Source organism: Apodemus sylvaticus, chromosome 6, assembly GCF_947179515.1.
Source record: "Apodemus sylvaticus chromosome 6, mApoSyl1.1, whole genome shotgun sequence".
NCBI lineage: Eukaryota > Metazoa > Chordata > Mammalia > Rodentia > Muridae > Apodemus > Apodemus sylvaticus.
This window is the reverse complement of record NC_067477.1, coordinates 45952793-46013740: the sequence shown is the minus strand read 5'-3', so window position 1 is coordinate 46013740 and position 60948 is coordinate 45952793. Positions and strand designations below refer to the sequence as shown.

At 44.9% G+C, this 60948-nt stretch overlaps 2 protein-coding genes and 1 pseudogene across 2 annotated transcripts; 2 read left to right on the top strand and 1 right to left on the bottom strand.

Annotated features, from left to right (window-relative positions):
• Positions 1–3494: 3494 nt before the first annotated feature.
• Hspa2 (heat shock protein family A (Hsp70) member 2) lies at positions 3495–6277 on the top strand. Its single transcript, XM_052185624.1, has 2 exons — positions 3495–3651; positions 3881–6277. The coding sequence occupies exon 2, from the start codon at positions 3886–3888 to the stop codon at positions 5791–5793; it is 1908 nt and encodes a 635-aa protein (XP_052041584.1). The 5' UTR covers positions 3495–3651; positions 3881–3885; the 3' UTR covers positions 5794–6277.
• Positions 6278–13090: 6813 nt separating this feature from the next.
• On the bottom strand, positions 13091–13505 carry LOC127688048 (40S ribosomal protein S11-like; annotated as a pseudogene).
• Positions 13506–14066: 561 nt separating this feature from the next.
• Ppp1r36 (protein phosphatase 1 regulatory subunit 36) lies at positions 14067–34229 on the top strand. The gene is made up of 11 exons (XM_052186784.1): positions 14067–14153; positions 15486–15550; positions 21494–21580; positions 23059–23156; positions 23259–23325; positions 23977–24075; positions 29624–29758; positions 32561–32603; positions 32910–33088; positions 33308–33496; positions 34002–34229. The coding sequence occupies exons 1-11, from the start codon at positions 14067–14069 to the stop codon at positions 34186–34188; spliced, it is 1236 nt and encodes a 411-aa protein (XP_052042744.1). The 3' UTR covers positions 34189–34229.
• Positions 34230–60948: the final 26719 nt, after the last annotated feature.

The window sequence follows — 60948 nt, the reverse complement described above, 5'->3', positions numbered from 1 at the left end:
GGAAAGAAAAAAATCCTATAAATATTATGCACATATTATGCACAAAAGTCCTGTAAATATATACACACATACACACATAATTCACCATGGCATATATGTAGTGGCTTTTTGTGTTAGATATTTAACCCATTCCCGGCTTACTGTTACTACCATAAATCCTAGCACAGACTTTTTCTATTGTCTCCTTAGGAAGAGCCCCACACAAATTAGCACTGGATAAAGGGGATGGTCTCTTCAAAGTGAAAACAAAAACACTGCCTCGCAGTCCTCAGAAAGAAGGCAATAGTGGGCAATCCCAGGAGGGTTTGCCTGTTTTGCTACACTACTGATAACACAATATTATTTGGTAAAGATGCTTGCTGATCTAGTAACTTATAATGGACTGGGATCTTAACTTTTTACTTACTTGGGGTTTCCTGCTTCATTCTGTAGCTCATGCTGGCCTGGATCTCACTAAGCAGTAATCCTCCTGCCTCTTGGTCCTGAGTGCTGAGATTACATATGTGCCAGAACACCACCTCAACTGGGTTTTTAATGAATGCTGAATATAATTGTCAAAAAGGGAAAAAAGCCTGTTTAAAAACATAACACAAACACAGGAAATGTAAAAGATATTGACAAGATGAGCATGTGCTAATCTTCTATGACTGAAGAAGTGTCACATAAAAGTGCTATTACAGTATCTTTATGGGGAAGGCTAAAGATACCGTGCACAGTATGAAAAAATAATTTTATGGTGAAAAGTGCAAGCAGAAAAATACATCTAATAAAAACCCAGGCATAGCTGCTGCTGTCATCCCAGAAAACTGTTAAATATGAGTGTGACGGAAGACTGCAAGTTTCGTCTGCAATGAGTGCATAAGTAGGACGTAGTCACTTCAGAAATGGACGGCTTCCTCTGAAACACTAAGGGTCTCTGTATGAAAATGTTGGGGGGTTGGCAGCTCTCAGTCTTGTTTTGCTTAAATTCTAAGGAGAAAGCCTGAGTCGTGGGCAGTGCCTTCGGAGGCCAGAAGGGGGCGCTGGATCCTTTAGAACTAGAAGTACAGATGTTTGTTAGTCCTCATGTGGATGCTGAGAACTAAACCTGGGTACTCTACAAGAACAAGCCTCAAGGGTCATCGTCTTCCTCTTCTTCTAGATTTATTTATTATCTGTGAGTACACTGTAGCTGTCTTCAGACACTTCAGAAGAGGGAGTCAGATCTCATTACCGATGGTTGTGTGAGCCACCATGTGGTTGCTGGGATTTGAACTCAGGACCTTCGGGAGAACAGTCAGTGATCTTAACCGCTGAGCCATCTCACCAGCCCAAGCCTCAGGCTTCTTAACTACTGAGACTTATCTCCAGCCCACTACCTTCCTTATTTACAGATTCATTCTAAAATATGTTAATAATAACAATGGTGTTTTGTCTACATGGATGTGTACATCTGCTTGCCTAAAGTTTACATATTTTTACTTACATATGTGCTTGCCTTTATGAGTTTATGTGCACTTGAGTACAAGAGCCCAAGGATGTCATAAAGTGGAGACATTCTCTAGAACTGGAGCTTACAGCGGTTATGAACCACCATGTCTATGTTGGGAACAGAACCCAGGGCCCTGCAAGAGTAGTTGGTACTCTTCGTAGCTGAGCTGTCTCTTCGGCTCCACCAAGCTCTCCCCCTCTTTCGTTGAAGCTCTCCAGTGCTGGGTATATGAGCACAGGCTATGATATATGGTTTGATATTTTCTTTAATTCTTTCCTGTTTCAAGTGTTTCTTTCATGGAAGATAGAGACTTGCTGTTATCAATGGCAAATGTGTTTTTGAAACTGTAAATTACACATAGGAATAGAAAGACTCTTTAAAACTTTCCTGATCAAGTTTTATAGAACTCTGAGCTGGAGAGATGGCTCCGAGGATAAGCACACTTCCTGCCCCACCAGAGGACTGGGTTCAGTTCCCAGCACCTGTGACAGGAGGCTCAGGCGCACTCCAGCACTCCAGCTCTAGGGTCTCTAATTCCGGCCTCTGCACCACATTGCACACACACAGACACACAATTAAAAAAAAAAAAAAACTCTTTTAAAAGTTTTTATAAAATTCTGTCAAAATTACCTTTTAGACAACGAAAACTTTCGTGTTTCTCATACAAACATCCTTCTCCATTACTGTCTCACACACCTTACTAGCCAGTTTCAAAGTTTCTTTCCTGGAGCTTCAAAGACAAAAACAAAGGAACAATCAAAAATCCCAAGAGCACAGAAAGCTGCTGACCATATATAGACTCCAGTCTTCATTTCTGAACTCGTGCTGCCCACGCTCCACCACCTCAACCTGGATGCAGAATGCTTTTCCTACACTCCCCTGCAGGAGTTAGACATGCCACCTCCTCGGGGATGCGCTGACATTTTCCCTCAGGCTCAGCGTGCCCCTGCCTGCCCCGAGTTCTCGCCGGACTTCTCTCGATTTATGTTCACCCTCTCATCACACACACATGGCCTAAGGAAGGACCATTTCCCTTTTTCATCTCGTATTAGGCACCTGTCAAAGCTTTACAGCGACGACTGTCCTCAGCTTCCCATCCGTAAGGCGAAGCGGTGGCTCTACATTACAGGTTTCCGTTTTCCTCCAGGGAGTCTTTTTACAGGAGACGGCTTCTGCCCACCCCACCCTCCCACCCCCGTACCAGAGAGTACTTTCCAGAATTATTCTCATATTCCGGCTAAACAAGTGCCAAAGATGTTCACTCTTTTTCATCTACTTCCTCTCACAAGTCTGTGCTGCCAAGCTATTCTTCGTAGGAAAAAGACAATCTCATTCAACCGAACTCCTTGCAAAATGACCAGTTCCTAAACAGGATCACGCGTGCGGGGATCAGAGTCAGAGGGTGGCACTGGTTTATTACGCAGTGCCACCAAGAAGTCAAAACCGCCCATTAGGGCGCTTGAAAGAAAATAAACTAGGAAAGCAGAGGGAGAAGGTTGGGCGGAGGCCGAACAGCGGCTCCGAGCAAGGAGGAGGCTCGCGGGCCGCGGCCTCTCGCGCTGCGCGGGAAGCCACCTGCCTCCGGGGTAAGCACCCTGCAGCCTTCCCGCGCCGCGCACTCTCCAAGACGCAGTCCCCGCCCTGGAACCGCCCCGCACCCTGCCCCGTCCCCGCTGCAGGAACAGCAGGGGCGGGGAAGACGAGAGCCGATCCCAGCCGTTCTTTATTCGATGCAACCGCCCCAGAAAGAATTCGGGTCCCGGGAGCCAAGTCAGTAGCGGCACCCGACGCCGAACCGTACCGAAACCCTTCCGGAGGCCAGCGCCCCTTCCGTGCCGCACCCCGCGCGCCCCGCCCAGCCCCGTTCGGCGCAGCCCTCTGCGCCCCACCCCGCGCCTACCTGCCAAACTCTTCGCGTTCTGCGCTGCTCATTGGGCTTCTGCCCCGCCAATCTGAACGATGTCAACGAATCACGCTTTAGAAAAGGCAAAGAGCGCGGGGGAAAGGGGGCTTCCACACTGGCTCCCCTGGCGCGAGCTTAACGCCCCCCAAGCGCTGGAGATACTGGGCGGGGCTTCATTTGCATAACGGCCGCCCCTTGGTCTCCCTGCCCGGGGCCGGAGTCCGGCTCCTCATCCAACTAGATATCTGTTGGACCACCGGCTGGTCACTCCGACCAGGCAAGCCTGTGGGAGCGCTGGACGGGTTGGAGCGGGCGGGCCCGGGGACCGATTGGCTCCGGGAGTTTCCAGCAGGCAGGGGGACGACTATAAGAACGGGAAGCCCGGCCGCGGTCTCCGGGAGACGCTAATCGCGCTCGTGAAGAGTTGTGTGAAGCGACCGTTGGCTCGGGTCCCGGCTTGCCTCTCCCGACTCTTTCGTCTTAACGTCGCTTTGCCTGTTTTTCAGTCAGGATGTCTGCCCGCGGCCCGGCTATCGGCATCGACCTGGGCACCACTTACTCGTGCGTGGGGGTCTTCCAACATGGCAAGGTGGAGATCATCGCCAACGATCAGGGTAACCGCACCACCCCCAGCTACGTGGCCTTCACCGACACCGAGCGCCTCATCGGCGACGCCGCCAAGAACCAAGTGGCCATGAACCCCACAAACACCATCTTCGACGCCAAGCGGCTGATCGGACGGAAGTTCGAGGACGCCACAGTGCAGTCCGATATGAAGCACTGGCCGTTCAGAGTGGTGAGCGAAGGTGGGAAGCCCAAAGTGCAGGTGGAATATAAAGGGGAGATGAAGACCTTCTTCCCCGAGGAGATTTCTTCCATGGTCCTCACTAAGATGAAGGAGATCGCCGAAGCCTACCTGGGGGGCAAGGTGCAGAGCGCGGTCATCACTGTTCCTGCCTATTTCAACGACTCGCAGCGCCAGGCCACCAAGGATGCGGGCACCATCACCGGCCTCAATGTGTTGCGCATCATCAATGAGCCCACAGCCGCGGCCATCGCCTACGGCCTGGATAAGAAGGGCTGCGCGGGCGGCGAGAAGAACGTGCTCATCTTTGACCTGGGCGGGGGCACCTTCGATGTGTCCATTCTGACCATCGAGGACGGCATCTTTGAGGTGAAGTCCACGGCCGGCGACACCCACCTGGGTGGCGAAGACTTCGACAACCGTATGGTCAGCCACCTGGCGGAGGAGTTCAAGCGCAAACACAAGAAGGACATTGGGCCCAACAAGCGCGCTGTGCGCCGGCTGCGCACCGCCTGCGAGCGCGCTAAGCGCACCCTGAGCTCGTCCACGCAGGCCAGCATCGAGATCGACTCGCTCTACGAGGGCGTGGATTTCTACACGTCCATCACCCGCGCCCGCTTCGAGGAGCTCAACGCCGATCTCTTCCGAGGGACCCTGGAGCCGGTGGAAAAGGCGCTGCGCGATGCCAAGCTAGACAAGGGCCAGATCCAGGAGATCGTGCTGGTGGGCGGCTCCACCCGCATCCCTAAGATCCAGAAGCTCCTGCAGGATTTCTTCAATGGCAAGGAGCTGAACAAGAGCATCAATCCCGACGAGGCGGTGGCCTATGGCGCCGCTGTGCAGGCGGCTATCCTCATTGGCGACAAGTCGGAGAATGTGCAGGATCTGCTGTTACTCGACGTGACTCCATTGTCGCTTGGCATCGAAACAGCTGGCGGCGTCATGACCCCACTCATCAAGAGAAACACCACGATCCCCACCAAGCAGACGCAGACCTTCACTACCTACTCAGACAACCAGAGCAGCGTGCTGGTGCAGGTGTACGAGGGCGAACGGGCCATGACCAAGGACAATAACCTCTTGGGCAAGTTCGACCTGACTGGGATCCCCCCAGCACCCCGTGGGGTCCCCCAGATCGAGGTCACCTTTGACATCGACGCCAACGGCATCCTTAACGTCACTGCTGCCGACAAGAGCACCGGTAAGGAAAATAAAATCACCATTACCAACGACAAGGGTCGTCTGAGCAAAGACGACATAGACCGGATGGTGCAGGAGGCCGAGCGGTACAAATCGGAAGATGAAGCTAATCGCGATCGCGTGGCAGCCAAAAACGCCGTTGAGTCCTATACCTACAACATCAAGCAGACCGTGGAAGACGAGAAACTGAGGGGCAAGATTAGCGAGCAGGACAAAAACAAGATCCTCGACAAGTGTCAGGAGGTGATCAACTGGCTTGACCGAAACCAGATGGCAGAGAAAGATGAGTACGAACACAAGCAGAAAGAGCTTGAGAGAGTGTGCAACCCCATCATCAGCAAACTTTACCAAGGCGGTCCAGGCGGCGGCGGCGGCGGCTCCTCTGGAGGACCCACCATCGAAGAAGTGGACTAGGCTTGCGCTGGAGTCCGCGTAAACCTCTTTTCCTTTCTTCTTTTCTTTTTCTCCCTTTTGTTTTGGTTTCTTTGAAATGTCCTTGTGCCAAGTAAGATCTATTGTTGGAAGTCTTTAGCCTGGTGCATACATATGTAAGGAAAGGTTGCAACAACTTAGTTTAGTTATAAAAGGTTAGTTCTAAAGTTTGATTTGGGGGAAAAACCGAGGTTTCTCTTTAATGCATTTAGAGCGATTGCTGATTTGAGCTTTTTTTGTTGTTGTTAAGCTTAAGTATGTACGTGGAGATTTGCTTGAAATGAGAAACCTGATGTTTGCACACCTGTCCTATGGAAGTTTGGTTACACTAAGATACAGAGAAACTTGGATTGTTTATTTTTATGTACTATGAGATGAAAGTAAACACTGCAGTAATAATAAAGACAGGTATATTCTGTAAACACACAAATGCACATTTAAAGTAAAGCTGAAATTGATCTCAAAATTGTCTGGCGTTTTCAATTTTTTCTTCCCATGTTTTACTCACGTTGATCTTTAAGAAGTTAGTATGCTGTGAAATGTATCTAATCCAGTTTTCTCTAATTCCCAGATGAAGCTCCTGCCACAAATCACCAACAATTTAAGGGGTGAAGAATCTTGGTAACCCCTTTAATATATAGAAACCTGATGGGGTCTCTTCAAGTGAATGTAAACTCCTAAGTCCTGGCTTTAGTATTCACGTTTAAGATAAAAACAAAGCCACCTAAGTGTCGCAGGAGTGCAAGCTGGATTCCAGAGTCATGCACAAAATCGTTTTTCTCCAGAGTAACAAAAATAACAGCTTCTTTTCTCAGTAACCAATGGGGTATAGAAACGTGCGCTTTGTGATGTACGGGCTCCTGAAACAAGCCAGCAGGCAAGCTTAGGAGTGATGTAATGTTGAATCCCAGGCGGTCGAGCTTGCTCTACCCTCCTATAAAACAGCTCAACTGTCTGAGCGTATGGCAAATTCTGTAAGACCCTGAGTGGGAGTTGTAATTACTTGGGAAGTGGTGCCTTTTCTCTTTTGAAGATCTTAGAGCTTTTACAGTACCTGTCTCAAATTACTTCTACTGTTTTTTTTAAATCACATTTATTTGAGGGTGGACAAGTTGTGTGAGTGGTTCTCCACACTGTGTCCCCAGGATTGAACAAGGTTTGGGGGTTGGTAGCAAGTACCTCTGCCTGCTGAGCCATTTGGTTTTTAGTTTTTTTTTTGTTGTTGTTGTTGTTTTTTGTTTTGTTTTTTTGGTTTTTTGGTTTTTGGTTTTTGGTTTTTTTTTTTTTTTTGAGATAGGGTTTCTATGTAACCCTGACTATCCTAGAACTTGCTCTGTGGACCAGGCTGGCCCTTGAATTCAGAGCCTGCCTCTGCCTCCTGAGTGTTGGCATTAAAAGTGTGTGTCACTCTTGCCCAGCTTATTTTTTTTAAAAAATGGGATTACCTTTAAAAGTTAATTAAAGAGGAATTGGGGTAAAATTTAGTAGTTAATTTGAAATTTCATAGTTTTTACAGCACATAGAAATTTTAATACCTTCCTACATAAAAATTTACTTCATTATTTTTAAAATACTATTGAGTTTTAGAAGCTATAATTTCCAAGTTCTTGTGGATCCTTGTTAGTAACATTTATTTTTATAAAAATAGTATGCGTTAATTTAAAATTAGGAAGCAAGAAGCCTCATTTAGATGGGGAAGGAAGATAAATGGACAATTGAAAAATTGCTTCAGAATACTTTCACAGCATCTTCAAAGACTGTGCTTTGGAAACGTGAGGCCGACTAATGTGTGCTGGGGTGACACTCGTAAACACTTCCAGCAATGAGCGTCTAAGGCTGCAGTGGAATGACTACACAGGCCATCACACAAACACTTGGCCGAGTGCTTTGATACTAATAGATTTAGAATGATTTTGTTTGCTGAGAGTGAAGTAGCCTAGGTAGCCTGGAGCCACAGGTTAGCCTGTGTAGCTGAAGATGACCGTGAGCTCCCGTGCTTCCATTTCCCTAATGCACCATCACAACATTACTGCCAACACCCCTGGCCTAAAGTTACTGTGGTGGTGGGGGGGGGGGCACAGCCCTAGGTATCCTGGAACTCACATAGACAAGGCTGGCCTCTAGTTTATAAACTAAGAGATCCACCCACCTCTGCCTTCCAAGTGCTGGGATCAAAGGCTTTAAAGTGACTTTTTTATACCAGTTTTTAGTAAGATAATACCCATTACACTGCTCTTTCATTAGTCCTTTATTAGTTCAAGGTGGTTTGGTTGGTTTGGTTTTTATTTTCCAATCCTGAGGAGTGGGGGGCCAGAACTTGGCACCTTGTTCATGCTGGGTGAGCACTGAACATGCCCAGCCTTTGATGAAAATATCCCTGCTCCAACGTCAACCGGTAAGGCCTTTCTACAGAGCAAGCTGGCATGATTCATCTTAGGCCTTGCTTTAGAAGAGGTTGGTTTAAAGTCTCAATGACCAGTGACTGGTCTGACCTCTGACCTCTTGCTATCACACCAACCTGGAAGCATTACATACCTCATTTCCTGTTATTTTGAAAAGTAATTTGTAAAACAGCCTTTTTGTGGGTTTTTTTTTTTTAAATTTTTAACTATCTTCTCAAATGTATCTAGATTTGAATATTACTAAGATAAAGCCACTAAAATAACCACTGTTTCCAAGAGCTAATTGAAACCAGTAACTCAACACCTGGGAACTCCTTACCAAATGTTAGGCTAGTCCTGGTCAAATAACAGTGGAAACAATGTGTGCTCTTGGTTGCAGGTTAAATTACAGCCCAAGGAATACTTAACATCATTTGAACTTCCAAGTGGTAGCTGGGGTGACTAAAGCAAATGCAATATGTTTACAGATAGAAGCTGAGGGAATAGAAAAGGTAATTTAAAACAGGCACATTGGCATCTGAATGTCTGTTTACTACATCTCTGTTTTAAGGTGATAAATCAAGATAATTATCAAAATAAGATGATGGTTACAGTAATTGAGATTTGTGACATTTTGCAAGAATCTCTCTTTAAATTTCTTATAGCATTTTGTTTGTATAATGGAAAGGCATTAAAACTTGTACATATCTTAGGAGATATTAATGTAGCTTACATGATAATATATCACCCATTTAATACTCAGATGAGAATAATTTTTGGCAATTAGTGGTGTTTTATTTTTTGTATTTAAAACTATTTTGTGAACATGGGTATTTTGCTGTAGGTCTAGCTGCACACCATGTGTGTGTCTGGTTCCCACTGAGGCTAGAAGATCTCCAGGAACTAGAGTTACAGACAGTTCTGTGAGCTTCCATGTTGGTGCTGGGCATTGAACCTGGGTCCTCTGCCAGAGTAACAAGCTCTTTCCAGCCTGCTCTTTTTAGAGTTGTTATTATGTATTTGTATTCCTGCCACAGTGCACATGTCAGAAAATAACTTGTGAGAGTGGGAACTCTCCATCCACCACTTGAGTCCTAGGGACTGAACTCAGGCCTCTCAGTCAGTGCTTAACCCACCCACCCACCCACCCACCGACCGACCGAGTCATCTCGCTAGGCCAGCATTCTGAGCTACATCCTCAGCCCCCCCCCACCCCCGTCATTATCAGTTTTATTCTTTTTGTTGTTTTGTTTTTTGAGACAGGTTTTTCTGTGTAGCCCTAGATGTCCTGGAACTTACTCTGTAGACCAGGCTGCCCTCAAACTCAGATCTGCCTGCTGAGATTTCGCCACCACTGTCCTGCTCAACCTTGTATCTTAAAGAGGAGTACAATCAGAATATCTGGATGAAATTAAAAAGATCTTTTAAGAAGTCAAGTGGATAGGTACATAGGACATTCCTGCTTGAAGCTGTAGGTTGTAGAAGTCGTGTGGTAGCCAGGCGGTGGGGGCACATGCCTGGGATCCCAGCACTCCGGGAGGCAGAGGCAGGCAGATTTCTGAGTTCGAGGCCAGCCTGGTCTTCAGAGTGAGTTCCAGGACAGCCAGGGCTACACAGAGAAACCCTGTCTCGAAAAAACCAAATCCAAAAAACAAAACAACAACAACAAAAGTCATGTGGTAAAACATATTCCTCTTGCCTTTGGAGTCTGTAAATTAAAATAAAACAAACCAACCTTGGCCCCCTTGTCTCCATCCTCAGGCTCCACGTCCTTGGTACACCACCTGCTCACACACACATGCATGTACCTCTACACCTAAATGAGTGTAAGATTTCATTTAAACACACAAAGATTCCAAAGCCATTGCTAAGGGAATATATGTTAGGATTAGGAAACAGGGCCATGGTGGTGGCTCACACCTTTAATCCCAGGAGGAGGCAGAGGCAAGTGAATCTCTGAGTTTGATACAACCTGATCTGCAGAGTGAGTTCCAGGACAGACAAGGCTGCACAGAGAAACCCTGTCTGAAAACAAAACAAAACAAAACAAAAAACCAAAAAAACAAAAACAAAAAAAAACAAAGGAAAATCAAGAATGAGAGTAGAAGGGGCTGGAAAGATGGCTCAGCAGTTAAAAGCATATATATACTGCCTTCCTGAGAACCTGAGTTCCCTCCCAGCACCACAACAGGTGGATGACTCCTGCCGGGGCATTCCAACTCCTCTGATGGGCCCTGGCATTCATGTGCACATTACACACACACACACACACACATGCACATACATGCACACACACGCACATACATGCACACACAATAAAAATGAATATTAAATAGAGTAGGAATGTTCAATTGTTTCTGTATGTTTAATGCATAAATAGGCATGAATAAATGTTCTCAACTAGAAATGATATACAAAAGTTCGTTCCTGAGTAAACATTCCAGGTCTTTAAAAGAATCCAGTTTCAGTCTTGGTATGACTACCAGAATGTAAATATTTTAGAGCATATTCACTTCTGGCTTAGTGTGGCAATTTTAATTTTTAATTTTAAAATGTCTCTTCTTTAGAACCAATCAAGATGCCGTAAGTACTCTTACTCACCACTGTCAGTGCAGAGAAGGCAGGTTGTAAATTGAAGGTTAGGAGTAAACAGTCAAGAATGTTTATTCAATACTTGGCCTCACAAGTGTTCTGTCTTTAGAGTCTACCTTGTTATGTAGTGCAGGCAGTCTTTGAACCCCCAGTCTTTCTGCCCCAGGATCTCTGGGGCTGGAATTACAGACATGCACCACCATGACTGTCTCAAGCACTGTTCTCTTCTTATAATTCTTCATGACCAGAATTACAACACTGTGAAACTCTATGACTTTTTCATTAAATAAACATTTGATTTTTTTTTTTTTTGAAACAGTATCTCTACCTAGCCCTGGCTGTCCTGTAACTCAGTGTGTGGACCAGGGTGACTGGAACTCACAGAGATCTGCCTGCCTCTGCCTCCTGAGTGCTGGAACTGAAGGCATACACCACCATGTCCAACACAAATATATGCTTGTATTCAGTTAATGTGGACTCTGGAAATCTGAGACCAGAAATTTTGTTCTGTGTTATATGCTCCTTAGTTGCTTTTTTTAAATTAAAATTATTTTATGTATTACAAATGTTATATATGTACATATGTATGTATATCATATGTATACCTCCTGCTCTTAGACATCAGAAGAGGTTGGATCTCTGAAACTAGGGTTACAGATGCGGTTAAAAGCCACCATGTGGGCAGTGGGAAAGAAACTCGGGCCTTCCACAGAGCATCTTTAACTGCTTAGCCATCTTTTCACGCCCTTCTCCTTGGTGTCTGTAAGATCTTAAGCATGTCTCTTGATTAGGCACAAACAAAAACTCTTTCTTCCACAGGATACTTAATAGACTATTTCTACTTTATAACAGTATGAACTTTAAAAAGCTTGTTACATTCATTGTTGTGTAGGAATGTGCTTCCCCTATAGATGTCAGGGGATGACAGTCTGCAGTCAGCTAGCTCTTCCACATTGTGGGCCCCAGGCTGGCCTCTGCCTCACCTCCAGAACACTGGCCTTACAAGCCTGCACCAAGCCTGCCTTGTCATGTTAATTTTAAATAGTGTTTTAATCTTTCAGGAACTTCCTTTCACCTTAGTTTAGGCCAAGGTTAGGGGCAGTTGAGGTCTATAAAACCCTTGATTTTTCTGTTAGCCTTTAATGCATTTAGAGGGTCATCTGGGTTTAGGTTCACATTCTCTCCTGATTGTGGAATAACTAGATGCTTTGGTCTTTGTCTTTTTTGAAACTTTATCTCGTTTTTTCCTGGTTCACACCACTCCAAGTTGGAGATACCGACTGTTAAATAATTCCTGGCATCTAGGATATTGTCTTCTTTTTCCCTTTTCAATTAGTAGGCAGGCTTTGCCCTTATCCTCCGACTTGAACTCTAGAGGCACACGGTAGGTTCCCATGCATTTGAACTAACCTGATCAACAGAACTGGCACACACCTTTAATTCCAGCACTTGGGAGGCAGAGGCAGAGGCAGGTGGATTTCTGAGTTCGAGGCCAGCCTGGTCTACAGAGTGAGTTCCAGGACAGCCTAGGCTACACAGAGAAAGAAACCCTGTCTCAAAACAAACAAACAAACAAACAAACAAACAAAAATCCCAGCTAGAACTGACTCCAGTGGATAGGTATTGATTACGGTTTTAGGACGCCACAGCCAGTGACTGGAAGATTGGTAGACTAGAGAAGGCAGTGATGTGCATGCTGCTGTTGTTGGAAAGTTTATGGATACTCCGATATAGACTGCATCTCACACCTATTCAGCTGTGAGGATACAAAAGCAGGTGCGTCAGGCCTTCCCAGTCTTCATCTAACACTGCTTACACTGGGGGGGGGGGGGGGAGAATAACCCAAATCTGCCTGTTGGTCAACTGCGGAGAGAAAGCGCAAGTGTCTTGACCCTGTGTGAACATAAGCTCCTTTGAATGCCAGTCAACACTGAGCAAGCTGTCGCTGCTTTTGTTTTAGAGCGGCACTAATTTAGAGTACTTACCAAGGTCAATGTTTTACACACTGTACCAGCTAGTTTTATGTCAACCTGACTCAAGCTACAGTCATCAGAAAGAACGGAACCTCAGCTGAGAAAATGCCTCCATGCGATCAGGCTGTAGACAAGCCAGTGTAGGGCATTTCCTTATTAATGACTGGGGGCGGGGGCGGGGGCGGGGCGAGAGCACAGCCCATTGTGGGTGGGATCATTCCTGGGCTGGTGGTCTAGGTTCCATAAGAAAGCTGGCTGAACTTGTTTTGGTTTTTTTTATTATTAAAGTTGGAAAATAACTTTATTTGTTCTTGAGCATTGGCCAGAGTCCCCTTAGAACTTCTGGAACTGCTTCTTGGTGCCAGCAGCCTTGGTGGCCTTGAGCACAAGAGTCCAACAGTCTTGTTCAGGGGCCTGCACTCTCCAACAGTGATGATGTCGCCAGATCTGTACATCCCTGAAACAGGGGGACGGGTGCACAGACAAGTTCTTGTGACGCTTCTCAAAGCGATTGTATTTTCGGATGTAATGGAGATAGTCCCAGCGGATGACAATGGTCCTCTGCATCTTCCTCACGACACCAGACAGGATCCGGCCTCCGATGGAGACATTACTAGTCGGGGCATCTTGAAGCCTAGACCCATGTTTTTGTAGTACTGAGGGAGTTTTTCCTTGCCCAAACCTGCTTCTTGTTTTGAAAGATTGTAGGCTGCTTTTGTTAAGCACTCTCTGTCTGAATGTCCGCCATCTTCCCGGCAGCCTGAGAAAAGGGCTATTCTTGTTTTTCAAGACAAGGTTTCTCTTTGTAACCCTGACTGTATTGGAACTAGGTCTGTAGACCAGGCTGACCTCAAACTCAGAGATGTCTACTTCTGCCTCTGAGTGCTGGGATTCAGAGGTGTGTGCCACCACCATCCTGGAGATGTGAATATTTTCACAAGTAGGTTAAAACCAGGTTCCACTAGTTTTGCAGAACTGCCCCAAAACTTTGTATTTCCGTGCCCATAATCTCGTCCATTAATCGAACTCTCCTAATCAAGCTAGAGCCCACTGAGTTTCAGCTTCATTGTGCGAGCCGAGGCGCTTTGGAACAGATCTTTCCTATAGGATTGTACCTGGCTACTCCAATTAAAGCAAAGCGTGATGGTTTCATGCGGGTTACCGCGGGAAGCGTCAAGTCCGGGCAGGCCGCGAGCGCAACAGGGGTTGGGACACCCAGAGTGCTCAGGGTCCCCCGTGCGGCGGAAGCCCCGCCCCTCCGGCGCCAGCCGGGCGGCGGCGTGGCGGTATCCCAGGTGACGCCGGTGTGATGTTCAAGAGTGAGACCATGTTGACCGTCCCAGAGTTTTACTCCAGGAGGAAGCAGTTTGTCGGGCAATCCTCCACCCGGCTGGATGTAAGTGCAACCTGGCCGCACGCCCCCGGGCTGGGTGACCGGAGGGGCAGTGTTGATCGGGACCGGCCCTCGGCGTGGCGGGCGGTGTAGCAGGCACCGTGGGAGCCCAGCCGGACTCTATAGGGAGGCCAGGGCCGCACTTGGCGTCCTGGTCCTGTTCTCTGCGCTCGGGCTCCTCCGCAGGCGGGTCGACGCCTTCGTCGGGTACCTGCAGTTTTCAAGAACAGTTGAGCACATTTGCCCCCAAACGCAAAAGTAAAGAGGTGTGTTGTCGGAATTGAATTCTGTCTGACTTCCCACACGGATATGTAGATTATTATGAAAGTTCACTCTCTTCTGTATGTGGTTGTGAGATTGGGAGTCCTACTACAGGGGAAGCTGGGCTCTTGGTAGGACCCCAGGAGAGAAAGGGTTTGCGCCCTGCTACCCTCTGTCCCCGAAGGTAGGGACAATGTCAGAGACAGCTGTCCTTCCTTCCTTCCTCCCTTCCTTCCTTCCTTCCTTCCTTCCTTCCTTCCTTCCTTCCTTCCTTCCTTCCTCCCTCCCTCCCTCCCTTCCTTCCTTCCTTCTACCTTCCCTCTCTCCCTCCCTCCCTCTTTTCCTTCCTTCCTTTTTTAGTCGGATCCTAACTTAAATCTAGACTAAAGGTTGCTGTATGACATCTTCTGAATGCCTATGACTACTAGCTTTGAGTTAAATTTCCTTCCCCCTTCCCCCTTTTCCCCTTCCCCCTTCCCCCCATCCTCCCTTCCCCTTGCCTGCTGTCCCACTTTCTCTCTCCTTCATCCTTTCTCCCCTTTCCATGTTGAGACCACATCTAAAAACAAAAATGATAAAATCAAGAAAAAACACAACAATGGAGAGGTGGCTCAGTGAATAGGAGTACTGGCTGCTTTTCCAAAGGACCCAGGTTCAATTCCCAGGACCCACAAATGGGCTCATGACTTTTGCTAACTTCAACTCCAGGACATCTGATGCCCTCTTCTGGCCTCCTCCAGCATTACACACACACATGGTGTACAGATACATGCACAAGAAGCAAAACACCCAAACACGTGAAATAGTCTGGGGTGTCACTTAGGTGATTGAGTGACATTCCAGCATGCACCCATCCCTGTTTTGGATCCTCATTCCTAAAATCACATAAGCCAGGGGTAATGTCAAATGTCTATACTCCCAGCAACAGAGAGGTTGGGACAGGAGGATCAGAAACTCGAGGATGTCTTTCATGTGATTAATGAGAGAATAGCAGAAATTATTAGAGGTTTGTAGGGACATGTGGGTTGTAAAGTGAATTTTAGTTATATATGGTGTAATCATTTCATTTTACAGCAATGTGGATTACGATTGGGAATGTGGTACTGGAAAGATGAAACAAAAACTCTGGAATTTAGAAGGTAAAGTTAAATATAAATTTTTTTTAAAATTATTTTTATGACAATTACATGTGCTAGGTAGGGGCGGTACTAAGCCATACAGAAGAGTCTTTAAAAAATAGAATGAAATCCCACTATCTGAAGATAATGATTTTGCTGAACAGCCTTAAAGACACTGTTTTCTGATAATGTCTGGTGAGCTGCTTTCTACGGACCAGCTGTTGTACTAATCATTTAAGCCACCCTCTGAAACAGCCCAACGGTTTACAGTTAAGGAGCTGAGACTTTTAAGGAGGTAAGGAACTTGAGAGGAAATGATGCATTCCATTTGCACAGGTCTCTGGGGACTGAGATAGTTCAAACATAGGTCATGCTCAGAGACCATGTTCCCGGCTACTTTGTAAAATTGCCCTTTAAGTTATAGAATTACGCTTTAAATTAACGAGATGACATTACACCTTCTGCAGTTTATGGTAAATTTTGTAAGATTAAAATGATTAGCTTAAGGGAGAGAAAAAAAAGCAAACCTAGTTTTAATCTTCTTTGGGATGGTGACTGAGTTTGTATCTAAGCCAGGCAGGGCAGCACAGTTCTGTACCAAACCGTTGTATATTTAAAGATACACGTGCTTTTGTTATGTTGGGGCTTGAACTCAGCGCCTCGGGCATTTGAGGCAGGCTCTCCAGCCCCCAGCTACATTCCCAACCCGCTCTTGCTTGCCCCCGCCCCTCCCCCTTCCTTATCCTTATGGTGCCAGTCATCTGGGACTGGACTGGGTGTTATGAAGATAATGATGTGGGCTAGAGAGATGGCTCAGCGGTTAAGAGCACCAACTGCTCTTCCAAAGGTCCTGAGTTCAAATCCCAGCAGCCGCATGATGGCTCACAACCATCTGTAATGAGATCTGACACTCTTTTATGGATAGCTACAGTGTACTTACATATAATAAATAAATAAATAAATAAATCTTTTTAAAAATTTCTAAAGAAAGAAAGGAAAGAAAGAAGGAAAGAAAGAAGGAAAGAAAGAAGGAAAGAAAGAAAATAATGATGTGTTAAGATTGAGTCTCATATAAAAATGTTTTGTAAGCTGTCGGGCAGGTGAAGCTGAGGACCCGCCCAGAAAGGAGCCGGTTAGCACACGTAGTTTGTACTTTATAACTATAAAGGCATTAGATGTATTGTCAGATAATTCCAAGACTTCACATTAGAGTCAAAATTAAATGTTTCTGTTTTATTTTTGTCTTACCGTCCTGGGCCCAGGGCCTTGAGCCCAGGGCCTTGCTCTCGTCAGGCAAGCATGCTACCACTAAGGTACATCCTTTGCAGCAAGCCTTTGCGTTTTATAGACTATGTTGCTCTCAGCATCTCTGAGTAGCTTGCTGTTTCCAAAGCAGTCATTTAGGTTTATCTTTTGCTCCTGAGATGTCAGGGAAATCCTGTTCAGTAGCTCCTGTGACATCACACACAGTGAATATGAGCTAGACAGGCAAAGCCTGGGCTTAGACAGGGTAGCCACAGAAGAGCCAGTCTTAACTGCCAATATTGATGCTAAATGCTAATGTGACCATGCTTTCCCGGTATGCTTTCTGTGTACTGATCTCCTCCTCCCCCTCCCCTTCCTCCTCCTCCTCCCCTTCTTCTTCCTCCTCCCTTTCCCCTCCCCTTCCTCCTCCTTTTTATTTTTTCTTATTTTTATTTTTTTTAAGATTTATTTATTTATTATATGTAAGTACACTGTAGCTGCCTTCAGACACTGGAAGAGAGTGTCAGCTCTCTTTACAGGTGGTTGTGAGCCACCATGTGGTTGCTGGGATTTGAACTCATGACCTTCGGAAGAGCAGTTGGTGCTCTTACCTGCTGAGCCATCTCTCCAGCCCTTTTTTGGTTTTTCAAACAAGGTTCCTCTGTGTAACCTTAGCTGTCTTGGAACTCACTCTGTAGACCAGGCTGGCCTCAAACTCACAGAGATCTGCTTGCCTCTGCCTCCCAGGGGCTGGGATTAAAAGCATGTGTTACCACTGCCCAGCTAGCTCTATGTACTGAATTTCTATATAATGGTTAGTTGTCAGCACTTTTCAAACCAAGTTTTAGTGCTAATCTCATACTGTTTCATAGTTAAGATTACTAATAAGTTTAAAGATAAAAGTTTAATATACTTACATAGTCATGAAATGTATTAATAAACTAAATGTTTTAAATTTTGCTTTTAATTATATGCTTGAGTGTGAGATGCACATGGAAGCCAGGTAAATCCAAGGGTTTTTTTGTTTTTGTTTTTTATTTGGTTTTTCGAGACAGGGTTTCTCTGTGTAGCCCTGGCTGTCCTGGAACTCACTCTGTAGACCAGGCTGGCCTCGAACTCAGAAATCCACCTGCTTGTGCCTCCCAAGTTCTGAGATTAAAGGCGTGCGCCACCACTGCCCGGCCCAAATTTTTATTAGCTTGTTATCAATTGTTCTGAATGGGTGGACTGGCTGACATTAATTTTGGAGAGTATGGATTGTTATGACTTCAAGTGCAGGCTGTGGAGCTGCAGATGTGGTTCGGTTGGTAGAGTGCTTGCTTCATATTTGTAAATCCCTGGGCTCAGTCTCCAGCACTGCATATGACTGGGCACAGTGGTAGACATCTGTAAACCCAGCTCTGGGGAGATCAAGGCAAGACAATCCTAAGTTCAAGGGCTTCCTAAGTTTCCTGTTGAGTCTGAGCTATCAAAAACCAACAAAAAGAATGAAGGTTATAGTTTGTAAATGTCTGTCTTCCCAGCACTTGGGAGTTAAAAGCAGGTGAATGAAGGATTCAAGGACACCTTTGGCTCCATAATGAGTTCACGGACAGCCTGAGCTAGAGTTCAAAGCTAACCTGGGCTACATCAGACTATGTCTCAAAAATAAAATACCCAACCCCAATAAGATATTGGTTAAAATAATTGCATATTTCATCACTGTAGACAGGTTTATGAATGATTTCATCACAAAAACATAGTAAATGCCTGCTGTGATGAGGATGCCGGGTCCTGACTGATCACTAATCACACCTTATGTACATGGATTGGGATATCATACAATGTATTCCACATACATGTCAAATTATGTCAATTAAAAGAGAAAAGGGCCTGGGAAACAGCCCAGCGGGTAAAGTGCTTGCCACGCAAGCTTGAGGACCTGGGTTCAGAACCCACATGGAAAAGTACTGTGTGGTGGTGTGCTTCTGATATCCCAGCAGAGACGGGCTAGCCTGGAGCAGGCGAGAAGCAGCAGAAATAGGATGAGACCTTACCTTAAATCCAGGCGGTGGGCTGGAGAGATGGCTCAGTGGTTAAGAGCACTGACTGCTCTTCCAAAGGTCCCGAGTTCAATTCCCAGCAACCACATGGTGGCTCACAGACCATCTGTAATGGGATCAGATGCCCTATTCTGGTGTGTCTGAAGGCAGCTATAGTGTACTCATATGCACATGATAAATAAATACATTTAAAAAAAAATCCAGGCGGAAGGTGAGAACTGACTCTCATAGGTTATCCTCTGACCTATGCGATGGATGTCACACGCACGTGCCTACACACATCGCACACACAAAATAAATAAAATAAAAGTAAGAATTTATCAAAGTGAGAATTATTGAAAAGATCAATGTGTGTCATGAGACATAAGAAATTTCATTCACAAAAATTATAGTTTAGTAATTTTTTTTTTTTAGAAAACGAATGGTTGTAATGATAAGGATCAAAAATTCTCTTTATAGGAGCTAATTAGTGGTGGTGAGGGAAGGAGATGTAGGGAGCTTTCTGAGGTGCTGGAAATGGCTCACGTGTTGTGCTAGTCACTTGGGTATATACATGTTAAAAACGCTGTCAAACTATATACTTGGGACTTACATGTACAATGTAAGTGATGCCGATCTAAAGAGTAATCCCCCACCCCACGAAGACAGACAGAGGTATAATCCTACCTACACACGGTCCACCTAACCTCTAACCCTCAGGCTTTTTTTTTTTTTTGTGAAGCAAACCCCAGTTACATAATTTGATCAATAAATATTTTAGCATGTACTTCAAACTATAACCACTTTCATAGAAAACCCACCAAATTACTATGTGCATGCCTAAATATAAGCCTTAATATAAAATATTCAGGTAGCATTCAGCTGGCTCCTAGAGTCTGATGTATTTTATGTTTGTCCTGATGAGAATTCAAGTAAGGCTCAAACATTACAGCTGCCCAATGTGTCCCTTTGTTTGTGTTCGTGTTTAAAGCTTTCAGGAAATATTCCTCACATGGTTCTTGAGAGGAAGCACGTCCTTTAAGGCTATTATTGAAAGGACTCTTATTATTATTTTTTGTTTTTCAAGACAAAACATTTCTCTGAGTAGCCCTGGCTGTCCTAGAACTCACTCTATAGACCAGGTTAGCCTTGAACTCAGAAATCCTGAGTTCTGAGATTAAAGGTGTGCACCACCATGGCCTGGCTGTAAGAAGATTTTTTTAAAGATAATTTTATTATTTTACGTGTGGGGTGCTTTGCCTGCATGTCTGTGCACTACATATGTACCTAATTCCCACAGAGACCAGAAGAGGGCATCAGATCTCCTGGAACTGTACTTACAAATGGTTGTGAGCCTCCATGTGGGTGCTGGGAATAGAACCTGGGTCCTCTGCAAGAACAGTCAGTGCTCTTAACCGCTGAGTCATCTCTCCAGCCTTTAGGAACTAATGGTTTATTACAACACGGCTATTGCCAGGAGGTTGGCTAACCTCCTAGAAGGAAGTACCAAACTAACTTTACTGTTCCCATGGGGTAGTATTTCTCAAAAATTTTCCTTGTGGGATTTGGGAAAGAGATAATGGGACAGGCTTGGTCTTCATTTTTAGAGAATAATTAAATGTGGGGGGAAATGCCTCTGTTACTACATGTTTGCCTAAACCTAACAGTAAGACACAGCTTTGGACAGAGGTGAAGCTACTTGCTTGGGTTAGAAAAGTAAGTTGTAACCTCCAGTAAGCCACCAAACTGCTGTGTTTGACATGGCATTCCAGAGAATCTGTGTGTTTGCCTCTACTCAAGACACAATCTCCTGTCCTTAGAAATATCTAGAACATAGTAGGGCCTCATCATGTTCATCATGGTTGGTTGGACTCCCTACTCCCATACAGTTCCTGTAGTGTGTTTGCAGGAACTTGTCACCAGAGAAGAGATTTTACCAAGTCCTAGCAACTTGCCAGAAAACCTTACCATAGGAGACAGAAGCCCAGACAATGGGGACAATAGAGGATGGGACCTCACCTCACGGGGACTGCTTAGAGGTGCACGTCCTTGGCACTCTATTCAAACTTTAATTTCCCTGCCCAGGATCTCTTTGCCCTTCCCAACATGGTCACATTGAATAAAACGTCTCTCTCTCTCTCTCTCTCTCTCTCATTCTCTCTCTCTCTCATGCTTTTCCTTTAAGAATGCACACACACACACACACACACACCACATACAATCAACACAAGGCAGCTAAACAGTGATGGCTGCTTGGGAGGCAGAACTGCCTGGTGACTAAGTACACAGCACTGCCTGGTGACTTAAGTACACAGCACTGCCTGGTGACTAAGTGCACAGCACTGTGCCTAAAGGCCTTGGGGCCTGTTCTGGCTTGACCAGTTAGTTCTCAGGCGTGAACATGATGGCAGTAATACTTTCCTCATAAAGGTACTGTGAAGGATGAGATGGCACCTAAAAGTACCTAGCCCGTCACAGTACTCAATAAACACAGGAAGTTTTTCTTCTGCATTTATGAGCTTGCTCTTCAGAGGTGTGAATCTTCCTCTTGATAGTGGTTCCATGTGTAAAACAGGTCCTGAGTTGAACGCGGCTAATATATGCCAGTCTTCAGACTACATGAGCTCTGGCCCCACCCCCATAGGATCTGTCTTCCCAGGGGAAAAGGAAAGTCCCTAATCATACCTTTTCGTTGCAGTTTCACACCTGCAATAGAACTCAAGGAGAAAGGCAAGAAAGGGAAGGCGGTTCACTTTGCTGAGATGGACGGCGGAGCTTCAGAAAGGTGGCTTCTCTTTGACCATAGCATTTCTCATGGACTCGCTTGTCTTTACGAATGCAAAGAAATACCAGTCCCATTTTCCTAGGTTGTATGAAAATACCCACCAAGGGAAACCTAGGCAGGGTCTCAATTACAGCTAGAATTACAAACAGCCCCTAGACATTCATTCCCTTGATAACATGGCTACTAGTGCATTTCAAACTTGTTATGGCTTTTTTAAAATCTAAAAATAGCAGTGACACTAGAATTTCTTCCATCTACCCATCCACCCACCAATCCATCCATCCATCTATCCACCCACCAATTCATCATCCATTCATCCACCCATCCACCCACCAATCTATCCACCCACCAATCCACCCATCCACCCATCCATCCACCCACCCACCCACCCATCCATCCACCCATCCACCCACCCACCCACCCATCCATCCACCAACCCATCCACCCATCCATCCACCTACCCACCCACCCACCCATCCACCCATCCATCCATCCATCTACCCACCCACCCATCCACCCATCATCCATCCATCTACCCACCCACCCATCCATCCATCTACCCACCCACCCATCCACCCATCCATCCACTCACCCATCCACCCATTCATCCATCCACCCACCCACCCATCCATCCATCTACCCACCCACCCACCCATCCACCCATCCATCCATCCATCTACCCACCCACCCATCCATCCATCTACCCACCCACCCACCCATCCACCCATCCATCCACCCACCCACCCTCCCATCCATCCACCCACCCACCCACCCATTCATCCATCCACCCACCCATCCATCCATCCACAGCACTGGAACTTAAGCCAGGACCTCTCATACATTCTAGGCAAACTGAATCACATCCTCAACCCATTAAGTGATATAAATAATTCATTTGAAAGCTGAGCAGTGGCAGCATGTGAATTTAATCTCAATACTCAGGAGGCAGAGGTACTTGGATCCCTGAGTTGGAGGCCAGCCTGGTCTACAGAGTGAATTCCAAGATAGCCAAGATTACACAGAAAGACTCTGTCTTAAGAAAACAAACCAAACAAAAATTACCTATTTGAATTTACATTTTATGTCAGTCTACATGCTTCTACTTCTAGCACACTAGATAGAGTGTTCAATAAAGTGCATTTTGAAATAATACTACATTGAATGGAACTGTGCATGACACCGAAGCTCTCAACACAAGCCAACTCCTTGTGTATCTCAGGATACATTAGATACAGCTAAATCTTTTAAAATATTCTCTGAGGGATAGAGCAGTGGCTCAGAGGTTAAGAGCACTGGCTGCCCTTCCAGAGGACACAGATTTGACTCCTAGAGCTCACAAGCAGCTGTAACTATACTTGAGGGATTCAATACTCTCCTCTGACCCCAGTAAGCACCGTGCGAATGTAATATACACCCATACAAATAATATAAAAATAAATTTAAAAAAAATCACTTGAGGCTATTCTGTTTTCAAACAGGTTGACTGATAAAAGGTTCGCCTCAAGGGATGAAAAGTCGGCTAAGGCTCTGGAGAAACGAGGTCAGCAGGGCAATGTCACGCTGGACGACGTCAAGTGTGAGCCACTTTCTCCTCCCACTCCACGCATGACGCCGCTGCCGCCGGCCCCCAGTGCGTCTCCTCCGCTCTGTTTAACCGCTGCCTCCTTCTCTGTTTCAGTTGTCGCGTTGCTGTCGCTCCAAGACACTGAAATGCAGCGGATCTGCTCCTTCACCACATTTATGAGGTACAGCTGATGAGACGGCGCGCATCTTTCTCCCTCGGCAGGGACTTTTGTCTAATAAGTGAATACAGATCTGATTCTTAGAAAGCACAGGTGCCTCTGTGCAGGTCTAGACTGGAATCTGGGAGCGCTTCCTGAAGCCTCAGCGGCTCCAGGTCCCAGAGAGCATGAGAGCAATTTGCTTCCGAGCAGCCCAGCCGGTGTTTATGAGCATCTCTACAAGGAGATGGTTACAAACGCGTGTGAGAGGAGTATGTTTGCTTCATATATTTCTGTACTTTTGATTGTATATTAAAATAGGGTTATGGTATGGGGAAGTTTTTCTATGGCAGTTACGTTTAGCAGCCCAGGCTAGCCTGGAACCTGAGATCCTGTGGGTTGCAGGGCTCACAGGTGTGCCCAGCCTATACATTTTTACAAACAATGAAAATATGTTACTTAAAGAACAAATACGTGAAATCATGAACAGTGCGTTAACAATTTGGTATCTCACTATCCTGGAATGAGTCTTTTTCAGCAGCACGATGGGTAGTAAGTTAACTGTGTGACTGACTTAGAACCATATATTTCTATTTATTCTCATACCGTGTCCCTTTGTGCTTCATGAGAAACCCCATGTTGGTTTCTGGGTTTTTTTCTTCAATTTCCTCGTAGGAATAAGAATCTCGACAGCTTCCTCATGGCGCTGCTGTACTATCTGTCCTACTATCTGGAGAGACTCTCAATGGAAAAGAAACCCCAAAGCTACATGGTGTGAGTAAGCTCCCACAGCAAGCTTTGGGGGTTTATGACCTAGGCTGAGGGGGGCGGTGGCATCTTGTAAGTCTTCCTGGTCTGGGAAACAGTTCACACAGGGGAATTTGCTTCGTTTTCGAGCTCACTGAGCAGTTCACACAGGGATTCTCATCATGAAACATTCCAGCAAGCACAGATCAGTACCATTCAATGAGGAGATATAACGAAAGCCGTGTTTGCAATTTAAAATGTCCTATATCATCATCATCATCATCATCATTGGTTTTTCAAGACAGGGTTTCTCTGTGTAGCCCTGGCTGCCCTGGAACTTGCTATGCAGACTAGACTGGTCTCAAACTCAGAGATCTACTTGCCTCTGCCTCCCAAGTGCTGGGACTAAAGGCATGCACCACCATTGCCCGGCCCCAAATTTTCTAATACTGTGTCTTCTTAAGGATATAAAAAGTCTCTTTTTATATCCTCAAGATACATTATTAGAAATTTTTATTTTTAATATTATTTAATAGTTTTGATAAGAAATCTTAATTTTTATTTTTAAACATACAAAATGAAATATATCTAAAGTTAATTTAAATAATTATTTCATCCATCCTACTGAGTTAAAAATATGATGACATGTAGTCAATACTAAGATGTTAGCATTTTAAAATAATTCTTTTTTTAAATTGTATTCTTTCTTTGTGCATACATGTGTGTGCATGCGTATGCATGTGTGTGTGTGTGTGTGTGTGTGTGTGGTGTATGTGTGTGTATGCATGTAGGGTTGGCGGTATGCTCACCCAATACCTGGGCATGTGGGGGCCTTGGGTCTCTGGCAGGGTCCTCCTCCACCATTTCTACCATGTGTTTTGAGACAGGGCCGCTCCCTGTGTTCAGCACTTGCTGGTTTTCAGCTAGACTGGCTGGCCAAGTGCCCCAGGGATTTGTCTGTCTCATTTCCCCTCAGAGCTGAGGTCGCAGAGGCCTGCCACCCCGCCAAGTTTATGCATGGATGCTGGGGATACAAAGCTGGACCCTTAAGCCTGAGCAGCAACCATTTTACCTACTGAACCATCCCCAGCCCAGGATGTAATGGGATAGTTTACTTTTTTCTGTAATCTTTAGAATCTGGTCTCTCTCTCTCTCTCTCTCTCTCTCTCTCTCTCTCTCATTTCATGTACAGCAGTGTTTTGCCTGCATGTATATTGGTCTTAGGGTGTCAGATCCTCTAGAACTGGAGTTAGAGACAGTTATGAGCGGCCATGTGGGTGCTGGGGATTGAACCAGGCTCCCCTGGAAGAGTAGCTGGTGCTCTAACCGCTGAGCCAACTCTCCAGCCTGAATCTGGAAGCTCTACCGGCCTCAGTTCAGATGAATTACTCAGTGCTCAGCAGACACATATAGCTAGTGACTTCAACACAGAACCATGTAACTCTCTCTCTCTCTCTCTCTCTCTCTCTCCTCTCTCTCTCTCTCTCTCTCTCTCTCTCTCTCTCTCTCTCTCTCTTGCTCCACATCTTTCTCTTGTGTTTTTTTATGGTTACAAAATTCATGCTAAAAGGTTTGTAAGCATCTGATAACAAAAAGCTAAGTTGTTGCTGGTTTTTGTTTTTTGTTATTTTTAAATAGATTTAGCTGGGGTAAAAAAAAAAATGTCTGTAGAAACTTAGCTGCACTGTTAGGCAGCAGTGGCCAAAAGACAAACCTCAGGGCCAAATCTGGGAACTTGGAGCCCAGAACGCAGCAATGCCTCTCAGACTTGGAGACCTTTCACAAGCCGTATCCAAGCGCCTAGGCTGTCCTCATCGCGTACGTGTGGAATCCGCTCAGTGATCTAGCGGTTAGGAATGCTGAGTGGAGCCCTTAATTTGTTGCTACAGAACATCTTCAGAATAGAAAACCCCTGTATCTGATTAAGCCCTTGGAGAAACATTTTGTGAACTGATAGATGACCCTGGATAGCAGTTTTGTAAGGGGTCAGATAAATACTTCTGGCACTGCTGTCCCTGTGATGCCACCATGAGATACGCAGCATGAGTGTTGTTTCAGGGTGGCATTTCCCAGCAGGGCAGCCAGAACGAGAAGCGTTTCCATGGCAGCATCAAAAGCCGAAGCCAACGGCTCACAAGGCTGGAGGAGCCCTCCAGTCCCAAACAGGACTCAGTGGATTTGTATGACTCTGGCTGGTTATAACCTCCCGTTTCTTTTAACTCTGAGGCTTATTACTTATCTAGCAAAGACATTTCTTTTACATATTAGTTTATAAGTAACAGAGAAGAAAGGTCTTCTGGTTAGTTTTTAAATGCACTGCAAACTAACGAGAACACAGCCGGGTAGGAAAACAAGCCAGCCCAAATCTTCGATTATGGGTTCTGAAAATCATGACAACCTTTCATTTTTCAAGTGTCTAGAAATCAGTTGATTTAGTTCATTATAACAGAGTTAAATATAGACTGTGTTGGGGTCTTTGCACAGAGGAAAAGAATTGATTTCAGTCATGCAAAGTGGGTAAATGTCACGCCCTTAAATCTTAACTGGCTGCGTGAGGGCTTCCCTTCATGCCTCTTGTGTTTGTGGATTTGAGCATTGCCTGTTTCTTTGGTAGATACATAATATCTGTAGACCAGCTGGTGCATGCCTTTGATCCCAGGACTTTGGAGACATTGGCAGGTGGATATTTAGGAGTTCGAGGCCAGGTTCATCTACATAGTAAGTTCCAGGGCAACCAGGGATACACAGTGAGACACTCTGTCTCAATAATAATAATAAACTTTATATATTATTTTTGTTATATATTATATATTTATAATAATAATTATTATTATGTATTGAATTGGGTTTTTTTGATATGGTCTTATTTAGCCCAGGATGGCCTTAAGTCAATATATCTCTGAAGTTGATCTTGAATTTCTGATCCTCCTGCCTCAGCCTGTCAAGTTCTGGGATTATGGGCATGTGCTACCATGCCTAGCTCAGATTTTCAGAACTGAATATCTTTTTGTTTTGCTTTGTTTTTAGAATTGCATATTTTCATTTATAAAATTTCTGTCTGACTTTGGATAATGCTTTTTGAAGAAGACATTTCTAAGAGAGATCTTATGAAACCAAAAAAAATAATCACTTCTATGTCTCTTTAAATTACCTTTCAAATATTTTTTCATAGAATTATGCCAATTTCATTTTAGCAACTGTGTGTGTGATATTTCACTTTCAAGAAAATTGCCACTGTTGCAGTTTTTATTTTTGGCGAAGGTAGGAATGGAACTCAGGGTCCTGTGCACGAGCTGCACCCCTGTCCCTTCACTTGCTTTTTAAGCATTAAGTGTCTAAGGATGTTTAAGGGCTGGGGTGTACTCAGTTGGTAGACTGCTTGCTTGATACACACAAGCCCATTGTGGTGGTGCAGCCTGTAATCCCAGCATTTGGGAGGTGGAGGCAGAAAGAGCAGATGTTCATAGTTATCCTTGGCTACACAGTAGGTTCAAGGCCAGCCTGGGCTACATGATACTCAGTCTCCTCCACCCCCACACATAAATGTCGGAAGCAATGTGGCAGAACTGAAAACACCACACATCCTAGAGGGGATGATTTTCAGGTTCTGCACATGGGTGCGAGCAGATCAGCTCTGCCTGGAATTCTGGGAGTTTGGGCTTTCCCTTTGTGCTTTGGCTTCATGGCCTCCCCTTCTTTCCACTTCAATAGGGTTTTAAATATTTTAAAGATTTATTTATTTTATGTATATGAGTATATTGTAACTAGCTGTCTTCAGACACACCAGAAGAGGGCATCAGATCCCATTACAGATGGTTGTGAGCCACCATGTGGTTGCTGGGATTTGAACTCAGGACCTTTGGAAGAACAGTCAGTGCTCTTAACTGCTGAGCCATCTCTCCAGTGCCCCTCCCGCCCCCCAGTGTTTTCCTTTATAATTGAGTAAAAGTTGAGAATCATCGGCCAGATGATTAACGCATGCCTGTATGTCTGTTCGGTTTGGTCTCTATAGGATAAGAGGCTTAGCTAGTGACACCTCTAGCAAAGTAGGGTAAGTAGGTGTTTGAAGAAGGCTGGGAGGCAGGCACTGGGACTTGGCCTGCACGCTGCAGGTTGCATGCAGAAGCTTTGTTTGGACTAAACAACATCTTGGCTCTTCAAGTTGAAGCCCACTTTATTCCAGACACTCATTTTATTCCAGTGACTCACAAGGTTTTCATGGCCTGTGACAACACTGCCTTTTGAAAGCCCGTGGTGGGGCTGGAGAGATGGCTCAGCGGTTAAGAGCACTGACTGCTCCTCCGAAGGTCCTGAGTTCAAATCCCAGCAACCACATGGTGGCTCACAACCATCCGTAATGAGATCTGATGCTCTCTTCTGGGGCGTCTGAAGACAGCTACAGTGTACTTACGTATAATAAATAAATAAATCTAAACTGCAGTTCAAAAAAAAAAAAGAAAGCCCGTGGTGTAGCCTAGGTGTCCTAGAAGTCTATCTCTAGCCAAGGTTGGCCTCAAACTCACAAAGATCCACCTACCTCTACCTCCCAAGAACCAGGATCAAAGGTGTGTGCCACCACCAGCCTGCTATGCCTTCATATAGTTGGTATAGTGTCAGAAGGGGCAGTCCTTTGTCACTACTGAGAGCACATTCCATTTGCTGTCCAGTGACATTGACATGCTATCAACAGCACTGCTTCTGCTGTGTTGTGTTGCAAACACTTAAAATTAGGCTGCAGCCCTGCCTTAACCTAGGATCCAGCATCTTTTACAAAGTTCATTTGCAAGTCAATCAGAGCTGGGCTCTGCTTTCATACTCTTGACACCAAAATCCACAGAGTAGTGACCAGCAAATGGTTCCCTACCAAATGGAGCTGAGCTCAGAAGTGGGGAGCAGCCTGCATTCAGACACAGAACGGCTCAGCTTAATAACAGCTAAATAAGGCCCTGGGGAAAGCTAAGGAATGGGGAAGCCACCAGATACCCTGGCAGCTGGCTCAGATAACTTGTTACGTGAGTGTTCTATAGGACTTAGGATTCAATGTGACTATAGCTGAGGATACATAAGCAGCATAGAGTCTAAGGCATTTATACGAGGGACATTCCATTCACCCTAAACTCGAGATGCTGACTCCAATGGGTAATAAGAAATGACTTTGAGGGGTCACAGAGGTGGCTCAGCACATAAGAGCACTGGCTGTTGTTCTTGAGGTTCAGGGGTCGTCCAGTCCCCACGTGGTGGCTCACAACTCTCCGTGACTCCCGTTCCAGAGGACCCAGGACCCTCTTCTTCTTACGTGAGCACCAGACACCCACACAGTGCACTTCACATACACGCAGGCAAAACACCCACGCAAATCAAGTAAAACTACATATGTCTTTTTAACAAAAGAAAGAATGGGAGATTTTGAGGATTTTTTCCCCTAGGCCAAAACTCAAGCAAGCCAAACTGGTCAGTGAAGTTTGTTGACTCACTATTTCTTTCCAGGTAGCCTATACTTCTGACTTCTTGCTCATTAACATAGGCATTGACCAGAATTAATCTACCTTGTGTCTCCCTCCCCACCCCCCTGCAGAGGCCTGGTAGAGAAGAAAGAGATAGAGCTGGTTATGAACAAGTTAGAAGATGCACAGAAGTACCTGGCCCAGAAGTACTGCATCCTCGTGCTGGGCGTGGGCATGGCGGATAAGCATCACATGAACTGTGGAAAGTACGCATGCGCATCTGCTGCCCTTAGGCGGCACCTTTCCATTTGACCTCTGGTACCCTTGAGACAGTATTTCCTTACTTGGGGCTCAGGTGAGACTCTGTCCCAGGCGCTAACGGTAACTGCTTTGAAAGAGCCAAGTAAGTGCGGAAAGAATCCCAGAGCCTCAGCTGGCATTTAAAAAAAAAAAAAACGGTACCCGGCTTCGGATGACAGCACTTGTTCTTTCTGGAATCTTGCTCAGCCTGAGGACCTGGGCTGCGTGGCCGCATGGTTGTCTCAGGAGACGGCCAACTGATGGCCAGTGTTGGGGAGGGTGGGGTGCAGTATCTGCCCACAGCTGTGAGGACCACCACGGAGACAGCATTGTCTGTGGGATAGTTTTACTTCAGGTCTACATACTGTAGCTAAAACTTAAAGAGGCTCACAGGATGGGGTGGGGGTGCTTTGGCGGCTAACTGCAGCTCCTAGTTAAACATCGGCCCGAGAACCACACCGAGAGTTAGGAAAAGAGCTGCGTATAAGACATCCTTCGCCTTCGGATGGAGGTTTGTTAGTGGGAGCACCAACTCGGTTGTCCTGGTTACCTGCTGCATCTACATTCCTGTGCTCTTGCTTTTACTTTTTCCTGTACAGTCTCAATAGCAGCCGTACATATATGGTCATGTGTGAGAAATCATTCTGACCTCCATTCTTTACACGTATATTTTATCCATATATTTTTTTCCCTTGGTACACAGTCTCAGTAGCTATGGGGATTCTGTTGTATGTGCTAGCCCATTTGATTCACTATTTCCTTTGTGAACATTTGTACGGTTGAGGTTTATTTTGCTGTTGTTTGTTTGTTTTGTCTTACAGTATTTTTGAGTTGAATATCTTTATCCACATTGCATTTGGGCTACTTCCCTTATGGCTTTTTACCCAGAATATGTTTAACAAAAAAAGTGCAAACCTTTAAAAATGTTCATGTTATATATTGCCAGGCTAAGGGCACACGTGGGTGTGTTGGTAATGCTTGCCTACAGTAAGAAGCACCTGGAAGGCTGAGGCAGGGGGATCACTTGGAGACCTCCCTGGATAGCACAGTTATGAACTTATCTTAAAAAAAAAAAAAAGGAAGCAGAAGATCCCAGAGCCCTCTCCAGCCTTCCACATGTGAGGCCAGGAATCTTAGTTTATGACAGTTAAGAAATCTATTCCTGTTCATTCTAAGCTTTCTTAGTTACCACGGGGTTTATGGCAAATAATTTTGAAAGTTTTAAGATATAGATAGATGGATAGATAGATAGATAGATAAGATAGATAGATATAGATAACACTTGAAGGTGTTTTATCTATCTACTTATTTACTTTTAACCTTTACCAAGGACCAGATGGGAACTTGTGTTCATTCTATGTGTCCCATGACAAGCACTGGTCATGTGTTCTGCTTCCGCTGGTTTCCTCCACCTACACACATTAGCAAGACAGTCTATGTTTTTACTGATGTGAGTTTGTCCAACTTGTCCCTGATGCTGTCTAATAATTGTACAGGTTCCTCCTGAGCTAAACCACCTACCCTTCCTTCTTAGTTTAAAAAAAAATATTCCCATCCACCGGGCGGTGGTGGCGCACGCCTGTAATCCCAGCACTCTGGGAGGCAGAGGCAGGTGGATTTCTGAGTTCAACGCCAGCCTAGTCTACAAAGTGAGTTCCAGGACAGCCAGGGCTACACAGAGAAACCCTGTTCTAAAAAACCAAATCCAAAAAAAAAAAAAAATCCCATCAAAAATGTTATGGTTTGATCATTTGAAATGTGTTGTGTATAAATATAAATTTATCATATCAGGTAAACTATGAATCTAAGATACTTCTTCTTTAACAGTATTCCATTTTCCAACACTATTTATTACTGAGTTCTTCTGTATTAGAGTATTTTTTGGTTTTTGTCTATGGATTTTAATCCAATCTGAGAAATTCATATTGAATTTTATTGATCAGTGTTTCTGTTTTATACAGAACTCTACAGTTGTTTGGGTTTTTTTTAATAGTTAACATTTTTATTGAAAAAAATTATAAAATATATTTTTATTTTTATCTTGCTTTCCCCTCCTCTAATTGCTCCCAATTTTCCCTACTCTCTACCCACCCAACTGCATGTTGTTTCTGTTTCTATGTCTCAAAACAAGCAACAGTAACAACACACACACACACAAACACACACACACACACAAATCTGGTATACTTAACACATACTCAGTGATCATCCAGCAGAAAAGGTGGTTCCAAGTATAAAGTGCAAAGAAAGCCATCTTGGAGGAGTACGCGGGTAACAGGGGCCATCCATGGAGCATTAAGTGGCTGACTAGCACCATGGGAATACAGAGAGAAAACTGGACGTCAGCCTCAACTTCAGCTTCCTAAGTGTAACATAAAAATCACAGCGCCAGCTTCCCCCTGGGGAGAGAAGAGGATGAAATACAATAACCAATAGAAAGGCCGTAGCATGGTCTGGGCCTGTGTTTAGAAGCATCGTGGAGGGAAGGCGTACTAGAAGAAAGCTTCTTCGGTAGTGGCAGCTAGAACGGAGACGGGAGACCAGAGACAGAGCCGCCTTGCCTGGCACGTCCCCAGTGACCCACTTCCTCCACCTGGGCCTCGGCACCTGGAATTTCCACTGCCTCCTGATAATGCCACCAGCTGGCAAAGGCGCCTATGGCCTCGGGGGACCTTCCAGATCCAAATTATAATAGGGCTGCCAGTTAGAGCCCTGCATTTTGGAGACAATGAACTTATCACCTATAGCTGTGATTTGTTATATTTCAGGGAGAAAATATCAGACACACAGAAAGACTGGAAATTCTTTGAGGTAAGCTTCTTGTTTGGGGGACTTTTCATTTGCAGTGAAAACAGCACAAAGCAATATCCAGCAGCCATTTAACAGATGCTTTTTTCCTAAAGCAAATATCCCTTTTTAAAGATGTTGTTTGCTATACCTTAGAATTTTGGCCTGATTTTCCATCCACGAATGTGAAGACATGTGTGACTCTGTACAGCTTCCAGGGACAAGGACAATGGGATCTCTGGGCTCCTGCCTATGTAATGACAACTGTGGGACGCTGGGAGTTTCTCATACCATTTCTGGGTCCTGAGATTTCTCTTTTTTCTCGTTCAGTCCTTTTATACCTTCTGCACATGCATAGCCTGGATTGTCTTCCGACGTCAGTACCTGACGGAGATCGAGGAAGAGGTAGGCCGGCTGTTTCGGACCAATATGTTCAACATTCCCCGAAGGAAGCGTGAGGACAAAGAGTCAGGGGGAGAAAAGAAGCGCATGACGTTGGTACAATTCAGGTATGACCTCTCCTTTATTTTCTCTATGTTCTTGAGAAAGAAGCTCTCTGTAGCTCAGGCTGGCCCTGGACTTGTAATCCGTGTGCCTTAGCCTCTAAAGCAGCTGGCATTACAGCCTGCACCACGGCATCTGGTTCAGCTATGACCGCTGGACCTCTCCAAGAATATTTGTAAGAAACAGAATGATGGGACGTGACTGTCCCCCCCTTTCTCCCACAGGAGGATGATGGCAAAACGTCCAGCAATTAAAAAGGCCATGGACATGCGCTCCCCAGTTTTGTCTACACTGCTGCCATCTCTCAGAGAAAAAGCTCAACATATCGTTGAGAAAAAATATGTGGCAGGCATCAAACTCCAGCCCAGAGTGGAGAAGGAGATAACAAGTGTGGAGTCTGTGGCCATGCCAATGTAAGCAGCCCAAGGAGGATCACAGGAGGCAAGTGGGTGGTCCCTCGTGGCTGGCCTGGGACGGCCATGGGCACAGACACTGTGGTTCCTCTACTGGGCAGAAGACATCTGTTCCTGTGCCAACCCCTGTTTTCCTGGCCAGAGCACCCCTACTTAGTCCCATCTGGACTAGAAAAAAACAAAGCAAAATCCCTAGAAGCTGCGCTAGACTCCAGATATCTGTACCTTGAAGGAGTAAGGGACAGACTCTTTAGGGCTGGGGTCTGTTCTAAGAATTCATCTTGAGGAGATATGAGCAGAGCCAAAACAGAATCCTGCTATGGAGTGAGTTTTGAGCTGATATATAAGACCACAGTGGTGGTATGGAAATGGGATTGGCATGTGTGTGTGTGTGTGTGTGTGTGTGTTACAGACTGATATTCACAGTAACATGACCACAACCATGAACCACAGTCTTTGGCCTTACTGCTTACTGTATTAACTACAGCAATAATTCTCTTTACAGAGTTGGCATCCTGGGGGAGCCTCGAAATCTGTTCAACCCGCATACTCTCCTCCCCCTTGAATCGGAAGAAAATGTAAAACCAAATGGAAGAAGTTCTTCCATAATAGAGAGAAACAACACCAGGATTCAGGATACACTGAATATGGTTATGTCAAAACTAGCTTCACAAAGCACCTGCCCTAAATAATCTTGTTGGTTCCAGTTCCTTACCTAGGTCTCTATATTTGAAGTAACTACTTCTCCATAGCACTTATAGGATTAATATTTATTAACATAAAATAGCTCTTAAAACTGTTAAAGATTTTTTTAATCAAGTTCTGTTAAAAGTTAACAATTTGATTAATAAAGAGTTTTAGAAAGCCCTTAAAAAAGTACATCTCCTACTTATACGAGTTCTTCCTGTTCATGTGTGTGAGTGCACTTGTGTGTGCAAGTATATATGGCACTTGTGTGCCTGTGTGTGCCCAGGCCAGAGCACAATGCCATTATTCCTCAGACCATTATATATTATACAATATATATTTTATAATTCCAGGGGGAAATACTTTTTTGTACCTTACATAGCTACAGCCTTAAATTGATGTTCATAGACAGTTTGAGTGTGTGTGTGTGTGTGTGTGTGTCCCATCCTTGGAACTCATGTAAAGAGACCTAGATGAGTAAGACACACCTTTAATCGCAGCACTCCTGCAGAAGATGGGAAGCAGACACAGGAGCCTCACCAAGTGCATCAACCAGCTGATCTTTAAACACAGGGCATCAGTGGGGGGAAACAAAGTTGTCCTCTGACACCACACAGATGCTGTGGTATGTACACATGGCCTTCACACACACATAACCATTACACACACATGCACACACATACACACACACCAACAGTAAAATTAAAATAATTTAAAGATATACATACCCACCTACACAAATGTATATTTATAATAATTTTATTTCATAGTCATCAGTAGCCAAAATAAGAAGCATTTAATAGGTCAGTTGATAAGTTGTGATATAACTACATAATAAGGTGTTATTTGGCCGTAAAAAGAGTGACCTCTCAAGTTACACAAGATAAAGATGGCTGGGCATAGCGGTGCATGCCTTTAATCCCAGCACTCAGGAGGCAGAGGCAGGCAGATCGCTGTGCATTTGGTCTGCAAAGCAAGTTCTAGGACAGCCAGGTCTATTATACAGAGAAACCCTGTCTTGGAAAAAAAAAACAAACAAAAATACAGGTGAACATTAAGTAGATATTGTGGAGTCAGAAAATCTGTAGATGATTCTAAGTATATAATATCCAGGACAAAGGGCAAATAGGAAGACAGTAGACACATAAACAAACAAACAAAACAACCAGCAAGCGGTCCCAAGAACTTACACTGGTCAAAACTCACAAAACTTTCCAGTATAAGGAGTGAATCTTAACGTAGACAGAATTCAGAAAATCATTTAGGAAATGGCAGAGTCCCAGGACAAAAGGCAGAATGTGACAAAAGGATCCCATAGAATGAGGGAAATTCGAAACAACCTCACTGGGATGGAACTGCTCATCACCACCGTCGACTTAACCAGGTTTAGAATCGCCATAGAAAAACACCTCTGGGTAAGTTTGTGAAGGTGTTTCCAGGAAGGGAAGACTGAGAATGGAAGACAGGTCCTGAGGATGGGTGGTACCATCCCTTAAGCTGGGGTCCCAGGATCAATAAAAACCAGGCAAACACATGGTGCAAAGATGTGCATGCGGTCAAAACATTTATACATGTAAAATATACAGGAGAGAGCAGAGCGCCAAAATTCTCTCTTGAGTTTCCTGATTGCATATGACCAGCTAGCTGCCTCAAATTCTTATGCCATGCCTTTTCTACTGTGATAATCCATCAAGATACTTTAGAGAGAGATATAGACACATATAGATACTATAGAATGGGGGGTACTCTAGAGGATGGTTGGGATAAAGTTCATCACCTTGGATTATATGCAGTCACTTTTTAATAACCTATCAGTACTCTGTGCCTTGATAGGTCCATGTGGAAATTTAAAGTGGGTTTTACGTGTGGAAGAGCTGTATAAAGCCAGAGCACAGCCCGGAAACAGAACAGACGAGCATGCGGGGAAGGCTGAATTGTGAGGCAGAGGCTAAGGGCTTAGCAGAGGGCTGCTGACTAGCCTTGTAAAATCGATGAGGATGGAGGAGAGGAGGGCCTGACAGCTCATTTCCATTGGAGAGCTGCTCCCCTGCACCAGAGCCTGAATGACTTGCTTCCTGAGGAACACAGCTGTTCTTCAGAGATTTGCCTCTTTCCCTGTGCTCTTTGAAACCCAACAAACCTCAAAACAGTAGGCAGTAATTTCCTTTTCAAACTGTATCTCCAGGCAACCCAAATAGTTGATGATAAAAATTTTCTCTTTATAGAACCACTGTGAGTAATAATTAGAAAGGGGTAGTCCCATTAGAATGTTATCATTTTGCAAAATTAAAAAAATCTCCTCTAGAAACTTACAATTTGGAAAATTAAAAACATTACTTTTATTTATTTATTTTCTGGGTATGGGTGGTTTGACTGTGTTTGTGCATCACAGAGATGCAGTGCCCGAGAGGACAAAGAGAACGCTGAGTCCCCTGGGACTGAACAATCACTGTTCCTTAATATCTCAATATCAATGGACTCAATTCTCCTATAAAAAGACAGACTAACAGACTGGATATGTTAAGAGTATTTTACTGTTTTGCTGCATACAGGAATCCCACCTCAGGCACAAAGACAGACATTGCCTCAGAGTAAAAGGCTGGAAAACAATTTTCCAAGCAAATAGTCCCAAGAAACAAGCTGGTGTAGCCAATCTAATATCAAATAAAATCAACTTTCAACTTAAAGTTATCAAAAAAGATAAGGAAGGACACTTCATACTCATCAAAGGAAAAATCTACCAATATGACCTCTCAATTCTGAACATCTATGCTCCAAATGCAAGGGCACCCACATTCATAAAAGAAACTTTACTAGGCTGGAGAGACAGCTCAGCAGTTAAGAGCACTGACTGCTCTTCAGAAGGTCCTGAGTTCAAATCCCAGCAACCACATTGTGGCTCACAACCATCCATAATGAAATCTGATGTCCTCTTTTGGAGTATCTGAAGATAGCTACAGTATACTTACATATAATAAATAAATAAATACATCTTTTTTTTTTTTTGGTTTTTTGGATTTGGTTTTTTTGGAGACAGGGTTTCTCTGTGTAGCCCTGGCTGTCCTGGAACTCACTCTGTAGACCAAGCTGGCCTCGAACTCAGAGATCCACCTGCCTCTGCCACCCAAGTGCTGGGATTACAGGTGTGCGCCACCACCGCCCGGCAAATAAATAAATATTAAAAAAAAAAAAACTTTACTAAAGGTCAAAAGCACACATTGCACCTCACACAATAATAGTGTGAGACATGGACAGATCATGGAAACACAAACTAAACATAGACACAGTGAAACTAACAGAAGTTATGAACCAAATGTATTTAACAGATATCTATGGAACATTTTATCCTAAAACAAAAGCATATACCTTCTTCTCAGCACCAAAATTGACCATATACTTGGTCACAAAACAGACCTCAACAGATATAAAAAGATTGAAATTATCCCATGAAGCCCATCAGTTCACCACGGACTAAGGCTGGTCTTCAATAATAACAAAAACAACAAAAAGCCCACATACACAGGGAAACTGAATAACATTCTACTCAACGATAACTTGGTCAAGCAAGAAATAAAGAAATTTAAAACTTTTTATAATTTAATGAAAATGAAGGCACAACATACCCTTAGACCAATTTCCCTTATGAATATTGATGTAAAAATACTCAATAAAATTCTTGCCAATCAAATCTAAGAACACATCAAAACAATCATCCACCACGATCAAGTAGGCTTCATCCCAGGGATGCAGGGATGGTTCAATATATGGAAATCCATCAATGTAATCCACTACATAAACAAACTCAAAGAAAAAAAACCACATGATCATTTCATTAGACGCTGAGAAAGCATTTGACAAAATCCAACACCCCTTCATGATAAAAGTCTTGGAAAGATCAGGATTCAAGACCCATACCTAAACATAGTAAAAGCAGTATACAGTAAGCCAGTAGCCAACATCAAACCAAATGGAGAGAAACTTGAAGCAATCCCACTGAAATCAGGGACTAGACAAGACTGTCCACTCTCTCCCTGCCTGTTCAATATAGTACTCGAAGTCCTAGTCAGAGCAATTAGATAACAAAAGGAGGTCGAAGGGATACAAATTGGAAAAGAAGAAGTGAAAGTATCACTATTTGCAGATGGTATGATATGTATATGATAGTATACTTAAGTGACTCCAAAAATTCCACCAGAGCACTCCTAAACCTGATAAACAACTTTAGCGAAGTGTCTGGATATAAAATTAACTCAAACAAATCAGTAGCCTTCCTATACTCAAAGGATAAAGAGAATTAGAAAGAAATTAGGGCTGGGCGGTAGTGGCACACACCTTTAATCCCAGTACTTGGGAGGCAGAGGCAGATGGATTTCTGAGTTCGAGGCCAGCCAGTTCCAGGACAGCCAGGGCTACACAGAGAAGCCCTGTCTCAAAAAAAAAAAAAAAAAAAAAAAAGAAAAGGAAAGAAAGAAAGAAAGAAAGAAAGAAAGAAAGAAAGAAAGAAGGAAGGAAGGAAGGAAGGAAGGAAGGAAGGAAGGAAGGAAGGAAGGAAAGAAAGAAAGAAAGAAAGAAAGAAAGAAAGAAAGAAAGAAAGAAAGAAAGAAAGAAAAGAAAGAAAGAAAAGAAAGAAAAAAAGAAGGAAGGAAAGAAAGAAAGACTTTCTTTGGTGTGACACTCTAACCAAGCAAGTGAAAGATCTATATGACAAGAACTTCAAGTCTCTGAAGAAAGAAATTGGAGATCTCAGAAGATGGAAAGATCTCCCACGCTCATGGATTGGCAGAGTTAATATTGTAAAAATGACCATATTGCCTAAAGCAATCTACAGATTTAATGCAATTCCCATCAAAATTCCAACTGAATTCTTCATTGGATTAGAAAGAACAATAAAACCCAGGACAGTAAAACTGTTCTCAACAATAAAAGAACTGCTGGCAGAATCACTATCCCTGACCTCAAGCTATATACTACAGAGCAATAGTGATAAAAACTGCATGGTATTGGTACAATGACAGGCAGGTAGATCAATGGAATAGAATTGAAGACCCAGAAATGAACCCACACACCTATGGTCACTTGATCTTTGACAAAGGAGTTAAAACCACCCAGTGGAAAAAAGGCAGCATTTTCAACAAATGGTGGTGGTTCAACTGGCAGTCAGCACGTAGAAAAATGAAAATTGATCCATTCTTATCTCCTTGTACAATGCTCAAGTCCAAATGGATTAAGGACCTCCATATAAAACCAGATACACTGAATCTTATAGAAGAGAAAGTGGGGAAGAGCCTGGAGCACATGGGCACAGGTGAAATTTTCCTGAACAGAACACCAATAGCTTATGCTCTAAAATCAAGAATTGACAAATGGGACCTTGTAAAATTGCAAAGCTTCTGTAAGGCAAAGGACACAGACAATAGGACAAAACGGGATAACCAACAGATTGGGAAAAGATCTTTACCAACCCTATAACCGATAGAGGGCTAATATCCAAAATATACAAAAAACTCAAGAAGTTAGACTCCAGAGAACTAAATAACCCTATTAAAAATGGGGTACAGAACTAAACAAAGAATTCTCAACTGAGGAATACTGGATGGCTGAGAAACACCTAAAGAAATGTTCAACATCATTAATCATTAGAGAAATGCAAATCAAAACAACGGTGAGATTCCACCTCACACCAGTCAGAATGGCTAAGGTCAAAACCCCAGGGGACAGCAGGTGCTGGAGAGGATGTGGAGAAAGAGGAACACTCTTCCGTTGCTAGTGGGGTTGCAAGCTGGTAAAACCACTCTGGAAATCAGTTTTGTTCCTCAGACAATTGAACATAGTACTACCTGAAGACCCAGCTATATCACTCCTGGGCATATACCCAGAAGATGCTCCAACATGTAATAAGGACACATGCTCCACTGTGTTCATAGCAGCCTTATTTATAATAGCCAGAAGCTGGAAAGAACTTAGATGTCCCTTAACAGAGGAATGAATACAGAAAACGTGGTACATTTACACAATGGAGTACTACTCAGCAATTAAAAACATTGAATTTATGAAATTCTTAGGCAAATGAATGGAACTAGAAAATATCATCTTGAGTGAGGTAACTCAGTCACAAAAGAACACACATGGTATGCACTCGCTGATAAGTGGATATTAGCCCCAGAGCTCGGAATACCCAAGATACAATTCACAGACCACTTGAAGCTCAAGAAGAAGGAAGACCAAAGTGTGGAAACTTTGATCCTTATTGGAAAGTGGATCAAAACACCCATGGCTCACAGCCAACCAATAGACTGAGTATATGGTTCCCAATGGAGGAGCTAGAGAAAGGACCCAAGGAGCTGACAAGGTTTGCAGCCCCATAGGAGGAACACTAATATGTACCAACCAGTACCCCCAGAGCTCCCAGGGACTAAACCACCAACCAAAGGGAGAGATCCATGGCTTCAGCTACATATGTAGCAGAGGATGGCCTTGTCAGACATCAGTGAGAGGAGAGGCCATTGGTCCTGTGAAGGATCGATGCGGCAGTGAAGGGGAATGCCAGGTCAGGAAAGTGGGAGGGGGCTTGGTAAGCAGGGGGAGGGGGATGGGATAGGGGGGTTTCTGAGGGATAATGAGAAAAGGGGATAGCATTTGAAATGTAATAAAACAAATATCTAATAAAAGATTAAAAAATAAGAGGCACAATTTCAATGTGAAAGAGAGAGAGAGAAAGAGAAAGAGAGAGAGAGAAAGAAAGAAAGAAAGAAAGAAAAGAAAGAAAGAAAGAAAGAAAGAAAGAAAGAAAGAAAGAAAGAAAGAAAGAAAGAAAGAAAGAAAAAAGAAAGAAAGAAAGAAAGAAATCCATTCTAAACAGTCGGCATCCATCCTTCCCAGGAAGGTTTCCATCAGAACTTCACAGTGTGCTTCAGATACTTCCCTCAACCACTAAATCAGAGGTTCTCAACCTGTGGGCTGCAAGCCCTTGTGGGGAGCAGGGGGAGGAGAACAACCCTTCTCAGGAGTTGCCTAAGACCATGGGAACCATAGATATTTACATTATATTACAATTCATAACTAGTAAAATCACAGTTATAAACTAGGAACATAATAATTCTATGGTTGGGGTTCACCACAATTTGAGGAGCTGTATTAAAGGGTTACAGCATCAGGAAGGCTGAGAACCACTGCTCTGAACCATTGGTTTATTGACTCACAACATGGATTTATTGTGCACCTGCTACACAAAGCCCCAAGAACGTTCCAGGTGATGAGCAGACATGGGACCTGCATTTCCTGGTGAAGGAGAGATGACAGTGAGAGATGTTTTGGGTTTTGCAAGTTGTAGGATGTTAGGACTTTGCACAGTGAACTGGGGAGAGTGTTTTAGAGAAAAGAAGCAACTTCATCTAATCTGTGTTTGAAAGAATTTCTCTGGCTGTTATGTGGGATGCGGGCTGGAGGTGAGAACAGGGAATGGATGGTAGGGGCACAGTGAAAGCTCCGTGGGTTCCCAGGAGACAAAGCCAGTGATGGATTCTGGGCATGGTAATGTTGATAAAACTTGCAGATGGGCTGACTGGCTGGCTGCTGGGGTAACAGATACAAGGAAGGATGATTACATTTCGTGGTTTGAGCAGTTGGGGATTCTGTGTTTCCAAATAGGGGAGAGTGAATGAGGACCAGGCTGGGGAGGGGAGGCATTGAGTTCTCTTTTGAACTGGGACATTTAGAACGGTGGCAGGAGAGGGGAGTATGGATTAGCTGGAATTTGCACTAATGCCGCATTCTCTGGAGCTAGCTGAACTGGAAAAAGAGACTTGGAAACAACTGGTCCCAGGACTGTGTGTGACTAGCTAAGGAGAGAATGCAGACAGAAGACAAAGGACCCAGACGCAGGGCTCTCTACACATTAGAAGAGGCAGATGTGGGGAAGGAATGGTGCTAGATCCCTTCCTGCTCCCACAATACAAATCAGCTTCACATCGCAAGCGCACCAGTGGCCAGTGAAGTAGGGGGGGGGGCACTGAGAGAGCAGGGGTCAAGGAAGATAAAAATGTTCTGTGCTCCAGGGAGTGGGTTGCTGAAATTGAGATGGCCACAGAAAAGGGACCATCAGATGAGCGATCATGCAGTCGACTGTGCAGGCTTGCAAGAGTGGAGCCCTCTGATACAGGTGAGTAACTGGAGGCCGAGACTGATCAAAAGAAGGCTTGGTGTGCTCCAACTGGTGGGGTGGGTCTGAGAAGTTGAGTTACAGTTGGTTGTGAGCCACCATGTAGATACTGGGTGTTAGCATTTTGTCTAAGCTCCACCCCACAATTACCTGGAAACAACCAGGGGTGCCTGACTCACTATAAAAGGGGTAGCTGGGGCTGGAGAGATGGCTCAGTGGTTAAGAGCACTGACTGCTCTTCCTGAGGTCCTGAGTTCAAATCCCAGCAACCACATGGTGGCTCACAACCATCCGTAATGAGATCAGATGCCCTCTTCTGGGTGTCTGAAGACAGCTACAGTCTACTTACATATAACAATAAATAAATAAATCTTTAAAAAAATAAAAATAAAAGGGGTGGCTGCTCTTTCTTGCCTTCCTGTTCTTGCTTTGTCCTCTTGTCCCCCCCTTCCCATTCCTTTCCCCCCATCCGTGTGATCATGGCCGGCTTCTACTACTCTTCTCTCTCTCTCTCTCTCTCTCTCTCTCTCTCTCTCTCTCTCTCTCTCTCTCTCCCCCTCTCCCTCAACTCCCCTTCCCATGCCCTGAATAAACTCTATTCTATGCTATACCCTCATGTTGCTGGTCCCTCAGGGGGAAGGGATTCCTCAGCATGGGCCCACTGAGGCACCCCTTCCCCCACACCTGACTGCACATCCACCAAACATATTCCTTCTCTCCTTATCTTTTTATAAACACAACACTGGGAGTCCTGGATCTCTAGGAAAGGCAGAAAGTGCTCAACCTCTGAGCCATCTCTCCAGCCCTCCTGTCAGTATTTTGATGCACATGATGTAGTTTGTGGGAGCCCATGAGATTTCTCAGACTGTCTAAGAGGAGTAGCACAGGCTGGAGGTAGCCCTGCACGGGAAGGCATGGGCTCTGAAAGATTGTCTTTCCCACATTCTCCACGATGCTCCTAGATGCCCAGATGCCCCTCACTGTGTATCACCTGAACAAGTTCTATATCTCCAAATTTTATTATTTGTGTGTGTGTGTGTGTATATATGTGTGTGTGTGTGTGTGTGTGTGTGTGTGTGTGTGGCATGCGTGCCACAGAGCCTTTTGGTAGTCAGGGGACAATTTGCAGGGATTGATTCTCTCTTTCTACCATGTGGATCCCAACACCCAGGCTTGGTTGCTTTAGTCCCCTGAGCCATTTCACTGGCCCCCGAATTTTCAACATTGGAGCCCAGATAGTAAAAGTTTCCACCGTGCTGGACACTAGTACCACACATAGGAAAGATGGCCACGTGTGATGCTCTTCCGTATTTCCCTAAAGCTATTCTTCCTGATGATCTTCTACCCTACCGAGGTGTTAGACCAGGCCTGAAAGCTGTGTCCTCTTACATTTTTCATGAGGATCCAAAATAGGCAAGTCACAGATTATCAAACATTAGACTGAACACCCCTGGGCCTCCCGGGGCTCAGCCTGTGGAACTCACCTGGCGCCCTGTGGTTACATTGTGGGGCTAGGTCCATTTCGTTCTCAGAACTGACAGCCAGCAGAAAGAATGTCTCTCTTAAAAATTAATGTGCTTGTTTCAGAGATCAAGAATATATAACCTGCTGTGTCCACTTCTCTCATTTCTGCCTAGGAAATACAGAAATAAAGTTAATATTTAATCACCGAGTGGCCTCTGGCAAGCTCAGTGCTGTCTGTCACATGGGCTTCATTTTTCTAGAGACAGGTTCTCTTGCTGGCCTCAAGCTCCAGTGATGTCCCCTGTGCCTGCCTCCCTGATGCTGGGATTACAAGTGGGTGCCACCAGGCCCCCTTTTGTTTTTTAAAACATGGGTTCCGGGATGCAATGAGCGTGCTTTCTTGCTAACTGCCGTACTGACTGAGCTGTCTCGTAGCTTCAGTCGGAGGGTTTTTATTTCCCATGTTTTTAGATGTGTAATGTCTATACCTTTTCTATCTCTCCTGGGTTCTATAAGAAAGCAGGCTGAGCAAGCCATGGGAAGCAAGCCAGTAAGCATGTTGTCCCATGACTCCTCCAGACTCCTGCCTGCCCATGTTCCCGCCCTCACTGCTTTTGATGATGAACTGCTGTATAGAATTGTGAGGAAATAAACTCCCCAAGTTGCTTTTGGTCGTGGTGTTTTATCATAGCAATAGAAACCCCAAACAAGACAAATGCGTATAAGTATTTTTACACATATAACACATTGACGTCAAGTGGAAACTAACTGGACCTTCTGTATGGCTAATATAAGTTCTTCATGCATTAGCATACTTCGACTTACTTAATTTCTACAGCTACTACTTCCGTGCTGTACTTCATGGTTTTAATCACAATCAGCAAAAGTATAATTTGAGGGAAAGTTTCAAAAATAACATTGTGTCCTTGCCCCTTAGTAGTGTCACCACATTAGGCAAGTTCAGAAGTGCCCCATCCCAATTCTACCCCTCCTCCCAAAGGTCTGACTTTACTTTTCTTGGAAATATAAACCGGGCGGTGGTGGCGTACACCTGTAATCCCAGCACTCTGGGAGGCAGAGGCAGGCAGATTTTTTGAGTTCGAGGCCAACCTGATCTACAGAGTGAGTTCCAGGACAGCCAGGGCTATACAGAGAAACCCTGTCTCAAAAAAAAAAAAAAAAAAAAAAAAAACAAATCCAAAAAAAAAAAAAAAAGGATATAAATGAATCACTACAGAAACTTGTGTTTAAAAACATGCAGTTCTTGAGCTCATAGTGATCCTGGCTGGCTACCAGGTTACAGCTTTTCTCTGCTTAGCCCTCGGTACAAGCAGAGCTTGTCTGTGGACAGGATGAGGCGCAGAGACTGCTCAGAAGCTCCCACATCACCAGGCTGAGTCTTGGCTTCCAAAGAACGCTGCTGTCCCCTGTATTTAGAATAAATCAACATTGGTTATCTTCCAGGAGCTGCACGGTGGCCAAACATCACTATTTCTTCAGGTTTGGGAACAAATCGAGACTGTTTTCTTCCTGAGAAGAAAACACTTCAGATAACTAGCGGCAATTCTTAGAAAGGATGTGAAGCTATCCGGAAGCCTGGAAAGTATATTTATGAGAAAAGAGGTTTGTATAAATACTTTTCAGTGGCCTGCATTACCATACAGGGTTGAGTGTGAAAATTTTGCCTTCAGTGAATGATACCAAATTAGGAGCTGCTAACATCCCAGACAGCGAGGAGTAACCTCACCAGGACTTTTCACACTGTCATGGACACCATGAGACAAGATCCATGCACTCTCAAGAGAGAGTGTGTTTCTCTGAGCTTTGGGTGTGACATTGCCCCATGTACAGAACCAAGGAGCTGGTGAATGCTAAACCCAGCAGGGGCTGGAGAGATGACAGCTCAGCAGGTAAAGCACACTTGTCCTTGCAGAGCACTGGATTGAATTCCCAGCACCTACGTGTCCTCTCACAACCATCTGTAACTCCCGTTCTAGGAGATCTGATATCCTCTTCTGACTTCTGAAGACACTTAGCCCAGCATGCATGTAGGGCATAGACAGATGTGTGAGCAAAAACACTCGGGCACAGAAAATTTAAATTTAAGAAAAGGAGAGAGGACGTGCTAGAGAAAGAGAGAATAGTGTGAGTCTGGCTCTCCTTCTGAATGGGTTCATGCTATGTGGCCCAGGTTGGCCTGAAGCTCACGAGCCAGCCTGGCCTTCCACAGGCTGAGATCTCAGGCATGCCCTCCACAGCAGGCTGATGCTGGAATGTTAATGAGGAAACAACAAGCAAAATTCCTGGCTCCCTTTCCCATATATGGCAACCTCAGGGCCTAACTGGAGAACTCCCCACTAGGAAGCTTGGCAATATAGGAAAACTATTCACAAAAAGTCCTGGGAAAGATGGGTGGGCTAAGATACGGGAAGGGACGGTCTCTTGGAGGGATTCCAAGCTAATTGGAACGATTTATTTATTTATTTAATCTTTTTTTTTTTTTTTTGAGACAGAGGTCCTCTGTGTAGCCCTGGGTACCCTGGAACTCACTCTGTAGACCAGGCTGGCATCAAACTCAGAAATCTGCCTGCCTCTGCCTCCCAAGTGCTGGGATTACAGGTGTGCGCCACCACTGCCCGGCTAATTTGGAACGATTTAAACTGAAAAGGCAGATCTGTCTTCAGGTGCTTGTGGTCAGTAGTCACATGCTGAGCATTTTGCTGGGTCTCTTTACTGAAAGACACAAGTGGAAATATGGATGAATTTGGATTCCCTAGGATCCAAAGACAGGCTTGCGAGAATGGCAGGTTTGAGTCCTGGCACCTCCCTATTCAGCCTGTGGGGGACCATCAGGCATACATCTGTTACTTGTTTGAGTTCAGAACCAATTTGACCACATCTGAGGCCTGAGTTAGGCTATTTTACCTCAAAGTTGCCTCTGTTTTCCCATCAACTCAATGGGAAGATCAGTAGTATCTGCTCATAGTTTGTACTGGGGATGATGTATGCAAGACTCTGAGAACTGGATGCTTTTTGTTTTGTTTGTTTGTTTGTTTTGTTCGCTTGCTCTCAGGCTTGAGACAGGCTCTCTCTGTGTAGCCTTGGCTGTCCCTGGCGCTCACTGTAGACCAGGCTGGCCTTGAGCCTGCATCCGGGCTGATGAGATTAAAGGCAGGCACCACCACGACCCACCCCCTGTAGTCTTAGGATCACAATGGATGGGAGAGCCTGTGGGAAAGGTCTCTAGAAGGATCCTGAGGTCTATTGACACTGCAAAGCCATCTAAAAAAAAAAATTAAAATTTAAAAAAAAGCCGGGCCAGGCAGTGGTGATACACGTCTTTAATCCCTGCACTTGGGAGGCAGAGGCAGGCGGATTTCTGAGTTTGAGGCCAGTGTGGTCTACAGAGTGAGTTCCAGGACAGCCAGGGCTACACAGTTAAATCCTGTCTTGAAAAAACCAAAAAACCAAAACCAAAACCAAAACAAACAAACAAAAAGCCGTCTTAAACTTAGGGTCAAGTTCAGGCTCTCACGCTATTCCTGATGTGTGCCAGGAGTTTTGAAGTAGCACAGGCTACTTTACTAGATGTTAAGCAGACCAGGATTTCATGCTGAGGCCTGACTGTAACGGGAAGGATAGTGGAGTGCCTTGGGATTCTTTGCTATTGAGAACTTTCTGTCCTCAGACTTGAGCTTGAATGTTAGTTTGGAGACAGCAGCTGAGCTTGGGTGCCCTCCCCCTGCACCCTCCCGGAAAACAACTCCGAATTTGGAAGGACCCAAGTTTCCATCATATGTTTTAGAGCATTTTGATTGTTTTAATAGTAATGATCATTGAAAGTATAAATGACTAGACATATAACCGTTATTCATTATTACTAGATTTTAAAGAATACTAGATTTAGTATCTTTTGGGCCAAAGGAGCTGAAACCCAGAGCGCTTTGTCTAAGTGCTCAGTATGGCATCTGCAGCTGTCGGTCATCTGGGAGAGAAGGTGGAGGATGGGGGCAGCTCCAGTCTTTGTTTTGATTGAATCAACATCTGTGTTTGCCTTTTGGAACCTTGGTATGATTTGTATTGTTAACATGATATACAGCATATTTGTTAAAAAGTTAATTTTAAATGTAAAGTTTGGGTTACTTTGGTGTTCCAAACAATAAAAAAAAAAAAAAAAAAAAAAAAGCACACACACACACACACAAAAGTTCAGGTTCTCATGGTGTCTCTGTTAGACACAGACTCAGTTATAATTTCAAAACTGCCTCATTATAATCACTTAAAATTTTTTACTTACTTTTATTACTTTGTTTGTGTGTAGGGGATGTGAGCATGCCAGGGTATCCTTTGGAGATCAAAGGACAAAGAACAGGAGTTGGTTCCCTCCTTCTACTATGTGGGTCCTGGGGATTGAACCCAAGTCATCAGGCATAGGGGCAACTCCCTTCATGATGGAACCACCTCAACCACACATTTTTCACATTTATATGTCATAAAACCAAGACCCCTGAACCCAGCCAGGGCTTCTGCATGTGGCACAGATACCAACTACATGGTTTCTTTCTTTCTTTCTTCCTTCCTTCCTTCCTTCCTTCCTTTCTTTCTTTCTTTCTTTCTTTCTTTCTTTCTTTCTTTCTTTCTTTCTTTCTTTTTTTTAACATTTATTTATTTTATGTATATGAGTACAGTGTAGCTGTCTTCAAACACACCAAAAGAGGGCATGGGATCCCATTACAGATGGTTGTGAGCCACCAGATGGTCGCTGGGAATTGAACCTCTAGAAGAATTGACCTCTAGAAGAGCAGTCAGTGCTCTTAACCGCTGAGCCATCTTCCAGCCCAACTACATGGTTTCTTTTGCAGAATTCATGATGTCTGGAGATTTACTCAAGACCTTGTACACATTGGGCCTGTGCTTTTCTATTGAGCTACATCCTAGCCCTTTTATTTTGATTTTGTGATAAAATCACAACACCTTGGTCCAGGTTGGTTTAGAACTCACTGTGAGGTCCAGGGCTGGTCTTGAATTTGGGATCATAGGTACCATACCCAGCAATCACTAAGTAATGGATCTTAAAGCTGAAAGTGGCTCATAAAAAAATATGTTTACTGATGCTTTGATATTCACGTGGTAATGACAAATAATCTTCATAACACACTGTGGATGGAATTCATATCAGAATTCTGTGTTATTCTGAGGCCAGTGTAATTCAGTTAAAATAAATTGCATTCAGTTCAACTATCCATCATTGAGCCCCTGTGGGAGGTGCTCAGAAAAACAAATAACATTTGGTTTTTGCAATTGCAGACCCTACAGCCTAACAGGAAGAGAAGAAACAAAAGCTGTTCATTTGGTTACCCTGCAATAGACATGGACTTCTGTTTCAATCACTATGTAAACATAGGATATAATAATATTTATGTGCTTAGCCCAGGGAGTGGCACGATTAGAAGAAGGTGTGGCCCTGTTGAAGTAGGTGTGTCAAGGTGGGTGTGGCTTAAGGCCCTCATCTTAGCTGCCTGGAAGACAGTCTTCTCCTAATAGCCTTCAGATGAAGATGTAGAACTCTCAGCTCCTCCTCCACCATGCCTATTGGGGTGCTGCCATGCTCCCACCTTGATGATAATGGACTGAACCTCTGAGTCTTTAAACCAGCCCCAATGAAATGTTTTCCTTATGAGAGTTGCCTTGGTCATGGTGTCTGTTCACAGCAGTAACACCCTAACTAAGAAAGACATAGGGCTTTGCTGGTTGATGATTTTTGCCTTTGAAATCACCGACAGCCAACTGAAGGCCGGATACTTCAGTGAGCCTTAAAGAAAGTGTGGGGAGAAGAGGCAAAGCTGAGGAAGGCTGGGAGTGAGTTTCTCTCAGGTTCAGGGACAGATGCTGCAGGGCTGGAGTGCAGTGAGTGACACCGAAGAGAAGAGGGGCCCTCAGACAGGCAGCTTATCAGAGGGGCTGATGGCAGCGGACTCCAGACTCAGCATGAGCCTGTTTGTGTACATGTGTATCACGTGTGCTGGTGCCTGCTGAGGTCTGAAGAAGACATTGGATCCCAAGAGCTGTGAAGCCCTACGTGGATGCTGAGAACTGAACCTGGGTCCTCCGCAAGCGCAACACATGTTGTTAACTGCCAAGCCATCTCTCCAGCCCCGGAACCTTATTTCTTTAGTGAGGTTCTTCTTCCTGAATCTGAGCTGTTCCCCGTGGGAGTGGGCTAGGGCTAGGGCTATGTGACAGGCGTGTTACAGGTGTGTGCCTACAAACCCAGCTTTTACATATGTGCTGGGATCTCTGAATCCAGGTCCTCATGTTTGTGTAGCAAGTGATTTGTCCCACAAGTCATCCTTCTGTTTCTGTTGGAAGGATTTTTATTGCCATTACCAGAAGCCTGCGGTTAAGCTCTACCTCTGTCTTGCAAGGAGATCCCGTAGGAATCTCCGTAGGTTTGTTTACCTGTGTATCGAGCCCATTTCCTCTCGCTTCTTTTTGTGAACTTACATTTTTTTAAAGATGTATTTCTTATTTTATGCATACTAGTGCTCTATCTGCATGTATGCCTGAATGCCAGAGGAGGACATCAGATCCCATTACAGGTGGTTGTGAGCCACCGTGTGGTTGCTGGGAAATGAACTCAGGACCTCTGGAAGAGGTCTTAATCCCTGAGCGATCGTCTCTGCAGACCCTCAAGACCATTTTCTAAAGGGCAGTGCTAGAGTGGGACATCCCCTGAGTGACAAACATGCCAGAGGGAAACTCCTTCCCTGAGTCCTAGTTCTAGAGAGTCTAGGAATGTCACCCCAAATCACAGAGAAGCGCACTAAGCAAACACTTGCCCTGGTTTAACTCTGCTCTGAACTGTCATCTAGGAAAACTCGAGGTGTTCCAAACCTGAAAGCAATGACTTAGTTTTCTGTGACCAGCTAGGAAGGCAGCCAGCTGAAACCCAGAACAACTGAGGAGTAGCGGCGGGTTGACTCCAGGTGTCCCTAGCGGGACAGGGACCACCTTTAATCTGCACATGTAGTCTCCATTCATGCAGTATGTTTATTGTCTTAGATGTTTCTCTAAATGAAGAGCAAACTCTACACAAATCAGCCTCTCTGAGACACAAGAAGGCCATGGTGGTCCCACTAATGGGATCTGCCCCAGCCCAGAGGCCGAGGATCCTGAGAGAGCTAATGCACGTTCCTGGGCACCATGCATCTCTGGAAGTGGAGAGACAGAGACAGAGAGAACAAAAAAAGAACCAGCATCATTAATACAAAGTCTTTTTTTTTTTTTATTTCAAAGCTGGGCTAGGGAGAGACTGCTGAATGAAGAATCAGCTCTCTCTTAGGATACAAGGTCAAGGCTTTTGTTCTAAGCAAAAGACAGATTGTCTTTTGTCCCTCCATAGCTAAATGATACCCAAGGTCCCAGGAGGAATAGCTGGTACCTGTCACAAGACACCACAGCTTTGTCACATGCTGTGTCCAGCTCTAGAATGAGAATTTAACACCCTGACCTCTGGCCCACTCCCCAACTGTCAGTCTCTTCTCTTGGTGCCTGGTTTCACAAATGCCAAAGATAACCTCCCTTGACTGAGAATTTTGTTTTCCTTTGCAGCACATTTCAAGACAGTTTTGGCAAGTAAAATGAAAAGTTGTTAGAGTAAGAGGTGACGTCTGCCAATTCAGATAATAGATGTGGTTATAAAAAAAACAAAACAAAAAGACTTGTTATCCCTTGGTAGTAGATTGTTTTTCTTATCATAACCAATCTCCAATTGACTAGCAAAAAATGTGAAGATTATCTATTTAAAGACAAAACAGAGCTGTGGAGATGGCCCTGTCTGTAAGTGCTTGCTATGCAAGCATGAAGACCTGAGTCTGTGCTCCACACCCCAAAAGTTATGTAAAAATCAAACACCGCAGTACACACCTGTCAACCCAGTGTGGGGGAGGCAGAGACGTGAGGACGCCTTGTGTTTGCTGACCAGCGCATCAGTGAGCCTGTCCCACAAAATAGGGAAGAGGCCTGAGGCTGAGAGGGAAGACGTTATGTTGCGTTATGAAATTATGCGTTTTAACATGTAAACTTTTTCTGAGGATCAGTGTTCCTTTTTATGGCTTTTTTCTCTGCCCCTCCCCCTTTTTCTATTTTAAGACAGGGCCTCTTTATTATGTACGTCTGGCTGACCTAGAACTCTCTAGGTAGACCAGGCCGGCTTGGAAACCACAAACATGCCTCTGCTTGCAGTGTTGGGATTAAGGCATGCGCTACCACAACCCACTCCTGTTAGAGATTCTTGGTCTTGTAGGAATTTGGGAACAGAATTCATAAGGAAGTTTGGGCACAATATAGTTTGAAAGAAGGGCAAAGCAGCAGCTTTGGGAATGAAGGTCTTCACCCAGCTCCACAGGGAATGGAGACGCATTCAGAGGGTGAACAGAAACGCCAGGAGAGCTACATTTGAGATCTTGGTGAGTATCTGTAGAGACAGAACTGCTCGTGCCAAGCCTTCCCAGAGTGACTGGAAGCCAGGAGGCTGTGCAGAGCTGGTTCTCATGCAGCCTCGTCTGACACTGAGCAGGATCCAGCCTTGTCTCCTCCCTGTGTTCTGTTTATACTACGTCTCGGGTACAGCCATATTTCACCTCAAGCTGAGGTGCTATAAATAAAGAGCTGGGACACGTGCCCAGCCTGTCTGGCAGGAATGGCGGTATTCTAAAGAGATCGTGCTCCCTTATCTGTCGGTCAGACTGCTGAAAGAATGGGTCTCTCCAAATTAGTATTTTCCTCAGGAATCTCTTACCATGAAAGAAAATGGCGGAAATCCTAGGGACTTGCAAAGGAGCTACAAAGACTTAAATGTTGTCAGCTGACCTTGCAGGAGACACTGACATTACCTGAGAGACCTGGAGCTAAGACAGAGGTGAGCAGGGGATCACACTTAGCCACACAGCCTAGTTATGCATAGCTCCTGCTTTCAGCCTAAACCCTACCCACAGGGGATGTGCTGTCCCAGCACTCAAGAGGCAAAGGCAGGCAGAGCTCAGGGAATTCTGACCCAACCTGTCTGAAAACTGAGTTCTGGGCCAGGCAAGGCTACACAGTGAGACTCAACTAAAAATAAGTAAATGAAAATAATATAAAAATAAATTAATGTATAAAACCTACCCTCAAGTCAGGATACCCGAAATGGGCTTGGGGGAATTGCTAGATCTCTTTGTTCCTCTTCCCAGTGTGGCCACATTGAATAAGTCTCCCCCTGTTTTTCACTACTAAAAACAATAAGGCAGAGAAGCCATTGAAGGACAACATGGTGTTGAACTTTGGCTTCCACACACATGCATATATGTGAATATGCATACAAGAAAGAAGGGGAGAGGGAGGAGGGGATGAAGAGAAAGGAAGCCAAAAGGAAAGGGAAGAATATGGGAGGGGGAGGGAGGGAGAGAAAGAGTATACCTGATACTAGATACACCTCTGTGATCAGCCATGTCTGCCTGGGACTCAGGAAGGAAGGGGCAGGAAGCTAACGGAGTAGCTCTGTCTCCTACATAGTTCTCAAATCCCTTTTAAAAACAGCTATATAGAAAACCAACACTGGTGCATACCATCATAGGCACAGGCAGAGAGGTAGAAGCAGAAGGATCTCTGAGAGTTCAATACCAGCCTGGTCAACAAAGAGTTCTAGAACAGCTAGGGCTGTTACACAGAGAAACCCTGTCTCAAGCAAACACACAAACAAAAAAACCAAAACAAAACACGCAAGAAAACTAAACAAACAAACAAAACACAGGAAGAAAGGAAGGAAGGAAGGAAGGAAGGAAGGAAGGAAGGAAGGAAGGAAGAAGAAAATCACCACTCAAAACAAATGCAAGTAATATTGAGTAAGCCTTTACTAGGCTCTTGGCCTATGCTGGCTGGCGTCACACGTGGTAACAAAGTGCCGGGAATGCAACAAGTCTCTGGAAGAGCAGCAAGCACTCTTAGCTGCTGAACCATCTCTCCAGTCCTTTTAAAATGACTTTAAACCATATGTGGAGGTATTTACCAGTAATCCCAGTGCAGGGCAGACAGTTTGAAGCCAGCCTCTATGACATAGCAAGACTCTGCTTCAAAGTCTAAAAAATAAAAACCAAAATCTGGTCCTTTTCCCCCCCCATGAAGAAATATTATGTTAGCAAAGGCAATCCTAATAAAATTGTTTCCATAAGGATTTAAGTTGCTTGAATATATTTTCCCAATCTTTAGACAGGTCTTAGTAACCCATGTCCATGTAGAGATGGGGGCAGACAGGCTGTTTTCCAGCTGACTGGCATCTCCCTTTTCCAAGACAGTGCAGGAGTCCACACCAAACCCAAAGGGTGAGAAATGTGTTCCTTTGTGCCCAGAAGCACCTCACAGTAAGTGGGTTTAATGAGTTTAAATGACATAAGCAAATTTTACACATGTTCCAAAGGGCTCACTGAGTACTTCCTGTAAATGAGGGCCTGAAATTCAGAATTTTCAGGATGGTAAAGAAAGAGGAACCTCTGGCATAGTGTGTTGGAGTCCCAGACCTCAAAGGAACTTGGCGAGGGCCATTTCTCAGTCTCCCAAGAGGGCAGAGAGAGAGATGGGTCCCGGGCTCCATTCCTTGGTGACATCACTGGGGGGGGGGGGCACTCCAGAGGAGCGTTCTCAAAGGTCATCTCCCTTCCTGCCTTCTGAAAGCTCAGTGACCACAGCTTCTCTCCCTTTGATGCCTCTTCCTTCCCGTAGGCCTGTATGTTGCTATATTCTTCCATTTTATTCAGCTGCTCTCATAGGGAGGGAGCCATCTCCCTCAACAGGCTGCAGTGCCAAGGCCCCAGGAAAGGGCTGGCCCAGGACCCTCACATTTCAGTGATCAGAGATGGTTTGATGCTCCTGTGCAAGCGTGGAGAGACAGCGTAGGCAGCTTAGGTGTTTGCTGGCCGGTCCACCTAGGTGCCTCCTCACCTGTTCCCACCCCGTCTTCTTCATGCGGGAGATTGCTTTCCACAGACTGGACCTACTGCCAGCACAGTTTCCGTGGCTTGGCTCCCTGTTCATTAAAAATGGTCTTTCTGGGTAAAACCTGCCCCAGTGGGCTTGTGGGCAGCAGTATAACTTGCTTTCTGCTTTTGGGCCTTGCCTCCTGGCTTCTACTGTGCCTACTCAGGGGGTAGAGCTGAGCGAATTTGTCCGTGCTGCTTCGTGTGGCACTGTCACCCAGCACAGGATGTGGCCGTGGGAAACCAAACCTGCCCTGCCCACAACATGCAATTATAGCTTTAGTATTTGGATGGTCCAATCCAATGTCAGGTCTCCTGTTGTAGGAGCCAGGACATAATCCTGAGTCTCTTCTTCCAAAACAAACCCAGAAGCCTTTATTTTTTGAGACTACCTTCCTCTGATGAGGCTTCCCTGGGCCTGTGGAGGCCTCTGTTAGCTCACCTCAGCCTCTAATTACAGCTCAGACGTGCCTCATCTGTTTCGTTGCTTGAGCTGGAGATGGGCGTGAGGCTGGATGTTCTGTCCTCGCTTCAGAGCCTAGGCCTAGAAAAGTACGGCCTTCCCTGTAATGTCTCTATACCTCCCAGCTCCGAGTCAGCCTCAGCCTTACTGAAACAACACATCTGCAAAGAACAGGGTGAGCATGCCCCTCCCCCCGCCCAGTGTGTGAACTCCACCCTGCCTTATCAGGAAAACGAATCAGATGATTCATTCAGTGTCCATCATCAGTGGTCCATCAGCTGGCAAGCAAGCAAAGGCCTATTGCCTGCTGATGAAGGATCCAGGAGGCCACGAGAGATCACAGGGTAGAGGCTGCTCTCCGCTCCCAGGGAGACCCCTGGACTCTGCTTGTAATATAGCCTCAGCCCAGACCCACATGGCCTGGACAGCACAGGACAGCACTCATCCCAGGAGGGAGCCTGTGGTAAATTAAATTTGTCACATACTCAGTGACTCAGGGCCACTGCAGACTAAGGGGCTGAGAGGAAAAGAATGAAGGGAGCTATCGTCTGGCTTTTAACTAAGCCCACCAGGGTCTCACTGTTTCTCAGGTTAGCTGACCTGAGGGGACATTTTCTCAACTGAGATTCCCTCTTTCTCAAGGTCTCCTAAAGGTTGGGCCATGTGGAGCACTACCGGCACTCCTCCTTCAGAGTCCTCCCAGGCTCTCCCTCCCCTTCCGCTCATTTAACCAAGGAAAGCAACCTTGTTAGGCTGTAGCTCTTCAAGAGCGGTTCTAGATTCCACAGGTAAAGAGGCCCTTAAATCTCATCACTCCCCCTGAGTGACCCCAGGCGGGCACAAACAGGCACTGAAGAAAGATTGGCTGAGTGCAGAGGTTGGGGTGAGGTGGGCAGAGGGCAGAGACAAACCACTGAATGCCCAAGCCCAGTCAGCATGGTGATTAGTAGAACTGGTGTGAGGTCAGACAAAGAGATCTCTGTTTGCCTGAAAGAGTAGGCAGCTGGACAGAGTGAGTCAGGCTGTGAGTCACAGTGCTGGTTCCCAGCGCTGTAACAAATACCTGAGATAAGGTAAGACCCGGGTGGGCTACAATGTAGTAAGCTTGTCTGAAAGAACCATACAGAAAGGAAGCTTGTAGAAGTATGTGGTGGTCTGAATAAAAATGGCCATAGGGAATGCCACTGTTAGGAGGTACAGCCTTGATGGAGTAGGTGTGGCATTGTTGGAGAAAGTGTGTCACTGGGGGCGGGCTTTGAGGTCTCAGATGCCCAAGACTGGTCAGTCTGTCTCAGTCTCTTTCTGTTGCCCGTGAATTAAGATATCGAACTCTCAGCTCTTTCTACAGCACCATGTCTGCCTGCGTGCTACCACACCACGCTTCCAGTCATGACGATAATGGACTAACTCTCTCTATTGTAAGCCAGATCCAATTAAACCTTTTCTTTATAAGTGTTGCCATGATCATGGTATCTCTTGACAGCAATAGAAACCCTAGACAAGGGACACTTGTGTAGTTCCCTGAGGCTACAGCTAAGTCCCTGCTTTCTTGGGGCACAGGTCTAATAGGATGGTACACCTAGTATGGGGTCCAGGATCAGAAGGGTGTGTGCAGAAAGCCTCAGTCAGTGTAACGCTTTGGAAGAGAGGCAAAGTAGGAAGTGTCTGAATAAACATTCGTGTTTGTGGTCAATGGACTTTGAGAAGATTGTCACGACAGTTCTCTCGGGGAGTCCACGCAACCATTGAGCGTAGAAGTAACTGGACACCAACTTACAAAAGAGAGAACCTGGGTTTCTACCTTGCACTATACAGCAGAACTAAAGCGTCGTCTTGGTGTCTTCCTGTGACTGTGATTAAACGAGCGCCTGAAAGGATGAATGGTTTATTTCGGCTCCAGCTTGAGGCATAGACTGCCACGTCTGGAGATTCAAGGCAGCAGGAACCTGAAGCCTCGGGCCATGTCAGCCGTTGGGAGGAGAGCACTGACTGCATGCGGGCGTCAGCTGGCCTTCTCCACTCTCTCGCAGCCCAGGATCCTCTGCGGAGGGAATGGTGCCACCCACGGTGGGCAGGTAGCCCTGCCTCAAGAGTGAAATCAATAGAATAGCCCATAGACATTTCCACGAGCCCATGCACCAGGTGATCTTAGAGTCTGTTAAATTGACAATTAAAACTAACAACCACACATTTGTTGTAGATCTAAATACAACATCTGAAGGAAACAGTCATAAATCTTTGCAATTTCGGGTTATGTAGTAGTGATTGCTATAGTGATTATATAGATTATGTAGTGATTCCTGTATTATGTATGATTCCTGATATGTATAATTCCTGTATGTATTCCTGATTATGTATGATCCTGAAGCACAAGCAACCCCAAAACAAATGAAGAAAAAATAAATTGGACTTTCCCAAATAACAACCTTTGGAGGCTAGCCTAGTCTACACAGTGAGTCTAAGCCAGTCAGAGCTATACAGAAAGACCATCTCAAAACCAACCAACCAACCAAATAACAAAGTAACAAAATGACAACTGTGCGTGTGTGTGTGTGTGTATGTGTGTGTATACACGCGTGCTTTAAAGTGTACTGCTGCTGTCTTTAGGGAGGAAGTCCTGGCAAGATGGTTCAGAAATAAAAGTGTCTACAGCCAAGCCTGATGATCTGAGTTCGATCCCTAGGACCCACACGGTGGAAGGAGAGCACCCACTCTTGCAAACTGTCCTCTGACCTCACACATGAGCCATGGCAGTGAGTCCCACACGCATAAACATATCATCATTCAACATATTTTAAAATGAATATCATTAAAATTTGAAGACAACCAATAGAAATGAAAATATTTGCAAAACAAATGTTGAGAGGAACTTATATTGAGATATATAAAAAACTGTAATAATGGTGGAAAGAAAAATAACCAAATTTAGTATGTCCTGGGATGGGCCTGAGGCTTGACTTGGGTTATGTAGTCTTAACACATTTTAGATCTGGAGTTTAATCCCCAATACACCACACACACACATACATACACATACACACACACAGGAAGGGCATATGCAAGCTTTGTGACAATCGGTCTCTGGGCAATGAGTCTCCGCTGTATCTGCATTTGCTCTTGGTTGTCTGGCCTGAGCCATTGCTGAGACTGAGCCAGCTTTTGTTGCCTCTCTCCTGCTTCCTTCCTTGATGTTTTCCCTAAGCTTGTGGCACAGGCCTGCCTAGGATCTTGGCCTGGGTGAAGAAGGGAAGAGGAGGAGGTACAACACACACATGCAGATGCACACACACACACATGCAGATGAGCACACACACACACATGCAGATGAGCACACACACATGCAGATGAGCACACACACATGCAGATACACACACACATGCAGATGAGCACACACACACATACAGATGAGCACACACACATGCAGATACACACACACATGCAGATGCACACACACATGCAGACACACACACACATGCAGATGAGCACACACACACATGCAGATGAGCACACACACATGCAGATGAGCACACACACATGCAGATGCACACACACAATTCAGATGAGCACACACACACACACACACATGCAGATGCACACACACACTCACACACACACACACACAGAGCTACTAGAAGGTTCTGCTCTGCCATGGTGTCACTGCATACCTGTATGTCCTCTGTGCATACGGGACCCTCCGAGGTGCTCAGGTATATCTCCCTAACAGAAAACTCCATGATTACTGACTACAGGTAAGCACTATGATACATTATGCCGCACAGTGAAGGACCAGAGACCACGAAACACTGCCCCGGTGCCAGGCTGTTCTAAGCACTTCCCCTATATTAACTTGTTTAACAGGACAGGGACTTTTATCTTTCCCACTTTATAACCAGAAAGGAAGAGCAGAAAGAGGTCCCACTGCCGGGAGACAGTCAAGGCAGTCTGCTCCAGAGTTGGGTTTCCTACCACCACCGTGCATTTAGAATCTGGACAAGGTGATAGGCACAGCAGCACAGTTTTGCTGGGACCCTAGGTACAAGAGCCACTTAAATTTGTCTTGTTGGGAGTATTGGAGACCTACATAGAGCGGGACCATTTCAATTCTGGGGCTGCAGAGATCCAAAGTCTGAAAGTGGCCCAAGCCCTTTTCCAGAAAAGTAATAGTTGCATATGTAACTCTTGGGGTTTATGGGTCCCCTGAAGCCCACGACAGGTTTGAGAACTTAAAGAGAGTGGACCCAAGGTCTCCAGCTGTATGAGTCTGGAGAGGGAAGCTGGCCTGCTGGAGACAGCCTGGCTTTGAGGCCCTGAGAGGCCACGAGGCCTCACACACTGAGCACAGCTCCTTCCTGAGCTGTCTCTGCTCAGCTCTGCGGAGATCGCACTGCTCCCTTCCAGATCTAAATCCTCCCTTCCTCTTGCTGTACATCTTTTACTTTTTCTTTTCTTCTTTTTTCTTTTTGCAAGAAAAGAAAGGCTTTATTGGGAATGATTTACCAGCATAGTATAAATCAAGAGACACGGTCGGCCTAAAGGAGTTACAGAATCCTAGAGACAAGGGGCTATAAATATAAACTGTTTCCAGCATTCCCGAAGGGAGGCGTGTAAACGCAACTTCAGAGAAAAGAACAGATTGAGATCAACAACTGCTCGAGGGGGAGGCGGGTTAGAAACCAAGCCATAGGATGCACAGCGTGCTTCTTTCCAAGCTCTCTTTGCTAAGGTTGCTTTTATTCTTTGACGGTTTCATACAGGTTTCCAATGTGCCTTGATCATGTCCACCCACCATATCCACCCATATCCAGCTCTACGCCCCCCCTGTTCCCCACACCTCCTAACAGGCTCCCCCCCCCATTTACGCACCCCCATACACACTGAGTCCAATTAGAGCTGTCTGCTGGGACACTGGCTGCTCTTGTGATGACTTGATCTTCTGCAGGGAACCATAATTATATTTCCTTTTGAAACTAAATCAGTGGGCCTGGAGAGACGACTCAGAGGTTAAGAACCTTTACTATTTTTCCGGAAGACCTGAGTTCAATTTCTTTTCTTTTCTTTTTTTTAGATGTATTTATTTATTATATGTAAGTACACTGTAGCTGTCTTCAAACACCAGAAGAGGGTGTCAGATCTGTTTTCCGATGGTTGTGAGCCACCATGTGGGTGTGGGGATTTGAAATCATAACCTTTGGAAGAGCAGTGGATGCCTTTACCTGCTGAGCCATCTCTCCAGCCCCCTAAGTTCAATTTTTTTTGGGGGGGTGGTTTCGAGACAGGGTTTCTCTGTATAGCCCTGACTGTCCTGGAACTCACTCTGTAGACCAGGCTAGCCTCGAACTCAGAAATCCGCCTGCCTCTGCCTCCCAGAGTGCTGGGATTACAGGTGTGTGCCACCACCGCCCGGCTACCTGAGTTCAATTTCTAACACCCGTATTGCAGCTCAGAAGCTATCTGCAACACCAATTTCTGGAAATCTGAAGATCTCTTCTGGTATTCATATGGTACACAGATATGCATTCAGGCAAAACACCCATACACCTAAAAGAAAAAAGAAAAAAATTTTAAAGTATTTGGAAAGCCAAATACGGAAAGTCACATGTATCTGCCCCCAACCCCCAACCCCCACGCCCTTTAAAGTTAACTTTTTTGTCATTGTTGGTTTGGTTTGGTT

Bases quoted from the DNA above. Each gene is read 5' to 3' on its own strand.
- Hspa2 (XM_052185624.1), top strand. From the start codon at position 3,886: ATGTCTGCCCGCGGCCCGGCTATCGGCATCGACCTGGGCACCACTTAC.
- Ppp1r36 (XM_052186784.1), top strand. From the start codon at position 14,067: ATGTTCAAGAGTGAGACCATGTTGACCGTCCCAGAGTTTTACTCCAGG. The intron at 24,076-29,623 runs GTGAGTAAGCTC...ACCCCCCTGCAG, and splicing joins AAACCCCAAAGCTACATGGT to AGGCCTGGTAGAGAAGAAAG. The intron at 32,604-32,909 runs GTAAGCTTCTTG...TTTCTCGTTCAG, and splicing joins AAGACTGGAAATTCTTTGAG to TCCTTTTATACCTTCTGCAC.